The sequence below is a fragment of the Cornus florida genome, unplaced genomic scaffold, assembly GCF_030987335.1.
Source record: "Cornus florida cultivar Cherokee Brave unplaced genomic scaffold, ASM3098733v1 CherokeeBrave_3.0.0_Hap2_Chr05, whole genome shotgun sequence".
In the NCBI taxonomy this organism is placed as follows: Eukaryota; Viridiplantae; Streptophyta; class Magnoliopsida; order Cornales; family Cornaceae; genus Cornus; species Cornus florida.
This window is the reverse complement of record NW_026775575.1, coordinates 100,331,509-100,392,456: the sequence shown is the minus strand read 5'-3', so window position 1 is coordinate 100,392,456 and position 60,948 is coordinate 100,331,509. Positions and strand designations below refer to the sequence as shown.

Here is a 60,948-nt window from a genome sequence, read left to right as displayed (position 1 = left end):
AGCTGACCCACTGAGCCCTTAATAAGTTTGCCCCTTATCATAATATAAATATTTTTATTAACAGATTAATTAGAATGGAATGTGAAATTGTTTTTATATTTTAGTGATATATTTAAAATAATGCTCTAATAGTGTGTTGAGTGAAAAATGCTCAAGATTAAACAATTTTAGGACTTCATTTTTTTCTTCCTAATTATTGAAGAATTTTAATAGAATCGGCACCCATACTTCATCTGCTGTACCAAAAAGATTTTTACTCTTGGATTTTTCTTTTTTTTGGATAGGTTTAGTTTTAGAAATTCAATAATGAAAAATGTATGGAAAAAAGTCCTCTCTATTTACTCTTTCACTGGATTGGTCCAGCGAGGAATAAAAAAACTAACTTGACAATAGTTAAATTTGTATATATATTACAATATTTAATGAATTTAATTTTTATATTATGAGTCCCACAATTTATACATACAACTTTCATACGTATAAAACATATATATATAGCAATATTTAATGAATTTAATTTTCACTTTATGAGTCTCACTTGACAAAATAAGTAGTAGAAAAGTTAAAAATTAATTAACTTTCGAAAAAAAAAAATTGAAAATTAAATTTCCCCAAAAAAAAAAAAAAAAAAAGGAAAACCATCCCCAGCTTTGCTTTCAAACCAAATAAAAACTTCCCCCATCAAAATTAAGTCTGAAAGAAGCAAAACTAGACCAAACGTAAATCCAAAACACATTGCGCAAAGTGATATACCAAACAGAGCTTGTACCACACCCACGGCTCAATATGGTACGTTGATGTTTGAAAGAGGTCTAAATAATAATAAAATCAATAAATTTAATCTAAATTCTAATATGGACTTTAACTCAGTTGTACCAACTTTCAACATATTTAAAACCACATTAAAAGAAAACTCAACATATTGAACCTCATTTACAACCACATTTAACACCTTTGAACCCTTACTACCACGCCCATTAAAGCTTGAACTTAAAAGAAATGAAAACTTCCCGTTATCAAAATTAAGTCTGAAAGAAGTAAAACTAGATCAAACGTAAATTCAAAACACATTGGATAAAGTAATGCTCTGTGATTAACGACCTCTCTCTTCAAATAAACAAAATTAGATCTATTTCCAAAAGAAGATTATGGCCATTTGACAATTGTAAGTGAGAGGCTATGATTTTTATTTTTTTGTAATTTTTTTCAAAATGAGAAAACAACTATTATCTTATTTAGAGAGAACCAGGGGTGACTTTGGTTATCCAAAGAATTTGAAGTCTGCGTTATTAGGTTTGATGAACATAAAAAATCGGTAAAACCAAATTTTGGAACGTATTTTATGTTGTTTGGAGGCAACCCGAAATTCAATTTGTTTGTTCTTGTGCATTTACATTATTTGGGATGGAAGAAGAATAAATAATATACGAACAGAATTTCGATACAGAAGAAAAAAAGTAAAATGCATTTTAATTTAAGAAGAGAAAAAGTAAAAAGGTATTTTAATTTAAATAAAAAGTAAAGTTGAATGGTATTTTTTTTAGTAGTATAATATATCGTATAAATCAATATTCATATATATGGTAAAATAAAGTGTAGATTAGTAAATTTTTTACTTACCTTGCTAACTTGGCGATGAGAAAACTATGTTAGAAATGTGATGTTAATCACTATCGTTTGGATTCTCACTGTCCTCCAGTGATAGAGTAAATGGAAAAGTTTTGTTTGTTTTGTTTTGTTTTTTTTTTTTTTTTTTTTTTTTTGTATTTTTTTTTTTTCAGTTTGGAGTTCATATTAATAATTTTCAAAGCTTAATTTTCTTTTGTGTTAAACAGCAACTAAGTGTTGGTCAAGGCAACCATGACCAGCTCTGTGATATCATGCATCAACAGCTTCAATACTATGATGAGGACCTAGAACATGATCTTTTCAATCTTTCTATATCAGCAACAGAGGTCCAAGACCACCAACCCACTTAATTACATGTTAGTTTGCAAGTTGTTATCTCGTGTAGTGAAAAAAGAAATACGAAACAAAATTTCAAAATATAAGTCTCAATCAGTTTTTTTAGCATTACTTTAATATTAATGGACGTCCAAAATTAATATTAGTCTCTCTATTCCGCGGCCAAATTGGCCCAAATACGTGTTCCAAAATTAATTGTATATTTGTTTATTGATGTTGCACAAATTGAAGTGACTAGATATTTGACAACCAACTCTGCGCATCTTGAATTTAATTCGAGATATCTATCTCAAATTTGATTTGGCGATTGTTAAAATATAAAAATACTTTTTAGTTTACTACAAATTACACTCTCTCTCCTAAAGACATAATTAGAATCGATCTATACAAATTTGATTTCAGAGGCCTATCTAGTGGCGATAGTTAAAATACAAAAATACGCTTTACTTTAGTACAAATTACACTCTCCTTCCTTTAAAGACATTTAAAATTAAATACTGCTGCACAAATTTAATTGGAAATGTGTATCTCGAATTTGATGTCTTTATAATTGAAAGACTTTTCTAAAAAAAAATTGGAAATATAGGATAACCAGAGTTTCAATTTGTCAAAGCATCCTTTCATATAAAGTCAAATACAATTGAATGGTGTGAATATGAATTAACAGTCTTATATGAAAAGAAAGATAAAAAAAAAAAAAAAACGAGAGCATTAATTAAACTACTCGATCAACAGCTTTTAATTCGTGATCCAATTTTGTTCCATGATGTAATATTCAATCAACAAGCTAGAGAAGTCTAACAAGGATAGAATTTCTTGCTCCAAAAAAATGAATTCTTGCTCTAAAATCAAATGTCATATTATTTCAGAACTGAATTCTTATCAAAACACAATAACAAATTTTATTGTTTCATACCCCAAGTCCTAACCCAATCAAGTCCATATGCAGAACTGCACAAACATTAAAGCCAACGCCCCGGACTTATATACGGTGGACGAGGGAATCCCATATTTCCCTTTCCCAAACAGCCCCTTAAGATATGGCCAGAAGCAGAGCACCACATACAGACTACCTATGAACTCCCCTATCCGGCTATCCCACACCCATTCCCATCGTTACGAACTCCTCGAACTAACAGTCCGGTGGCTAATGCCATTAAGTGCACCAACAAAACAGTGGTGCTGGGATGAAAATCGGGGACTCATTCAATGTGTACCTTCCAGAATTGGAATCAACATTGTCATCATCATCACCGCTACTTGTTTGCTCTTTTTTTTGTAACCTCAAACACCGTCTCTAATTGACCTAAAAGCTTGTGTATGACACTGAACATTCCAAATAACCACACGATCATTGTGTTCACTCTCCACATTCTTTGGTTGTTCCACCATACGCGGATTGACAAGCCAATTCGAAGGTATTTTGATAGAGTGTAAAGGTTGTAGATGACAAATATCGAAATCGGTATCAATATCGCCGGTTCTTAAACCTACAGGTACCAATCAAACTTATTGTGTTATTTGAATTTTATAAGTATTTTATGTCTAAAAGATTTGTAGTCTAGTGATACTTTTTACCTGTCCAGAATTTAAGTTCATAAGACAAAGTGAGCGTGTGTGTCAAAAAAAGAAAGAAATATTTTCTATCTTTAATCTGAATGGCTTTGGTTGGTGCCTACCTTGGGCAAGAAGCGTGAGTTGGTGAGGATAGAAAATGCGGGCAAAGCAGCATAACATAGCTCTGGAATTGAACGTAGGGGCCAAACTAGAAACCACATGTATGCCATGCATGGCCTGAACTGGAGCTTACCAGTGAGTGTAGCAATCAATGGGCTTCTTGGGCCAACTAGGATTTCTAGAAGCCCAGCGGCCACTCTCTTCTGTGCCATCATACATGTAGGCCCACTCGAAGGTACGCACCCTAAAAATGCATCTGGGTCAGGATTACAGAAGCCGGATCTCCAACCCTTCCCATGAATGGCAAGTCTAGTAAGCGCGTCTTCTACTATACATCCATATATCCAACCAACCTGAAATGTAGTTATCAAATCACCACTCATCACAACTATCATATGTAGAACACATGCCCCATTGGGTATCTGCTCTCATTTTAAAGTGGAAGGCAAAAAGGATTAGTCTTAGGTGGGAGACTCGGCTCACATCAGATTCAGATAACACGTGAAATGGATATAAATGTGTTAGAAATGAGTTAGATTTTAGCCATATATATATATATATAAATAATATCTTAATCTTTTGAGTTGGATCTTACTCAACTCGTTAAGTATATATATATATTTTAATTATTGTGAGAGTTCTTTGTAGTTCATTTTTTGAGTAATAAACAAGTAAGCCCCCCTTTACAATTTCTTCTTCTTCTTCTTCTTCTTTTTTTTTTTTTTTTTTTTTTTCACTCTTGATTGAGCATGATATAAACTTAGTTTTTAGGGCATAAATTTGCAGTTATAATCTACGTATATACTAATTAATATAACAAACCACACAATTCCTAGTATCTCACCTGTGTGCCCCAACTGGTACCGTGTTCATAGACATAACTTGCGACCTTGCAGGCTGCCTCCATTGAAGTTGAAAGATCTAATTGACTATAATATTTCCCATTCCACCCTAACAAAATCTGAGCAGCTGCTTTGTTGAATATCGAGTTTCCAAATCTTTTCCCCAAGTACTCATCGCTCAATTTACCTAATAATAAAGTGTAATTCATTTAGTATTATATATATATATATATATATATATATATATATATATATATATATAAGAACTAGTAGTTAATTCATGTACCATTAATTTGTTTCTCACAGGGTGATAAGTCATAAATAACTTTCCTTCTATGAAAACATCTCGTTCCAAAGTAATGTGGTCCTTGAATCCCCACCATTCCACTCACAATGTACTATTTTAGACATTAAAGAATAATTTAGATTGATCTTATAAATTTATTCAAAAGTTTTTTTTTTGTTAAACGAGAAAAAAGAAAAAAAAAAAAGTAGTGATAATAGATAGATTGTACTGTAAGCAAAATATTAATAGTCTAACAATAATTAATTAATATTTAGTTATCCATATATTTATAATGAATAGTCACCTATATTTATTTAAGAGTTGTGATTGTTCAACATCGTAGTAAAGGTAGAGGGTTGAAGAACGTTTCTACTCTAGTGTCCTCTTCAAACATAATTTCTATATCGGGTATGTCTTTCTTCTTTATCAAATTTATGCATTGGAACCATGTTTCTATTTATGTTAGAAATTTTCCTACATGTGGTATCAGAGCCAACATAGACTCTAATGCATAAATTTGATTTATTTGTTAATAATATATTGTTAATAGTATAATATGAAATTTATATGCAATACATGTTTAAGATGGAAAAGGACATAGATATATATGTATATATATATATATATACTCTGTTTTTCATGTACACGCATATATACACACTATGTATGCGTGAAAGTGTCAAATATTTTAGTACAATTATATTGTATTACAAACATGTATGCCCAAGATCTTCAAAATTTATGTGCATAAAGATATTGATATTCATATATATATATATATATATATATATATATATATTAATATATGTACATTATTATTTTGGGACAAACATTTGTATAATAAGATAATGCATATACATGTACTGAATATGAAATACATGAATAATTTTTATACAATTGTTATCATAATTGTTTTAACGTGGATGTGTTGGACAACAACGTGAATGTAATTTTGGCTATTTATGTCTCTATAAGAGTGTCACGTGTTGGACAAGAACTGTGACATTTAAAAAGACATGAACACATTCTTGAAAGTATCACGACAACATGAATTTCTAATATTCATGTACCAGTGTTACGTACTGTCAATAATATCAAATGGTCACGACTGTTTATGACAGTTGTAAGTGAAACAATACCACTCATACAACAGCGTTTTGGTTTGGGTGTTCATGCATGTAATGTTAGACAGTAACGTGATTGTGACGTAAATGTAATTTCTTCTTTGGTATCCATACATATCACATTAGATATATCAACACAAATCTTTAACATTCACGTACTTAATCGGTTGTGAAGACGGTTGTAAATGAAACAGTACCCTGGCATATTTTTGTTTGGGTTACAAATGTTCTAAAAAAGTTATAACTTTTGATGTTCAAATTAATAGTCATGTCTTTGTTATAACTTTTGATGTTCAAATTAATAGTTGTAATACCCCTAATTTAACAAGGATAGTTCTGAAATTTATTTAATTATTTAAATTGTGTTTTTATTTATTTAGTTGTGAATTTGTTGATTACGTGTGACTTTATTTGTTTTTGTTTATTTCGTGGTGGTTTGTGAATTAATTAATTAGTTTTTATTTATTTCGTGGTGGTTTGTGAATTACGTGTGACTTTATTTGTTTTTGTTTATTTCGTGGTGGTTTGTGAATTAATTAATTAGTTTTTATTTATTTCGTGGTGGTTTGTGAATTAATTAATTAGTTTTTATTTATTTAGTGGTGGTTTGTGAATTAATTAATTAGTTATTAAATTGTATTTTATTTTTTTCTATTTTTCGTTAATTGAACTTAGGGTTTTGTTTTATTTTTCTTTAGCCGACTTAGTTGCCTGTCTAGTATTAGGACTAGAATTAGGGTAACCTTAATCCTATAAATATATACATTAAGGTTTACCTAGGGTTTTAGAACTTAAACACGTCGGTGGAGGCAGAGAGAGAGAACAGAGGAAGGCTTACAGTAGTCGGAGTTCGCCGGAGAATTTAGGAAGCAACGGTGCAAGGTTTCAAACTGAGACCTAAAGGCAAGTTCTAATCCTCACTCCTTCCCGTTGCCTCGTGTTCTTTGCATGTCTAACACAACTCCAGGGAACTGTTAAGGATTAGAATTAAACTGGATTTCTTGTATCTCTGTTGTTTTAAAACTGATTGTAGTTGAAACGTGTGTATTGTTTGTTTTAATTTCTTCCTTGTGTAACCTCTGTTTAATTCGTGTAAACTGATGAGTAATGATTTTAATTAGTTCTATAACATGTTTGGAAGCACTAGAATTAATTTAGGTTACAAGTTTGATTTGCTACAACAGTCGATGCTCCGGAATGCTTAAACTGCTCGTATTAAACTCTTGATGCAAAATTCATGTTTTAATTAATTTTAGTAACTGAACAATGAATTTAGTGGATTCTGGTATAAGTTGGAACCTAATTTAAACACTTAGGAACCCTAGGTTATGAAGGTCAGTTCATCAGAAACTCACCGGAATTGAAAACGATAAAGAACAGAGAGAGAGACGGCTTACTGTTTTAAAGAGCAAGCTCTTCCTGACGAAGAGCAGGCTCTACTTTTAAGTAGAGCTGGCTCTAGGGGTCTTGGAGTAGGCTCTACTTTTAAGTAGAGCCGGCTCCAAGATGGGAAGAGCAGGCTCTTCTTTTGGTGGAGCAGGCTCTTCCCTCGGGTGTGCGTTTTTTTAATTTTTCTGCGACTGTGTGGGCTACAGAACTTGGATTTTGGGATTTTCAGTTTCTGTTGGAAGCTATACTGAGGTGTTTAGAGGTGTTCTAAGCTTGATTAAAATCCTTGAGAGAAGATTTATGCAAAATAAAACAACTTTGTTTTAATGCGACAATGGACAATGCTTAATTAATCTTTACTGGGTTTTGTTATGAAAGGATGCAGAATTGCTTAACACTTAGAATAGCAATTCTTAGCAATAAAATTCTCAATTAAACCTATCTCAATGTTATAAAATAAGCGTGTGGATTTAAATGGTTTAGTATGCTTATTTGGGCCTAAGTTGGTTTACAGTTTGGATAGGAGGAACTGCAAGATATTTAAGCTTTGGTATTAAAATTCTTAGTGATGATTTGCAGTTAGTCATGTTCCAGAATTACTAAAAATAAACCTGTGAACATTTATATTCTATTATGGTTGATTAGAATTAATTGGTTTACATGTATAAACTGTAATATCAATTAGTGGACCTTGCAGAGTAGTATGGATTAAGCTTGTTAATTGACAATTATTTTATCATGCTTAATATGGAACAATTGATATTTGTACTTAGTGTTTTATTGTCAATTGTGGAATGTATGGATTGGTTGATAGTTATATTTTTATTTATTCTATTAACTGCCGGATGGATTGGATTGTATGCATCGGTATGGGACGGTGACATACTAGGTTTGGATTTGGCTCAAAATTGCTATATCATACCTATACGGAATAAGGGAATGGATTAAAAATAAATCCTACTTATATTTAGGCTAAGTCAAAGAAGCTGCACAAGCTGAATGACTAGCTGGATTACTGGTTATCTATGTTAAGTCCGTGCAGTTGAATAAGCTGAACGACTTACTAGATTTATTATGGATTGTTATAAATGGATTTTAAATATATGTTTATGGTACCACGAGAGGAGCTTGAGTCTCAGACTCGTTGGTTAGGGTGCGTATATGCAGTGGATGCGTAGCTGGCTATAGTAGATTGAGGTGTACCCTGTTAGGTCTAGGTACTCATGCCCACCTTTGGGTGCGTTTTTGCATGTTGCTTTCCATTCAGGTTGAGACCCCTACTGTAGTCCAGTGAATGTCCCTTAGTATGGATATATATATAAAAATATATATATACATGACTTATATAGTTATTGTTGAGTTGGTTAGAGTGTATATGCGTATCGAGTCTCTGCTTGGATTGTAGTAAGTTAGAACTTGTAATACCCCTAATTTTAAAAGGGACAGTCCTGAAATTTAATAAATTGTTTAAATAGTATTTTTATTTAATTAATTGTTTAAATTGTATTTTTCTTTAAATTAAATTAATTGTTATTTCGTGAGTTATTTGATTAATTGCGTTTTATATTAATTGGTTAATTATTGTATTAAATGGTAATTATTTAATTGTTTATAATTGAGTTATCGTAACGTAGGGTTTAGGTTTTATCATAGCCGCCGTCTGTTTCAACTTAGGTAGTTTCATGGGCTGATTAAGGTTGGAATTAGGGCTTAGTCTCTAATTTTTACACGGATTAGGGTTATTGTTTTGGGCCTATAAATATATCATAATGTGGGTTTAGGGTTTTGGGAAGTACGTACAACTCTGTTCACGTACCTAGATACAGAGAGTGAGAGACAGAGAAACAGAGAAAACTTGAGTGATCTACAGAGAAGTTCAAGAAGAAGGGAACAAGGGTTTTCTTCTGGGTTTAACCAAGAGTAGCAGAGGAGTAGAACGACAATTTAGAAGGTGGTCGGAAAACCTCAGAGACGGTGGTTTAGAGTTTCAAAGTCTGAAACTCAAAAGCAAGTTCTGTCCTTCTCTTTCCCTTTAGTTCGTGTTCTGTGCATGCCTAGTTAGACTCCAGGGATGAATCAAGTATTAAAACAGATTAAATTAAAGTTAATATTAATCTTGTAAGCAAGATTGAATCAATTTTTTTTAAATCGTTGCATAAATCTGGTTTTTGTGTTGGAAGTTGTTCTTGCTTAAGAATCTGTTTGCATGAATTTTAATCTTGCTTAACCTTTGTGTATATGAGATTGGAGACATTCTTATAATTAATTCTAGGACAATTGAACCCTAAATTAAGTTATAAAAACTGAACAGAGGTTCTGGACTTCGCCAGAGACCAAGAAGATGATCAGAATAGGGGATACGGCTCTCAAAGGAGGAGAGCCGGCTCACTAAAAGAGGGAGCCGGCTCTGGGGGAAGAAGAGCCGGCTCTACAAGGGTTAGAGCTGGCTCAACATGTTGTGGAGCCGGCTCCACCAAGGGAGAGGCAGCTCCAAGGTTTTATGGAGGCGGCTCCCTCCTCTCTTCTTGGTATTTTGGATTTCTGGGTTGCTTTGGGACAGTAGGGATTGGTTTAAATGTTACAGCTGCTGTGAATGGTGTATATATCTATTTCAGAAATGTAAAACTAGTAGGAAGCAAGAAAATATTAATGTGTTGAAGCATGAGACAACATAGGATTAAATATTAAGCTTGCATGTGGAAGGTTGGCAGATGAACTTAAATTGCTATTGAAGTTTTTAGCAACTCTTACTTGTATGATTTGTTACTATTAATTATGTTGTGGCACTGTAAAGAGTATAGTTGTTCATCTGAAATATTTATACTTAAATAGGAATGCATGATGTTGTAATATATACTACTACATCAATCTGGGGATTGTTTGGAGGAGTTAAATGTGCAGCTTTGTTTCATTTATATCAAGCACTGGAAAATAATTTATAAATCGAATGTTGAATGCATTTATTAGTTATGCACATGTTAAACTATATTAGTGCTTATTTGTGGAATCAATTGATAGTAGGTTTTATTAAACTGCGTCAATTTATGTTGAATTTGGAGGAATAAATTGCATACTCTTGCTTTGTCAATTTATTGGACTGTAATTGGAATTCTAAGATTTATTTTGGATGCATGAATTGGTTATATGATAAACTATATTTAGGCTTATTCTCGGAAGTAGTTGATAAATAATTATATTGATTTGTCAACTATGTTAACTGGAGGATGGTATGTACCGGTATGGGACGGTGACATACTAGGTATGGATTAGTTCAAACACTAAGTTCTACCTAATTTGGAATAAGGTATGGATTAGTCATAAAGATTAAGTCCATCACCTACATGTGTCATATCAATTGTGAATTGAATGATCCACTATAGTTCCAGGATAGATTTGTTATACATATATCAGACCACTACACAGATGGATGGTATTTTGTATTAGGAGGAGTACGGACTTTACATATATATTATATAGTGCCGTGGTATGAGTTGAGTCTCATGACCATGGTTAGGGCGCGTATATTGCCTAGGATGGATAGCTGGACAGAGGTATTGTTCCCTGGTAGGTCTAGATACACATGACCACAGTATGTGCGATTTGCATGGTATCTCTATTCAGGCTGAGACAGACCTTTTTGGACTAGTGAGCGTCCTATAGTGTGTACTTATACATATATGGACTACTCTAGTTATTGTTGAGTCTTCCTAGGATGTATCTGCGTATCGGATTTCTGTTTGGATTGTAGTAGATCAGGACTTGCATGTGGACCTGACCCACTCTTTTATTTTTCAGGTGTTCGATAGTTCCAGGGTTAGAGCTTGGACGTGCAGAGCAGATACAGATATTCATTCCTCCGATTATGTAGGAATTTTCTCTATGTTAGCTTTGGTTTTTATTTTTATTATTTCAGTATCGTTTGGAGAATTTAAATAAGGGGTCCAATGGATGGATTCCTGAGTTGTTCAAATTATGGAGTTTTGGATTATCAGATTTAAGTATTTAATTATTTAAGGATTATCTTTTAGTTTTCTTTTCAGCTTTAAACTTTTATTCTTAAATTCATATTTTTGTATTCTGTGTTCGTTATAACATATTAATTGTTTGATATCCCTCGGGTTTGGGCCTGGGCCTGATCAACCCGTGTCTCGGATCCGAGGGGTATCACAGAACTTGTTTGTGGGCCTGACCCACTCCTATTTTTCCAGGTGTACGTCAGTTCCAGGCTTGAGCTTGTTCGTGCTGGGCAGAGAAGATCTTCCATTCTACCGACGATGTAGGACTTCTTTCCAGATATTTGATTTGGATTTTATCTTCAGTTTACTTTCATTCAGTTTGGTTTTTAGGGGTCTACTGGAGATGGATTCCCGAGTTGTTAACTTATGGAGGTTTTGGATTATTGGGATTTAAGTATATTTAATATTAAAGGTTTTTATATTTAATTTTCTTCCAGCTTAAACTTTATTTATCAAATTCATTTTGTCATCTGTGTTCGTATTACATATTAATTGTTTGATATTTCCCTCGGATTTGGGCTTGGGCCTAATCAACCCGTGTCTCGGATCCGAGGGGTATCACAATAGTCATGTCTTTTTGGTTTGAACCAACAGACATGTCATTTTTCTTTTTTGATTTGAACCAACATGCATGACTCTGTAAATGTCATTTTTCTTTTTTGGTTTGAACCAACAAACATGTTTCTGTACTTATAGAGTCATGCATGTTGCATGCACCGATACGTAGCCTTTGTGGTCTATGCACCAAGAGTTATGTGCATGGTATTTTAGAGATATTTTGCTATAAACTCAATTGTGTTGCTATAAACTCAATTGGAGTGTGCATGACAACAACAACATGTAGTTAATATGGATTGTAAAGGGTTATATGTTTCAACGTACCATTACATGTTTTAGTTTGGGTTACTAACGTTGATTCGTTATATATATACATGTATATCATGTCTTTTGAGTTGCAATCAATAGTCATATCTTTTGGGATTAAATCAACAGGCATGTCTTTTGAATTTAAACCAATAATCATGTCTTTGCACCCAGAGTCGTGTTGCATGCACCCCGACTTACTCTATCAATAAGGGTCGCTAATTTAATATTTTAATTGGTGAAATTTTTATTGTATAACATGTATAAATTTTAAAAATTTTGGATCGTATTTTGTCCCTTAAATATTAATTTTCATAAATATGCCATTTTTCTTAAGTTATCATCACTGGTTGAATGTTTTATATGTTTGATGATATACATGGCATAGTCAATGATTAATTTGAAATTTTATCGCATATAAATTTATGAAATTATACATGTTATTGAAATTGTATACATAATTATGCATGTGTCTCATATTATAAATTATTGCATAATATGTATATGTATATGTTTTGATTCATTCGGGAAAATTGAATTATATTTTGCAATTCTAAGTACAAGTGTCATTTAGTTTGATTGAGTGTTTAGTCACCAAAGTGGCACACTCATAAAAATTTTAATGATATTTGTAGTTAGTGACAAAATTATTATTTTGTTAAAGTTAAAAGATTGTGTTGACGTTTAGTAAAGATGAGTAATGATCAAGCCCAAAGGTGAGTCATTGAGTTTGTCCAACTAAGCGGATTGAGGTAAATAGTGTAAAAGACACAACTGATGACTCACTACGCCCAAAGGAGTATAAGTTATTATTGTGTTTTCTATGATTAATTAGCTTCAAAGGTGAAAGTTATTTCACCAGTGGGAGACTAATATATGATAATTTTGGCCTAAAGGAAAGATTGTTATATGTTATGTTGATCCCATTCAGAGTTAATTGTTTTGAAGCATTATTTAATTAACTCTGGAAAGTTTAGTTGACCTTCCCATCAATTAAACTGTAAATGTGTGGCCTTAGTTATTCTCAAAGTTAGTGGGAGTAAAATTCATCTTTAGTGTTAAATGTGGATGACAGTTGTACATGAGATTAAACAATTTAATTTCTCAAACATTTGATATGAAGGTATTGGTGAAGCCTTTTTATTGGCATTAAGTTTCACCTAAATAAATCTCGTGAAATTTTGAATTGTCACGATTAAAGAACCTACTTTGATAGAGTTTTGAAAGTATTTAACATATAACACTATAGAGGAAGAATTGTACCCATTGTAAAAGTTGAGAAATTTGGTAATCCAAGGACCAAGAAAAATATCTAGAGCTGAATTAGGTAAAAGACATTTTCTATGCCTTTGGAAATCTAATGTATGCTCAGGTTTTGTATATGGTTAACTATAAAATAGCATATGCTAGGCAGATATCACATTGATCTTGGTTTGGATCCATAATAAGCGGCAAAGAAATTTATAAGGTATCTGCAAATAGTTAAGAACCATATCTTTATAGGAGTGGTAAAAACTGACTTTGCTGGTTGTCAGGACAGTATACAAATCCACTTCAAGTATTGTTTTACTACTATGATAAGTGATAGAAGCGGATTTTATATGCATGTTATAAGGCCACGTTTCATGCATTATAAAATATCAGTTTTGTACTTCAGATCAATAATTCCGCGACAATATTGTATTAAAGAAACAACAAGGGTTCAAGGAAGTCTAAAATATGACTGTTAATATCTTGTTGTGAAATAGAGGAATCAGAACCAGCTAGTGTTTGATTGAGCACATAATGCATAACAAAAATATTGTTGATCCCATGACTAAGGGTTTGCCGCTAATGTTGTACAGTAAGTATGCATATTTCTCTTTGACAACATTAATTTACTTATTTAGTGGGATGTTGTATTTGGCTCAGGTAAAGACAGTTTTATTTTGTGATCACATTTATTATCCTCATTTACTAGATATTTTCCATATTGGTGCACATGTGTATGAAAAATTGTGATTTAAGTGTCCTGTTTTGAGACACGATGTGTCCTTATTGAGATATGGTAGGACCGATGCATGGTATGAATATTATATTGAATAGATGCACATGCAAAATATATGTGACTTTGGAGTTGAGTTTGTTAGTATCAGTGACCAATGGTGTCTTATATCATTGATGATATAATAACGCCCTTGATCCCATATTAGTAGATTCGAAGGTACTCCAAATTGATGAAAAATGTGTTTCTTATATATATGGATTAACTTTTGAAGTGCACTCAATGATCATTTTCATCTTGACGTGATCAGAATTAACTATCGTTAGACTAAGTGGGAGAATGTAAGCAAAATATTAATAGTCTAACAATAATTAATTAATATTTAGTTATCCATATATTTATAATGAATAGTCACCTATATATATTTAAGAGTTGTGATTGTTCAATATCGTAGTAAAGGTAAAGGGTTGAAGAACGTTTTTACTCTAGTGTCCTCTTCAAACATAGTTTCTATATCGGGTATATCTTTCTTCTTTATCAAATTTATGCATTGGAATCATATTTCTATTTATGTTAGAATTTTTCTTATATGTACTAGTAGTAAAATGACAAGTTTAATTAATTACGCACTTTTTGAATAACCACCAATTGATTTCCAAATGGATCACCCTCTGGCCCATCATAGATGCGTTGGGGGAACTGAACGAATGCATAGTCCCTTTCGTTTTCAATACCAATGAGTAGACACATTGCATGAAGAGCAACTTGTGGATTGTTAATGTACATGTCACAGTTTACGTTCAGTACAAAAGGAGCATTCGTCATCACTCCGAATACTTTGTTCTGTTCATGAAGTTGATCATGTTAATTTTGATAAATTAACGACATTAAAATGAATAATTAAGAATACATAATATGAGATATGTAAATGCATGTATGTGTATATAATTACTAAATAAATATACAGTACAAACAAAGATTGCTGCACTTTCAAATGACTTGTTCTACTTTGTAAATAGTACTATTGATCATTTTCAGAATGAATTATAGAGAAATACTACTTTCTCATGGTTCCTGCACTCTCCTGTGAAACAAATAGCTTCGTTGAAAGGAGTTTACATTTTTTTTTTTCCACACTCATTATTGTCCAAATGGAGACTAATCCAATCTTCAACCTTCTAGAGCTAGATATCACTTGGTTCCATCTTATCCATTTCATGAATATGCCATGTGTCAATATTTTAATTTATTCTGCTTTCAATAGAAAATAAAGTAAAGTAGAAAATAAAATGATGTTTAACAATTTATTTTGCTTTCAATATTTTGAAAATAAAAAATTAAAAAGTAAGTTCAATAATTATGATTTTAATTTTATTTTCTAAATTCATCCCCAATTCACCGTCTTTCTCACTCTCCATCTATGCCTAAACCGCCGCGGCCGCGGCCACCACACCACCCTGCAACAACAACAGCGGCAACGCCGCCGCCACCACAGTCCCCACCTCCTCAGCCACCACCACACCACCATCACCATCATTATGGTTCCGGAGACCAAACCACCACCAACACCATGACAATCGTTCACAGCCCCACCACCACTGTAGTTATGGTGGTTGCCTAAATTCCAGCCTCAAGAGCCACCATCTGAGCGCCACCATGACCATCCTCATTCCCACCACAATCATTCACAGCCCCACCACCACCGCGAGTCCATCATCGACGACACCATCCTAATGGTTGCTGGGAAATCCAGACCCATTTCACCATCGGCAAGAAAACTCATCGCCGGCCTCCTTGCTCAATCCGAGCACATAGCCGTGAGTCCAATCGACTAAAGGGATGGTGCGATGGTTGTGCGACACGGGATGGTGGTTGGGGCTGTGAGAGAGGAGAGAGATGGTTATGGCAGTGGCTATGGTTGGAGGAGGTGACAGTGGCGGTGGCCATGGTGGGGAGGAGGTGGCGTGGGTGGAAATCCGAAGTCCAGAATTGTTGCAAAAAATTGCTTGCTTAATTTGTGGAATCAACGGTTGTGCGACAGAGTAAGCAAGAAATTGCTTGCTTGGTTGATGGTTGTGGCCGTGGCTACGGTGGGAGGAGGTGGCAGTGGGTACGGTGGGAGGAGGTGGCATTGGTGGAGGCGATGGTGAATGGGTGACGTAATAATTTTGGAATTTCTTTTGGGCTAAAATTTGAAAACCTGCTGTTTATCAAAATTATCATATCACCTCCTCCCTTGACCGTGATAACCGTTAGTTGACCGTCTATCACGTGCACCCTATATTACATTACAATGACTAAAATGCCCTTCTTTTTGCTGATGAGGAACAGCAATGGACACTGTTTTGCGAGCAGTGGTATATATATATATATATCAGTTTTCAAGGCTTATGAACATAAATAATCTTTACATACAATAGCAGATGCATTCATTTAAACAAATGCAATTAGAAACTTTAACCCCGACTCAAACAAGGATTTCTTTTCCGCCGATCACCACGATTTTCAGACTTGACACGCATAAGGAAACAATAAGCAAATTGTTGACACTTGCGGATTCCTTTCTTGAAGATACAACCTGTTTTCATTCGACTTTTTGCCTTTGATACAATAGAAGTTCGAGCAATCGGAATGGAGTCGCCGGAGAGACGGAGAAGATAACCGGAATTGCGATGGATTTTCTGGCGACTCACTCTGCAATTGTCAGTGAGTGCTCTGGCAAATCAATAACCGTTGATGTAATGTTATACATATATATGTATATATATTAGGGACAATTAAAGAAGGTGATCTAGCTAGTGAAATCGAATTTGAAGAACGGCTAGTCTCTCCTGCTTCTTGCAACACACAGACACCGTCGTCATGGCGGTGGTGGCATTGTTCATTGCCACTGCCGCATAGCTGTCGCTCGTCTTTTTCGAGACCACCACACCTCGCTGGCACCGTTTCACGCGTTGGGAAGGAAGCCCTAATGGAGCCAATGAAGATGGGCAGGAAGAAGGCCCAATTCAACGTTCACGTTACACGGAATTTTTAATTCCCTTTTTAATGAAAAAAAATAATTAACAGGTGTAAGGTTGTACATTTTGTACTTCTTTTTTATATTTAAGAATTGATAAAATAATATATAGAAGTAATTATATATAATGGGCACCTCGACAATCTCTTATAATTATATAATTATTATAATTATAGTAATTATAATTACCACAATTACCATAATTATAATTATAATTATGGTAATTGTGGTAATTATAATTACTATAATTATATATAATTACTATATAATTATGGTAATTATATATAATTATAGTAGTAATTATGTATATAATTATAAATATAATTACTATAATTATATTTAAAAAAATATTAATATACTATTGAGGGTATTTTTGTCATTTTGTAGGAAATTAAAGGTTCTATGACCAAACGGAGGCAATGTGATAGTTTATGTTATATTAGGGAATTTTTTAATACTCGAGGGGATTATTAGATAATCTTGATAAACAATAGGGAAGTTTTTCAGGTTTTAGCCTATTTCTTTTTTATTTTGTTATACAAAGATACGTACAAAAAAGTAATTCCTTGAACATGAAGTAGAAAAAGTAACAAACCTCCTTTTTCTTTTCTTCATTAGATGTAAAAGTACCTTTTAAAAAAAAATTAAAAGTATATGTATACCTTAATTATTGTTTGATGGTCTGTCCGTTCTATATTTGAGAACACTGCAAAGTCGCCAGTTAGGTCACACGGCAAGGACCTTCGAGCAGCATCTTCAATTTTTTGACTAAGCTGTTCATGTGCATCCTACAAACAAACAAAGACAAACACAATTGTAAAATATCAATGACAGTAATACAATTGTATTACTGAGAAAATTAATAATGATCGACAAATTACTCTCCATTTTATGCCAAACATCCAGAGAAGTTTGTTTTGAAAAATACTTGTAAGAATTTATCCAATTAGAGAATTAATTTTAAAACCCATGCTAAACATGATTTAATGTCAACAGAGAATATGTTTTACATGGAAACGTACAAGACAGCTAAGAAAGAAATTTTAAAGACAGAAATTTTAAAGACTCATTTCAAAAATAAATAAATAAATAAAACCAAGAATATATATATATATCTGAGATTAGTACTAAGATAAGTAATTTATGCACATAACTCCAACAGTGAATATTTAATTACCTTCATTTCTTCCATTCTTGCTGGAACTCCAAGGAAGTATCATGGCCTAATGACTCGGTCTTTCTAGAAAAGTATCGAAATGGAGCTCTAATTTGAACTTTGTACTTCTTACCGAAAGGAACCCAGAGCTTTGCAAACTTGGAAGCTTCAATTAGGGCATAAAAAGTGAGATCCGGCCGAGTTGGCTAAATTTTAATTCACTCTTTTAGAAAATTTGTCACATCATTGATGTATAAAATTGTCATTTCAATCAATTGTGTGTTAAAAACTATCAGGATGTGGTTTAGTGGTATCATATCCCTTACTTTCTAAAGAAAAGTTGAGGATTTAAATGGAGACATGTGTGTTTGAATACCAACTAAGAAAAAAAAAAAAAAAAACAGTATGTTAAAAAATTAGGGGCGGAGCGGGCTGAAAACCGTCGGGTCAGAGGAAATTGGCATCCTTACCAACAATGTGTTAAAAGATTTATTTATTTATAAAATATGCAAAAATGTGTAAATTTTTTTTTTTTTTTATCTTCATCAATATGTTAAGATACATCACATCACTAGTGAGTAAAATTGTTATGTATTTTGCACAACCCTTTTAGACATTCACATCAACATATTTTCTCTTTCTTCCCTCTTTCTCATTTCATTAACTAATCAATCATGTGTTAAGTAAGTTTGTAAAAGTTATGTGGATTTTAGGCATGACAAGTGGTTAGTTGTTATTGACAGATATATTTTTATACAAAGCGTATAAAAAAATGGCGCGCTGGAGCTAAAAATAATTAGTTCAATTTCTTTTATATAAATCTATTATGACACATCAGATTTTATATATATATATACATAACCATTGGAGGTGCTCTACCTATTGTCCAACTTTCAATGCGATAACTCTTTACGATCATCAGTATTCATATTGTGATTCTCCTCGGAAAATTTAATGTTTTCCTCAATCTGATTGCTTCTGACTGTAATCCAATCTTCGTCCCACCAATCAGACGCCTGATTATCTCTGCCAGAAGATCGGAAGAGAAACCCATGTGGTTCAGATTCCGGTAAGGTTTCGAGTCTTCCAATAACTCCAAAGAATCCCAGAAGCATTGATCAAATGCACCAATCGGAGAATTCTTATTAACTTCTTTTAATTTCTCAGAACTCATCTTCAAATCGTTTAGAAATGGGTAGTGAGTTTAATTCTGTGGCTTCAATATAACAATTATTTTGTATTTAAATTTCATATTATATTATAGGGGTATATTTGTCATTTCATACAAACTTAACAAATTTAAACGAAAATAGGACAATGTGACGACTTTTTATAGTTTAGGAGGGTGTTTAATTTTAGTGGGAGCTTTTTGGACGAAAATTATAGTAAGTTATGTGATTTTTCTCCTTAAATATATGTAAGAATATTTTGTCAAACCCATCAACCCACGTATCATAAGTGTGCCCAAATTTCAACATCGCCTTACAAAGGGATACTTGTTAACTTTTTAATTAGTTAAATGTATTTGTTAAAAAACCTTTAAAATATAGGGGAAAAAATAAATTAGACAAATGTTAGTATATTGTTGTGCTACATCAATGTTGAGAAGACAAGGTTCATTATAATTTATATAGACAACATCTTCATTAATGGACAACTAAAATGCATAACAATTAATAATTAAAATCTACTATATGGAATTTTCCATCTAACTATCAAATATTTACCATCTCTACAAATCTCTCAATTTTTTTAGAATATTCTATAATTTACAAATTCATGCACTCTCTATAATATTTTAGGATCCTCCAATCCACCACTCTAGAACGTTCCACAATTCTTTACACAAATGTGATCGATTGTATATTCATTCTTCTGTTATATCGTATAGACGCCACAATGCTTGTGTGTCGCCTGTCAACCACCCTGCATATTGGCGGAACGTGACATTATGAAATTAAAGGTTCAATATTAATTAATGGGATTCGAATTCCAATTTTGTTAATTGTGAATTTCAGTACTCAAGTTTTTTTATATTTTTTTTTGGTTTATGAAAATATCATGCATTTATAATTTTAAAAAATAAATATTACATAAATGAATATATACCTAAATGAACAGTGATACACTCTCAAAGTTGCTGCCAAATTGGTTAAATTAAAGGATTCTCTTGAAGCCCTTATATCCCAAGTCCTAACCTATTGAAGTCCATTTGCAGAATTGCACAAACAATAAAGCCAATGCCTCGGACTTATATACGGTGGATGAGGGAATCCCATATTTTCCTTTTCCAAACAGCCCTTTAAGAAATGGCCAGAAGCAGAGCACCACACATAGGCTACCTATGAACTCCCCTATCCCACACCCATTCCCATCATTCTGAACTCATCGAAACCCTAATAGTCTAGTGGCTAATGCCATCAAGTACACCAACAAAACAGTGGTGCCCGGGATGAAAATCGTGGACTCATCGAATGTGTACCGTCCAGCGTTGGCATTGACATTGTCATCATCATCACTACTACTTGTTTGCTCGTTTGCATAACCTCAAACACCGCCTCTAATAGACTTAAGAGTTTCAGTATAACACTTAACATTCTAAATAACCATGCTGACATCGCAGTCACTCTCCACATTCTCTGGTTGTTCCACCATGCGCGGATTGAAAGGCTAATTTGAAGGTACTCTGATAGGGTGTAAAGGTTGTAGATGACAAATATCGAAGCCGGTATCAATATGACTGGTTCTTGAACCTGCATTAACAAATCAAACTTATTGTGTTATTCAAATTTTAAATGTATTTTATTTTCTAAAGAGTTATAGTAGTTTAGTGGTTCTTTCTGCTTTTATTATATAAAATGTCCATAATTTAAGTCCATTTACAGAAAATGAGCGCGTGTCTAAACAAAAGAAAAAGAAAAACTTATTTTAAAAACAAAAACAACACTAGTAAATGAATAATTCATTTCGTAGATCATGTGGATGCTAACACTTGTGTGATTTAAAATGTGTAAAATACTAACTTGACAAAAAGACATATTCTATTACGTTTTTTAATTGTAAAAACAGTTTGCAAAAATTCGCTAGAAAAAAAAATTGAGTTAGTAATTAGAAACTATCAATCATAGGGATTTTTATGTAGTTTTTAAATTTTAATTTTTTGAGAAATAAAAAATTGTTTTAAAAGAACTGAAGTTTGAATGAATAATGATTAGGGATGGAAGGTTGAGGTTGTTGCTTACCTTGGGCAAGAAGTGCGAGTTGGTGAGGATAGAAAACGCTTCCAAAATTGAGGCCAAAATAGGAAGCATAAAAATGATAATGCTTTTTTTTTTTTTTTTTTTCCTGCACTGTAGCAAAGCACTTTAATTTATTTATTATTATTATTTTTAAATTAACATTTTTAACTAGGCATTCAAATTTTCAAACTGGCAGCGCTTTTTACCAAACATGTTTTCACGTTTTTGCTTCCAAAAATCTTGTAACAAATTTATATTACCAAACAAACTTTGAAATAGTGTTGAACACACTCTAAAGTGAAAATATTACTTCTAATTCGGGTTAAAGTAAAAGCATAAAACAACTGTTGCCAAACATGCTTTAGAGGATTCTGTTGAAATGCTTATATCCCAAAGTCCTAAGGACCTAACCCATCGAAGTCCATTTGCAGAATTGAACAAACAATAAAGCCAACGCTCCGGACTTATATACGGTGGATGAGGGAATCCCATATTTTCCTTTCCCAAACAGCCCCTTAAGATATGGCCAGAAGCAGAGCACCACACATAGGCTACATATGAACTCCCCTATCCCACACCCGTTCCCATCATTACGAACTCGTCGAAACCCTAACATTCCGGTGGCTAATGCCATCAAGTGCACCAACAAAACAGTGGTGCCCGGGATGAAAATCGAGGACTCATCAAATGTATACTTTCCAGCATTGGCATTGACATTGTCATCATCTTCACCACTACTTCTTTGCTCTTTTTGTGTAACCTCAAACACAGTCTCTGATAGACCTAAGAGCTTCAGTATAACACTTAACATTCCAAATAACCATGCTGACATCGCGTTCACTCTCCACATTCTCTGGTTGTTCCACCATGCGCGGATTGACAGACCAATTTGGAGGTACTCTGATAGGGTGTAAAGGTTGTAGATGACAAATATTGAAATCGGTATCAATATGGCCGGTTCTTGAACCTACAGGAACAAATCAAACTTAATATGTTGTTCGAATTTTAAATTTTAAATGTATTTTATTGTCTAAAGGGTTGTAATCTAGTGGTTCTTTCTACTTTTATTATATAAAATGTCCAGAATTTAAGTCCATGACAGAAAATGAGCATGTGTATACATAAAAGAAAAACAAAAACTTATTTACCAAAAAAAAAAATTAAAAATAAAAAACAACACTAATAATTCAAGAAGTGTGAGTTGGTGATGATAGAAAACGCGGACAGGTCCAATGAATAATTTCTCTAAATGAATAATGATTAGGGATGGAGGGCTATAGTTGGTGCTTACCTTGGGCAAGAAGTGTGAGTTGGTGATGATAGAAAACACGGGTAAAGTAGCATAACACAGCTCAGGAATTGAACGTAAGGGCCAACCTAGAAGCCACATGTATGCCATGCATTGCCTGAACTGGAGCTTACTAGTGACCGTAGCAATCAATGGGCTTCTTGGGCTGATTAGGATTTCTAGAAGCCCAGTGGCCCATCTCTTCTGTTGAATCATAGACGCAGGCCCACTCGAAGGTGCACACCCTAAAAATGCATCTGGCTTAGGATTAAATAAGGCCGTTCTCCAACCCTTCCCATGAATGGCAAGTCCAGTGAGAATGTCTTCTGTTGTAGATCCATATATGCAACCAACCTGAAACGTAGTTATCAAATCACACTCCATTAGAATTATTATATTTATATAGATACACACACACACATATGTATTTTCTCTATATTTTAAAATTATCATATGTACTTGCTGATTAATATATCTAGTTTAGTGGCATAAAAAATATTCTGTGCAACTTGGAGAACACTATAGAGATTCCATGTGTAATAATCCTTACCCTATTCACACAATATTGTCAGTTTTTGGCTCCCTTAAATCAGAAACTTTCCAAAGCATAAAAAATATTTTGTGCAACTTGTGGAGAACACTATAGAGATTATACAGGTGTAATAACCCTCACCCTATTCACACAATATTGTCATTTTTTGGCTCCCCTAAATCAGAAACTTTCCGGAAGAAGTTACACGTCCTGGTACTATTTGAGGTTAAACATGCTTAACTCTGCAGTTATGGTCGGTTCACGGTCATCATGACTTTAAAATGTGTTGTGTCATAAAAGGATGTAGAACTTACATATAACACTTCACCTTTCCCATGCGACACGGGATCATGACACCCTAAAACTTGTCAGTGCCTCGCACCTGCCCACATAGGTCGCCACACATGTGCACTAGAACCGACCGATAAAGATTACTTCACATTAGACCAAAGGCTTTGGCAACAGATGGGATAAAGTTTGAAATATGTTTGTGGGCATGACCCTTAAGAAAAAATTTATCGCTAGAAAAAATCGATCCTCAGATAAATTAGACTTAGGACTTGATGTTTCATAAGACATGAAGGCCTAAGTCCTTTCGATTAACTAGGCCAACTCTTTTCCAACTAGGTTTTAGAGCATTAACTTGCTATTATAATCTATGCACTAATAACCAACCGTACAATATGAAGCCCTCTCACCTGTGTACCCCAACTGGTACCATTTTCATAAACACAACTTGAGACCTTGCAGGCTGCCTCCATTAATGAAGTTGAATGATCGAGTTGAGTATAAGATTTCCCATTCAACCCTAACAAAATTTGAGCAGCTGATTTGTTGAACGCCTTTGAGTTTCCAAATCTTTTCTCCAAGTATTCATCACTCAATTTACCTAATAAAGCAAGATAATATTACAGAAACTGTAGCTCATTTAATATTATATATATATATATATATATATATATATATATATATATATATATAGTTAATTCAAGTACCTTTAATTTCTTTCTCATCCGGTGATACACCATAAATAACTTTTCTTCTATGAAAACATCCAGTTCCACTGTAATATGGTCCTTGAATCCCAGATATTCCGTGCCCAATATACTGTTTTAAACATTAAAAAAGACTTTAGATTAATTTTCTAAATCTATTAATTCACAAGTTTTCTTATATATTAACAAAATAATAATAATACTTTTTTGATAGATTTTTGTAATTAATATGGTAACTTTAATTAATTACTTACTTCATTCATAACCACCAATTGATTTCCAAATGGATCATCCTTTGGTCCATCATAGAAGTGTTGCGGACACTGAACAAATGCATAGTCGCTTTCATTTTGCACACCAAGGAGCATACACATTGCATGAAGAGCAATTTGTGGATTGTTGGCGAACATGTCACAGTCTACGTTCAGCATGAAAGGAGCATTTGTCATCACTCCAGAAACTCTCATCTGTTCATAATGTTGATCATGTTAATTTTGATCGGAAAACTAATTAGTAACATAGTAAAATAAATTATTAAGAATAACATATGAAACTTTTTGTGTATATATATATATATTTTTGACAATGTTTGTGTTGAGAGCACACTTCATAATTCATCACGGATACACGCTATCAACTATCCTACATGCATGTATCAGGTGAGTATTGAAAAAGTTTCAGAGATTTGAACTCCCTACCTTGATCCTGAGGTAAGAGCATCAGTTGGATGTGCCCAATGTGTGTGTACGTGTATGTGTATATATAAATATAGTACGGACAAAGATTGCGTAAACAATTCCTTGTTGGTGCTGAAAAAGTCTTACTAGGACATTCATTGCGCCAGCTTTGAAATGATGTGGATTCTTTGGACGCTTCTCCCTTGAAATGTAGACCAGATGTGGCAAACCATTTGAACCATCATCCTGGTTCTCCCATATAACCTGCATTGAGATGAGACACATTCTATTTTTTGTAAATACTGAGAAAATAATACTTTCTGGTGGCTCATGCACTTTGCCGCTATACAAACAGTATCATTTAAATGAATTTAAAAACATTCATTATTGTCCAAATGGAGATATATAAATCAAATCTTGCAACTTTCATTTCAATGTAAGAAGGATATACCACTTGGTTAAGCTCTTATCTTATTTCATAAGTAACAAATTCTAAACAAATCAATACTAGAGCAATAACCATTGACGTAGCCAATGAAGGGGGCGGGGAATGTGTTAAAATTTTAAAACTGCCCCTCCTCAATTATATTTATTTATTAGATTGTTTCCTTGAACAAAATTTCTGGTCCGTAACATATATATATATATATATATATCTATATATATATATATATATAAAATTAATTATATACTATATGTATACCTTAATAATTGTTTGATGGTTTGTGCGTTCTATATTTGAGAACACTGCAAAGTCGCCAGTTAGGTCACATGGCAAGGACCTTGTAGCAGCATCTTCAACTTTCTGACTAAGCTGTTCATATGCATTCTACAAACAAACAAACAAACAAAAACAACACACACATTAATTTGTACATATATCATCATCGTCAATCCTTATCTGCATGTAACAACTTTTATTTGTATCCCTTAGAAAATCATGAATAATTACCCTCCATTTTTTGACAAACATCTTTGTTCCGAAAAATACTTCAAGAATTTAGCCAAGAAAAGGAGTAGTTTAAAAATATTTTTCGACAGAGAATATATGTTAAATGGAAACAATAAAAAATAAGAAAGAAATTTCAAAGACTCATATGAAAAATAAATGAATAAAACCCAGAATCTGAAATTAGTAGGATAAATAATTTCTGCACATAACTCCAACCATGAATATTAATTACCTTCATCTTCTTCCATTCTTGCTGGAACTCCATGGAAGTATCATGGCCTAACGACTCGGTCTTTCTAGAAAAGTATCGGAATGGAGCTCTAATCTGAACTTTGTACTTGTTACAGAAAGGAACCCAGAGCTTTGCAAACTTGGAAGCTTCAATTAGGGCATAAAAAGTGAGAGGGGAAGCACCGTCGTCGGAAACATAGCAAGCCAACTTGTCAGCTGGGTAATCCAAGGCTAACAAGGATAGAACAGTGTTCACAGTGATGATAGGCGGTTCTAGTGCAGCGTCTGCTGTTGTAACAAACATGTCCACTGGAGGGAGTTCAGGAGCCCTGTTGAAAATAAGAATTAAACATACATATAATCTTCGTCAACGAATAGTACATGCATATATATAATTATATATATATGTGTGTGTGTGTGTTATACCATTGCAAAACACATGTTCGTATAGATATGTGTATGTATGTGTAGAATAATTTGTAGTTTTTGTGTATATAATTATACCATTGAAAGAGTCGTTCAGGGTGTGTTATGAAATCCACTTGATTCCATTTAGTGGTGAGTGTAAGAATCCACACGAAAGTGAAGAATAGCTCGCAAAAGAAGGCCATGAGCCAAGAGACGCCATGTTTTTCGCGGTTAAGAAGACGATAGACAAGGAGAGAGATGAGAAGGAAGAGGATAACGAGTTCCACAGCTCGTGGTATGGTGTTTTTACGACGAATTCGTTCATATAGTGGGAGAGAGACAGAGCTGGCCATTGACGAAGCTAAGAGTACTGTGATAAACTAAATAGAGTTCTGGAATATATATATATATATATATATATATATATATATATATATATATATGTAGTAGTGTATATAAATATGGATGTGTTTATTTTGCCTTCTTGGCCTGCATGTGTTATGTATATTATTGTAGATTTGTTGCTAGCTAACGTATGGAAGTGCCATGTTAATGTCCATCCACAGATAATATGTGGCCAAGATTTATTATATTTTACTGATGCGGTGAAGAAGCATATCCTTAATTTGTTGTGAATTGCAAGAGGTATGTTGAATAATAATAAGTTTAATTTTTGATTTAATTTCAGTGACACCTTTTAAATTTGACTATTTTTTACTTTCAGACATTTTTTAAAAATAATTATTAGATTCATTCTTACTTTTTCGTTATATTTTTCGTTAGAAATATGTAAAAGACAATTTTACCCCTAATTTTTTAATTTTATTTATTCATAAATATTAAATTACTTAAATGACCATTATACCCCCCTCAGTCTGGCACCACTCTCTCTTTCTCTTCTCTCTTCTTCTCTCTGCCTCCACAAACTGCTGCCAAACACCACCGATCAACCATTTAAGACTGAAACCCCATTATTGTTTGTGTTTGTTTCTTCAATTCATTAATCTTCTTGTTAATCAATCCTCTCAATCAGAATTTTGTTAATCTTTTGGGAAGAACTCAAATTTCATCATTTGTTAATCCAAAAATCGTTTTTTGTTTATTACTGGCCATGACAATTTGGAATTGAAATTGACTGAAAAAATGCCCCAAAGATTGATGTAATGAATCTTTTCTATTTATTATTACATATGAATCTTTAAATCTGACATTGTAGTGGATCTAAGAAATATGGGTTAATTTATTACATATAGTGTATGTATATATATATTAGGGATAAGTGCAAAAAACAACACCCTGAAGTATATGTTTCGTAGCACTTTTACCTCTTATTTAAAAAGGTGTGCAAAAAACACCCCTATTCTTTTCAATTTGAGCAAAAACACCCATCAATTAATATAATGTCTATTTTACCCTTTTACTCTACCAAATATACCCCTACCAAACCTTACTCTCCACCCCAAAATGGCAACCCCATCTCTTGCGTCACCGCTTCATCCCTGCCACACACAATCCTCTAACCTCCGTCTTTCTCTCTCTCTCCACCCCCACAACCGCCACCCACCATTAGATACACAACCTACCAAAATAAGTACACAACTCAAACCTCCCATCATCATCTTCAAACCTCCACCCCACAACCATCACAGGCAATAGAAGGAGCAAAACATGATAAACTTATCTTTGTTGCAAACTAATGCAGGTGATAGTAACACCGTATACTGTACAAACGGAAAAAAGGAAGTTTTAACAGTACTGTCATCTCCGGCGACGGCATCTTCAACGCCGACGGCGAGAGCTAGACGTCAACAATCCTTGCCCACCGATTAGCATCGTGACTCTTACAGCAGTTGTTTACTCCTTGCAAGCCGAGCATTCTGTCCTTGCTCGTCACCAGTTCCATATGTGCTCGCCAGACAGTTACCCACTGTGGAGGGAAAAAAACTCCCTCCAATAAAAAGCGCACACGTCACCACTACCCATATCTACATTCCAAGGACATATAAGGCCCATCATGCTCAAGCCCAAATTAAGGGTATTTACAGCCCAAGACCATTGTTAGTTATCCTCCAACTTCCATCAAGGCCGAATCAAGAAGTCATCAGCCCAGCTTGTCGTCAGCCCAGCGTATTTAACATCCGGCCTGTTACCCAAGCCCAGCCGGATCAAAATATATTCAGCCCAAGAATGCGCAAATCCTACCATTTGAAGGATTTACTGTAGAAGGAAAATTCGGATAGGAAGTTCTATACAAGGCAATTTCTATGTATGGAAGATTCGACAATGGAAAGAACTCTATTAGAAAAGAATGGTTATATAGAAAGAATTGGAGGGCAAGCAACGCGAGTCCTACCATAATTTTGCAATCTTTTGTATATAAATAGAGGCTAAGACCTCCAATAAAGGATCAAGCAATTCCACACTTCTCTATACATTGTTCTTATTTATTTTTATTATTTTTGAGTGAGTTGTTTTATTTTTCTCAGTCATTATTGGTTGAGCGAAATTTTGCACCTACACTTTGGCGCCATCTGTGGGAAGCGTATACAAATATACTCCCACTTGTTCTTCAAATTAAATCCTTTAGTCGTGTCTGGAATGTCAAACGGAGATTCAGCAATGAATCAACAGATAGAACTGATGCAAAAGATGCGAGAAGAGTTCTTGCACCAATTTGAGACACTCCGGCAAGCAAACGATACGAGTGTCGCCCAGATAGCTGCGCTTCAGCAGCAGACTCATACGCTGCACACGGCCATGGCCAGGCTAACGCCACAACCACCACCAGGCGATGCTGCGGCACCACCTCCCACCAGGAATTTACCTCCGGTTCACGAGCCTCCAGCCAACGAGACACCACCCAACGGGGCTCGACCTAGTGAGGCACAGCAAAAGCAAGGGACGAGGTCCGAGGCGGTTGCTTCGGATAATCTCCCGTATCGCACACAGGACGAACAGGCCGAGTCCAGCCATAGGCTTACGGTATGGTCCAATGGCGTTCCAGATGGCGCACGTGTACAAGATGCATTCGATGAAAAAAAGCTCTTGAGAGTCCAGACACCAGCCGAGATGGCTAGAGAGCACAAGAACTCCTTGGTCAAGACCCCCTTTACTGACGAGGTGTACCTTTTGGAGAGGCCGAAGAAGTTCACTATGCCATCCTTCACCCAGTTCGATGGGGCAGGCGACCCTTCTCGGCATCTTGATCATTATGCGCAAAAGATGGCATTGGACGATCATAACGATCCGTGGATGTGTAAAGTTTTTCCTACCAGTTTAACCGGAGCAGCGTTAGAATGGTTCAGGAATAGGCCACACAAGTCTATCCCTGACTATGAGACCTTGTGCACTATGTTCTTAGCCCAGTATTGCGGAAATAAGAAGCAGAAGAAAAGTATAGCCAACTTTTTTACCATAAGGCAAAGGAAGGGAGAAACTCTGCAAGATTTTTTATCCAGATTTAACATGGAGGCCTCGGAGATAGCAGATTGCCATCCTGCCACGGCAATCAAAACATTCAAGTTGGCAATGATCCAGGGAACCAAGTTTCACACATCCTTGGTCAAATATTCCCCCCCGGATATGCAGACTTTGAACGCTAGGGCACAAATCTACATTCGGTTGGAGGAAAACGTAGCTCACCGTGCGCAGCACGCTACCCTCGTCACAGTGGAAAACAAGTCTCGAGAGAAAGCTGCGAGCACAAGGATGCAGAAGGTTCCTCATACCGCCACACAAGCCACCCAAGCGTCTGAGAAAAGGCGAAGGACAGAGGACAAGCTTACCCCTCTTCGTACTACCTTGGCGCGCCTATTCCAAGAGAATAAGACGAGGTTCGCGACTCCTCAGCCAATGAAACAACCCTTGGAGCAGAGGGACAAAAACAAACATTGTGCCTACCATAGAGATTATGGGCATACCACCAATGACTGCAGGTCCTTACAGCGACAGGTAGAAAGCATGATAGCGAGAGGAGAATTGGTGGAGTATCTCGCCACGAAGGAGTACGTAAAACCTCGGGAGGTTAACCCTCGACGGGTAGAGGGCAGTCAGGTAAAGGTTATCCATGCTATTCACGGAAGGTCGGAGGATGATGAAGAGTCTGAAGAGTTGTACAGATCCAGGCTGCGAGAGGCTCATAAGTTACGAAGGTTGTCTTCGGTAAACACGGTTGCACCAGGTAGCATCAACATTGGATTCGGTAACAACGATCTTTCTAGAGTCCAGCGCCCACATGAGGACCTCTTGGTCATCAGCCTCCTGGTAGCGAATTACATGATCAGGAGAGTGCTGATAGATCCGGGAAGTAGCGCCAACATCATTACAAAAATAGCTTTTGATCAGTTGGGGATTTCACTATCATCCATCAGCCCAACTTCCGGCCCTCTAATGGGATTTGATGGTACTAAGGTGAATCCGCTTGGGGTGATCGATCTATCCGTTACTGCAGCAAAGAGAACTCTGAAGGAAAACTTCGTCGTGACAGAGATTCATCCATCTTATAACCTCATTATGGGAAGAGGTTGGATCAATCGTATGAACAGAGTCCCTTCTACACTTCATCAAATAATGAGGTGTTTATCCCCGGATGGCAGGGAGGTCATCGACCTCTGGGGAGACCAGGTTGCTGCCAAAGAATGTTACATGCTAACGCTACACGAAGCAAAGAAAGTGTCGAAATCACCTCAGTCAGAGGCAAATCCCAAAGATGCAATCAAATAGCAGTTACAGTATCCTCTGCCCAAGTATCTCAGGGCAGAGGAAAAATCCGAAGCTGAAGCACCTACCGAGGAGTCCCTCGAAGCTATAGAGGTAGTCCTCGGAGACCCTCAGAAGATCACCTACATTGGCTCATCTTGCACAGCCGAAGAGAAAGAAGCATTGATCGGGGTTATTCGGTGCAATTCGGATGTCTTTGCCTGGGATCACTCGAATATGGTGGGGATCAATCCTACAGTCTCATGCCATAGTCTGAGGGTTAACCCAGAATTCAGGCCAGTCAAGCAAAGGCACCGACGGTTCGCACCTGAACGGAATCACATAATAGCCGAGGAGGTAAATAAACTGTTACAAGCAGGATTCATTCGAGAGGTGCAATACCCACAATGGCTCTCAAATGTAGTAGTCGTTCAAAAGAAGAATGGGAAATGGAGGGTATGCGTAGATTATACCAACCTTAACAAAGCTTGCCCAAAAGATAGCTTTCCTCTGCCCAAGATTGATCAAATGGTGGATGCTACGACGGGTTATGAAAGGCTCACATTCCTCGACGCATACTCCGGCTATAATCAGATTCCCATGAATCCTGAAGATGAGGAGAAAACTGCTTTCATCACAGAAACGGGCACTTACTGCTACAGAGTGATGCCCTTCGGTCTAAAGAATGCCGGAGCCACCTACCAGCGACTTGTCAATAAAATCTTCAGTAATCTGCTGGGCGATACAGTTGAAGCCTATATCGATGATATGGTGGTTAAAAGTATACGGAAAGAGGACCACCCGAAGCACCTCCAGGAGGTCTTTGATACTCTCAAGAGATACAATATGAAGCTAAACCCCACCAAGTGCTCCTTCGCCGTTTCGTCAGGACAGTTCCTTGGGCACGTCGTAAATAAAAGAGGAATAGAAGTAAGCTCAGCTCAGACAAAGGCACTCATACAGAACCAGGAGCCGAAAACCCCCAGGGAAGTGCAAGTTCTAACCGGCCGAATTGCGGCTCTCAGCCGGTTCATATCCCGATTATCTGATAAGTATAAACCTTTCTTTGATGCTATTCGATCCAAAAACAAAGATATGTGGGGACCTCAGCAGCAGGAAGCTCTCAATCAATTGAAAAGCTACATGACAAAACCCCCAATCCTTTCTGCTCCAACGCCCGGAGACACTCTCATCCTGTACCTGGCAGTATCGGTTGTAGCAACAAGTGCAGTGTTGATCAAAGAAGAAGACAAGGTTCAGCACCCAATCTTTTACACAAGCAAAACAATGACGGATGCCGAGACACGGTACAACAAGACATAGAAGGTAATCCTGGCGTTAATTTATGCCAAGAGGAAACTTTGACATTACTTTGAGTCTCACAGCATAGTGGTACTTACAAGTTTCCCTATACAGGCTATCCTAGCTAAACCAGACCTGTCTGGTCGAATTACAAAATGGGCTATTGAACTTAGCTCTTTTGACATCACCTATGCACCGAAGGTATCTCACAAGGGGCAGTCGGTAGCGGATTTCCTACTAGAGTACGAAGATCAACATGAGGAACCGACATTTCCAGAGCCATACTGGGAGTTACGAGTTGATGGCTCGTCCAACCGGAAAAGGGCAGGGGCCAGTATTGACATCACAACACCCGAGGGTACCAAGCTGCAGCAGTCAATTTTGCTAGATTTCCCATCTACTAATAACGAGGCCGAGTATGAGGCAATGCTCGCCGGACTTCGGCTAGCTAAACAGCTACAGGTACGATGTTTAAAAGTTTTTAGTGACTCACAGCTTGTGATTAATCAAGTGACAGGGCAATATTCTCCCAAGGAGGAAAGTATGAAGTCGTACAAAGATGCTGTAGAGAGTGCTATCCGAGAATTCGATCAAATCGAGTTCCATCAGGTACCACGAGATGAAAATGCCGAAGCAGATCGATTGGCCGCAGCCGCATCATCTTCAGATGAAGAATTGATTCGGCTTGTTCCAATCGATGTTCTCGAAGGACCTAGCATTAATCCCCAGCAAGAGGTGATGGTGATCCCGGAAGTACCACGCGAGCCCTGCTGGATTGATCCAATCGAAGCCTACCTCAAGGAAGGGGTTCTCCCGAATCAGAAAGCTGAGGCAAGGAAGCTTAGGCTTACCGCGGCTAAGTACGCCATCATTAATAACCAGTTGTATCGAAGGTCATTCTCCGGCCCCTATCTCAAGTGTGTAACCCCTACTGAGGCTCTCACAATTCTAAAACAAGTTCATGAAGGAGATTGTGGAAACCATTCCGGAGGAAGATCCCTTGCACACAAAATTCTAACCCAAGGTTATTTCTGGCCATACTTGGCTCGGAATGCCGAGGAATACTCAAGACGATGTGACAAGTGTCAGCGCCATGGTCCATTAAAGCACCAACCTGCCGAGGGTTTGCACGCCATGGCTAATCCATGGCCGTTCGCCCAATGGGGGATTGATATAGTAGGACCATTGCCCAAAACCATGGACAAAAAGGAGCATGTGCTTCTGGCTACGGATTACTTCACCAAGTGGGTGGAAGCTGAAGCCTTCTCTAGCATCACCCACGAAGAAGTAAAGCATTTCATTTGGAGCAACATTATTTGCCGGTTTGGGGTACCAAAAGTCATCGTAATGGACAATGGTAAGAACCTCGATAACAGAAGTACAAGGAAATTCTTTAGAGAACATGGAATCTTGCAAAAGTTGGCTGCAGTTAGTCATCCACAAGGCAATGGGCAAGCTGAAATAACTAATCGCACGATATTCGGGTGCTTAAAGAAAAAATTGGAGAAATTGAAGACAAAGTGGTACGAGAATCTCCCTCAAGTGCTTTGGGCCTATCGAACCACTCCAAGACGACCCACGGGAGAAAGCCCATTTGCTATGGCATACGGATCCAAAGCTGTCATTCCCACTGAGTCCATAATCCCAACCCTTCGGACATCCTTGGTACTGGAAGGGAACAATGAGCAACAACTCGAACATAGCCTTGATTTGGTGGACCAAAGGAGAGATGCAGCAGCAATTCGACTCGCGGCATACCAACAACAGGTGTGTAACAGTTATAACAAACGCATCAGGTTCAGGAGTTTTGTGGTAGGCGATTGGGTTTTGAAGCAGGAGACAGCTCATGTAAAGAAACTGGAACCTAATTGGACCGGACCCTACAGAGTTACCGAAGTAGTGGGGAAAGGAGCATATCGTTTGGCCGAAGCTGGCGGACGTCCCATTGCGGGTCCTTGGAACGCAATACACCTGAAAAGGTATTTCCATTAGTTAAGTTTGTCAATTTTGCTACAAGTTCTTCACATATAAGGCTGAATATGTCCACAGTCAGCCAAACTTTTCTTTATTTTGCTTCTATATTCAATACAACTCTCCTCTATTTTTGTTTCTTTTTATAAAAATGGGGGCATACGAACTCTATGATTACGCAACATGCACACAAGACACAAAACACATGAATTATGGCCCAGCATGCTTACACAAGCTATCCCACATCGACAAAACAGTATGTGCCACATTTTGTTATATATGGGAATATTCAAATAGTTAATTACGGTGTAAGGAGGGCCCACTGGTATTTAAAGCTGTCAGGCTCAATACCAGAGGCATTCCTTACACCGACTTTTTTGACAACATTTAGTCTATGTCCCACATCGGATAGAAATAGAAAAGAAATGCGGTTCATATATGCGTGGTCCACAACATTTGGCTGCCAAGAAGGGAGTATCAGTGGAGGCAGGTCTTTAAAGTCAACAAATGGAGAACTTCACAGCCACTGTTACTCGCTTTCTTGGCCTCCTATCATTTTTGAGTCTTCGGCCTCCTAATAAGTGATTTGAGGAAAAATATGAGATAAACCTCCCCTCAGGCTCAGTGCCGGGAAGTAATTCATTCGCCTCGGACCTTAAGTGTCCGGTTCGGCACAACCTCCTCTCAGGCTCAGCGCCGGGGAGTAGTTCTCTCGCCTCGGACCCTAAGTGTCCGGCTCGGCAAAACCTCCCCTCTGGCTCAGCGCCGGGGAGTGATTCATTTAAACCTCCCCTCAGGCTCAGCGCCGGAGAGTAAGTCATTCGCCTCGGACCCTAAGTGTTCGGCTCGGCGAAAATCTCGCCTCGGACCCTAAGTGTCCGGCTCGGCAAAACCTCCCCTCTGGCTCAGCGCCGGGGAGTGATTCATTTAAACCTCCCCTCAGGCTCAGTGCCGGGGAGTAATTCATTCGCCTCGGACCTTAAGTGTCCGGTTCGGCACAACCTCCCCTCAGGCTCAGCGCCGGGGAGTAGTTCTCTCGTCTCGGACCCTAAGTGTCCGGCTCGGTAAAACCTCCCCTCTGGCTCAGCGCCGGGGAGTGATTCATTTAAACCTCCCCTCAGGCTCAGCGCCGGAGAGTAAGTCATTCGCCTCGGACCCTAAGTGTTCGGCTCGGCGAAAATCTCGCCTCGGACCCTAAGTGTCCGGCTCGGCAAAACCTCTCCTCTGGCTCAGCGCCGGGGAGTGATTCATTTAAACCTCCCCTTAGGCTCAGCGCCGGAGAGTAAGTCATTCGCCTCGGACCCTAAGTGTTCGGCTCGGCAAAACCCCCCTCCGGCTCCACGCCAGGGAATGTATAATTCGTCTCGGATCCTGAGTATCCGAGACAGCTTCGGACCCTAAGTGTCCTATTCAGCAATACTCCTCGCCTCGGATCCTGAGTATCCGAGACAGCTTCGGACCCTAAGTGTCCTATTCAGCACCAGTCCTCCACACTCAGTGCCGAGGAATAATTCACCTCGGATCCTGAGTATCCGAGACAGCTTCGGACCCTAAGTGTCCTATTCAGCAATATTCCTCCACACTCAGTGCCCAGGAGTAATTCGCTTTAGACCTCTGATACTCAGATCAGAACTCTTTCCTCCGGACTCCAAGTGTTTAATACCTTGTGTATGCGGATATGTCATAAGTTCATCATATTCCACCCCACATCAGGAATACATGAGAAGGAAAGAGTATGTATACGTCTACTGAAGGCAAGTAGAAGGCGAGGAGGGTTCATTTAACAGTTAAATCATTGTCCATACGACTCATCCTGCGATATCAACTAAACTGTTAAAAGGATCTCCTTCTTCCCACAATCCTTGCGTTTTCACGGATAGCATAAATACGAAGCATAAAGACAATGTTTAGTGTTTAAACACATTACCAGTCAGAGAAATATGAACAGTATCAAGAGCATACAGCAAAAACAAGTCAGGCAAGCCTAAAACGAAAAGTTATATTCATTATCCCAAAACAGGCTGTTCATAAAAACAAAATACATAGTTCTACTTCCTCTTCGAATTGAAGGGAGTAGATTCAAAAGCATCCACTACATTAGGACTTGAGGTAGCCGCAGGAGCAGGGGAGCTAGGAGTACCCTTCAGGTGTGCCTTCACCATCTCGGCAAAGCGAATTTCAGCTTCCAAAGCCTCTGGCCCTTCATCGTATGGGAAGTGCACCCCCACCTGCTTGTCAAAGGCGTCCGGATCCATCGTCTTAGGGCCTGAGCCCTGATTATAGCCAGACCAGAACGCTTTAGCACTAGCCAGGTGCGCCAGACAGGAGTAGCGCCCCTGCATTTGTTTCCCCGCCTTGAAGCAAGTAGTAAGAGCCTCGGTCAGGCGTTGAACCTCGGCCTGAAGAGAATCCACCTTAGCCTCAGAGGCTGACAACTGCCTCTTATACGCATCCTTGGCTTCAGAAGCTATCTTCAGATTGGTAGAGGCAGTAGTGGCTCTCTTCTCTGCATTGTCAAGATCCTTTTCCAACTTCTTGATGGAGAGGGATTGAGCTTCAGCAGTGGCGTAGAGGCCCATGGTGTGGTATAGACTCTGTTTAACAGGGAAGCAAATATAAGCATAAATAGAAATACAAGCAAGCAAGAGTAACATAATTCTGAAGGTGCAATGCGAACCTCTATGGCCCGGACTGGGGCAGAGGGGAGTAGTTGCTCCAACCCCATTTGGCTGATGGCTTCCTCGTCCTTTGGGAGCCACATTCCTCGACCCACCACCAATGCAGCTGAAGGGTCTGTAACCACAGAATCCCCTGAGTGTAGGACTGACCTGTCAGCCCTGGTGAAGGAAGGAGTCCAAGGAGCCCCAGTCTCAGCAAGAACAAAGGCCCTGACTTCATCTTCAGGTTCGGCCTCTCCAGCTTTTTTCCCTCTGCTTTTAGAGGGGACTTTGCCCTTGCCAGAGGAAGAGGGGTTGAGGCGAGATTTCTTCAATGGTGGTTCCTCAACCTCCACCTCATCCTCAGTTGATCCAATGACGACCAAGGGTTGGGCATCTCCGGCTTTCTTTTTTAAAGCCTCAGCCCGCCGTATCTCCTCCTCGGTCATAGGGAAACTGTCAAAGGATGGTAAAGCCAGATCCATGAGGTCTGCAGCAACGGCACTGGAAGCAATGTCCTTGAGGTTGGAGGAAGTTAACAGGTCCTCGATAGGCGAGGGGTCACTCCAGACTCGTTCCTCAAGAAAAGAAAGTCTGTTCCTTGCTGCGGAGGCTGGGAATGTAGCTGAAAAAACACCAAGAAATTTATAAATACGGCGAAATATTAAGACTTGGCAAGGAAAACAGCCAAAACACTTGGTATGAAGGGAGGTTAAATATTCTATACCTAATTTTTTGAATTTGCGCGGAATGGGAAGCGCAATTGATTGGGACACGAACCATTTTCCTTTAACTACAACCATCATTTCTTTCCATTTCTTTTCGGATGAAGGATGGTTCGTGCATATCCTTTGATGAAGGGGAGAGGTAAAAAAGAAGCGACCAGGCTCGGTCCCATGCTTAGATATACTGTAAGTAAGCAGAAGGTCGGCAAGGGTCAAATCCAGAGCCTCTAATTTCCGGCGTACCAACAACGCCGAAAGGATGCGAAATAAATTGGGATTTACTTGAAGGGGGGCAAGACCTAGCTTATTGAAAACTAAATGATAGAAGGGATGAAGAGGGAATCGGAGGGCGTTAAGGTGCCCTACCGAAAGAAGCAACTCATCCTCCTCAATTCCCTCGCCGGAGGTGAAATCGGCACCCTCGGGATATTCTGCAATGTCTACTCCTTCAGGAACATCAAATTCTTCCATTACCGAAGCAATAGAGAATTTGATGCGGCGAATAGAGATGATTGCTTTCTTCTCTTCATGGGTAAGAACGTAATCAGAGCCTGAGGTGGATGTTTCGGTTGGAAGAGGGGAAGTACCTGATGGATTCAACGAAGGGCGATCTGTAGAAACCCTAGGAGGGGGAGCCCTAATGCGAATGGGGGAAGATGAAGGTGTGGATTCAGAATCCCCAAGGTCTACACGTTCGGGAGTAGATGAAGTACTCATAATGAAAGATTGAAGAGAAAGATGCGAAACTAACCTGACAAAGCGATGGAAGCGATGGAATGAAGGACGCAAAAGTGCAGCAAGGGCAAATGTAACTCTTGCAAAGTCTTGTGTGACGGATTAATAATGAAAAACCACGAACCGTTTCTGAAGCAAAGTAAAAACCAGTTTCAATTCCCTCTTTAATAGGAGCCGTCACTCAATTAAAAATGGAATTTGGGGCAAAGTGTGGAGGGAAAAAAACTCCCTCCAATAAAAAGCGCACACGTCACCACTACCCATATCTACATTCCAAGGACATATAAGGCCTATCATGCTCAAGCCCAAATTGAGGGTATTTACAGCCCAAGACCATTGTTAGTTATCTTTCCAACTTCCATCAAGGCCGAATCAAGAAGTCATCAGCCCAGCTTGTCGTCAGCCCAGCGTATTTAACATCCGGCCTGTTACCCAAGCCCAGCCGGATCAAAATATATTCAGCCCAAGAATGCGCAAATCCTACCATTTGAAGGATTTACTGTAGAAGGAAAATTCGGATAGGAAGTTCTGTACAAGGCAATTTCTATGTATGGAAGATTCGACAATGGAAAGAACTCTATTAGAAAAGAATGGTTATATAGAAAGAATTGGAGGGCAAGCAACGCGAGTCCTACCATAATTTTGCAATCTTTTGTATATAAATAGAGGCTAAGACCTCCAATAAAGGATTAAGCAATTCCACACTTCTCTATACATTGTTCTTATTTATTTTTATTGTTTTTGAGTGAGTTGTTTTATTTTTCTCAGTCATTATTGGTTGAGCGAAATTTTGCACCTACACCCACCGATTTGATCACCACCAAACTCATCGTCACTACCGCTTCACTCCAACGCCACCCCATCCATTACCACAACAAAACCCCCAAAACCAACAAAGACCCAATACTCCAAGTGAACTCAAAATCGTATTCGATCCAAACCCACTTCTAACAACTCAACAGTGAACCAAAAAAGAAGAAACAGAGGATCTCAAAATCATATTCGATCCAAACTCGGCTGCGCAATAGCGAGGTTCCGGAGTTTGGCTGGAGCGAAGAGAATCTGAATCTCGGTCGGAGCGACGGTATTTATGATAGCGGCGTCTCTAAAATCCCCAAGGAACATGCTGCCGCCACCAATCGCCACCATTAGCGCCTCCAGTACCTTCGTCGGTTGGTCTTCACTGCTGCCAGTACCTTCGGTGGCGCCAGAATTCGCTGCCGTCGTTCCGCCATCAAGCTTGCAACTGTCGATCTCTTCCCCGCCCTCTACACCTTCGATCAAGGCTCTGCCCTTGCAACCGTCTCTGTGCATTAGGGTCGTAAATTATTTTGCAGAATAATGTGTAATGTCCTTTTTACAAAAAAAAAAAAAAGAAATTTATTTTTATATATTTTATAAAATTATTCAATTTAAATTTTAAATATGTCAGGGACCTAATTGCACCAAATTGAAACTTGAGGGGTGTTTTTATACGTGAGGAGTGTGATATGCACTATAAACATACTTGAGCGGTGTTTTTTGCACTTGACCCTGTATATTATGCATAAGACTTGTATACATACATATATGCATAAGACTTGTATACATATGTATATATACACACATGTACAGAGAACAACTTTCAAGTTCTCTGTGTTGATTTGAAGAGAGAGAACAGAGGGCTTTGGTGGTGGTCCGGTGGAGAGAGAATAGAGGGCTTTGGCAGTGGAGAGAGAAAGGAATAGGAGGAACAAATTAAAAACCCTACCTGCAAACCCACCCATCTTTGAAGTTCGAACCGATTCCCTCAAATTTTCCGGCCACCCTCGACCAGTTTAGCCGACCTCGCACAAGTGGTTGTCGTCGGCACCACCGTGGAAGAAGACAATCATGGGAGGAGGTCGCCGGACGGTGGTGGTTTGGTGGGAAGGAAGAAGACGAACCAGAGATTGCGGGTGGATCCTGACTAAACCACGTCACCGCTTCCGGACTAAAATTCCTCCGTCGATTCACAATCTCTGCTGTTGTGGGAGTGGGGGTGAGGGTGGGTATGATGGTGGTAGTTGTGAGGTGCGAGAATGGTGGTGGCGGCGAGAATGGTGGTGGCATGGTGCTTGTTGTGACGGCGTCGTGTGCTTGTCTGTGTGTGTGTATATATATATATATATATATATGTATGTATGTCTGTGTGTATATACATATATGTCTCTGTGTGTATATAATTTGTAAATTTATAAATTTTTTAGAATATTTTAGTTTTTTAATTTAATTCTTTAGGATGTTTTAGTAAAAAACGGAACAAAAATTTGTAATATAGATATTTTTAAAAGATATTTAAAAGTGATATATGACTAAACTTGAGGGGAGTTAGTGAAATTAACTCTTAATTTTTTAAATTAATATTAAATACAAATATATATATATATATATATATATATATTGATTAATAATATTTCACCTTTAAAAATATGGTATGACTGATTAATAATATTTCACCTTTAAAAAAATATGGTATGACTCATTTTCAAAGTCAGTCAAATATTTCTATTAACATATATAATCGTCATGGTATCTTTTATTGAATTACCTAATAACTAAACTACTGTATAAACATGCTTTTGCCTTTGTTTTTTTGTTTATAAATTTGTAGTTATATTTATAAAATCAGTAAAGAGATTTGAAAACTAAAATAAAAATAAAAATAAAAATAAAAATAATAATAATAGAACATGTCTCTATCATTAAACATGGTACCAAATATATATGGACAACCAAGTCCATAATCAATTTGGTGTCAGGATCATTTTAATTAACTATGCAAGCTATTCTAATATGCTTATAGACAACCAAGTCACATGTCCTTGGAGGAAATAAAAATCAAGTCATATACGTAATTGATTGGGACGATTTTAACCATAAATGCATTCTCTTTGAATTGGTATGGAAAACCACGTCACATGAGTACATATTATTAATCTTAGTAAGGGTGATTGTAACAGATAGTGCTTAAATAAATTTTTAGTCGAAAATGAGACACTGTACACAAATTTTTGAGGATTAGGTGAACAATGATGCTGAATCTCAAGATTGAATTATTGTCACTTCCCACATCACAAGGGTTACCAACACTTATATATATTTGTGACAATTTTCAAAATTGCTAATAATAATAGAGTAATTAAAATCAGTAAAGAGATTTAAAAACTAAAATAAAAATAAAAATAAAAATAATAATAATAATAATAGAACATGCCTCTATCATTAAACATGGTACGAAATATATATGGACAACCAAGTCCACATAACTACATTAATCAATTTGGTGTCGGGATCATTTTAATTAACTATGCAAGCTATTCTAATATGCTTATAGACAACCAAGTCACATGTCCTTGGAGGAAATAAAAATCAAGTCATATACGTAATTGATTGGGACGATTTTAACCATAAATGCATTCTCTTTGAATTGGTATGGAAAACCACGTCACATAAGTACATATTATTAATCCTAGTAAGGGTGATTGTAACAGATAGTACTTAAATAAATTTTTAGTTGAAAATGAGACACTGTACACAAATTTTTGAGAATTAGGTGAACAATGATGCTGAATCTCAAGATTGAATTACTGTCACTTCCCACATCACAAGGGTTACCAACACTTATATATATTTGTGACAATTTTCAAAATTGCTAATATTAATAGAGTAATTAATTTCCCCGCTTCAAAGAGAAACAAGCATATTATCTTTTCACACACGTGCTTTCTTCTCTTATAAGAGTTGATATGAAAAGTACAGGGAACCAATATATATATATATATATATATGAAAAGTACATCTACCTAAATAATTCAAACAGTTAGGTTGGCAAGAGCACCTTTATTCGGTAAGAGCACCTTTATACCCGGGCATCTCAACAGTTAGGTTGGCAAGCGGCCGAGTTGGCTAAACTTTACTTCATTCTGTTAGAAAATTTAATCTATCATTAGTGTGTGAAATTGTCATTTCTATCAACATTGTGATTAAAAATTTGGGGCAGAGCGGGGTGAAAACTCACCGAGTCGAAGGAAATTGTCATCCCTATAAACGTGTTAAATTTTTTTATTTTTTATTTTAAATATGCAAATGTGTAAAAAAATAAATTTTTTTTATCTTCATTCGTATGTTAAGATACATTGTCACATCACCAATATGTAAAATTGTTATATATTTTGCACAATCCTTTTCTCTCTCTTCCCTCTTTCTTATTCCAAATCCTGTGTTAAGTAAGTTTGTAAAAGTTTTGTGGATATTGGGCATGACACGTGATTAGTTGTTATTGACAAATATATTTTTACATAAACTGTATAAAACAATGGCTGGAGCTAAAATAATTAGTTCAATTTTTTTTTGTATAAATCTATTACGACACATCAGATTTTCAATATATATATATATAGACAATTATAGGAGATGCTCTACCTATTGTCCAACTTTTAATGTGAGTATATAGTCGGCCAACTTAAATTCACTTTAATATATATATATATACACACACACATTTCGCCACTAATTGCTGCCTAGTTCACTACACATTTAGTTTGAAATTTTTATTAAGATTTATAAAAAAAATTCATCTATGTAAATTTAAAATATAAAATAATATTGTTTCAGCAATTCAGTAACGTGAAATGTTATGCACAGTTAAATTTCAGAGTCTGCCGTTTGAAAGGTAGTTTCAATAGTGGGCAGCAACTAAAGAGAGTGATTTGAAAGGTTGTTTCAACATTACCTTTGACGGGCATACTTCATGATCACAGCATGCATATATTTATTGATAGAATACCCGGCGTTCATACTAAATTTAAAATGGATTGAATTAGCCAAATACAGGACCGATTGTGAGAGGCCTAATATTTTTTGAGTCCCTAACTTAATATGAGATTTAAAATTTTAAGAAGTCATAGAAATACAAATTTTAAAGCTGAATTGGAGGGCCTAGGCGACTATCTGGGTCGCCTAGGCCCTAGATATATAGTCACCTAGGCCAAAAACCGGCCCTACACCAATATCTTAACTATTAAAAAATTCTAAAATACTTCTATTATTAATTTTATTGCAACAAATATTCAAAATTTATAAAATGTTAGAAATTATCCCATTTGGCAGCCAAACATTGAAAATTTAATTTTATGTGACATATGAATGGAATATTTTGATAAAAAAATCATTATACATACAATAAACACTCTTAAGTTGCTAATTATAAAATTAGATAAATAAATATATGTAAGTCTATTTTGTCAAACCACTCACATATCATATGTGTGCACAAATTTCAACGTCGTGGATATTTGTTAAATTAGTTAAATGTATTTGTTAAAAAACCTTTAAAATATAGGGTAAAAAATAAAATAGATGTTAATTCTCATCCACATTCTAAATTCATAATGAACACATGTTATTATGTTGTTGTGCTACAACAATGTTGAGAAGACAAGGTTCATTATTATTTATATAGACAACATTTTCATTAATGGACAACTAAAATGCATAACAATTAATAATTAAAAATCTACTTTATGGAATTTTCCATCTAACTATCAAATATTTACCATCTCTACAAATCTCTCTATTTTTTAGAATATCTAATAATTTACAAATTCATGCACTCTCTTTAATATTCTAGAATCCTCTGATTCACCACACTAGAACATTCCACAATTCTTTACACAAATGTGATCAATTGTATATCTATTTTTCTCTGCTTGCCAACCTCCCTGCATATTGGCCGAACTTGACATTATGAAATTAAAGGTTTGATATTGCTTAATGGGATTCAAAGAGTTCCAATTTTATAACTGGTGAATTTCGGTACTCAATTTTATTTATTTATTTATTTTGTTTATGAAATTATGATGCATTTATAATTTAAATTTTTTAAAAATAAATATTACATAAATGAATATATACCTAAATGAACTATGATACACTCTCAAAGTTGCTGCCAAATTGGTTAAATTAAAGGCCTATTTGGCTAATATTTTTACTTCGTGTTTTTTGCTTTTGCTAGTGTATTGTAGCAAAACAAAAGTACGAAACATGTTTGGTAATGTGCGCTTCCGAAATTGAGGCCAAAATAGGAAGCATCAAAATGAATTTTTTTTTTTTTTTTTTTTTTTTTAAATTAACATTTTTAGCAAGCCATTCAAAATTTCGAACTAGCAGTGCTTTTTACCAAACATGTTTTCACGTTTTTGCTTCCAAAAATCTTATAACAAATTTACGTTACCAAACAAATTTTAAAATAGTGTTGAACACACTCTAAAGCGAAAACATTACTTCTAATTTGGGTCAAAGTAAAAACATAAAACAACTGTTGCCAAACATGCCCTAGAGGATTCTCTTGAAGTCCTTATATCCCAAAGTCCTAAGGACCTAACCCATCGAAGTTCATTTGCAGAATTGAACAAACAATAAAGCCAACGCTCCGGACTTATATACGGTGGATGAGGGAATCCTATATTTTCCTTTCCCAAATAGCCCCTTAAGAAATGGCCAGAAGCAGAGCACCACACACAGGCTACCTATGAACTCCCCTATCCCACACCCATTCCCATCATTGCGAACTCGTTGAAACCCTAACATTCCGATGGCTAATGCCATTAAGTGCACCAACAAAACAGTGGTGCTCGGGATGAAAATCGGGGACTCATCGAATGTATACCTTCCAGCATTAGCATTAGCATTGGCATTGACATTGTCATTGTCATCATCATCACCACTATTTGTTTGCTCTTTTTGTGTAACCTCAAACACAGTCTCTGATAGACCTAAGAGCTTCAGTATAATACTTAACATTCCAAATAACCATGCTGACATCGCGTTCACTCTCCACATTCTCTGGTTGTTCCACCATGCGCGGATTGACAAACCAATTTGGAGGTACTCTGATAGGGTGTAAAGGTTGTAGATGACAAATATTGAAATCGGTATCAATATAGCCGGTTCTTGAACCTATAGGAACAAATCAAAGTTAATATGTTGTTCGAATTTTAAATTTTAAATGTATTTTATTGTCTAAAGGGTTGTAATCTAGTGGTTCTTTCTAATTTTATTATATAAAATGTCTAGAATTTAAGTCCATGACAGAAAATGAGCATGTGTATACATAAAAGAAAAACAAAAACTTATTTACCAAAAAAAAAAAATTAAAAATAAAAAACAACACTAATAATTCAAGAAGTGTTAGTTGGTGAGGATAGAAAACACAGACAGGTCCAATGAATAATTTCTCTAAATGAATAATGATTAGGAATGGAGGGTTATGATTGGTGCTTACCTTGGGCAAGAAGTGTGAGTTGGTGATGATAGAATACGCGGGTAAAGTAGCATAACACAGCTCTGGAATTGAACGTAAGGGCCAACCTAGAAGCCACATGTATGCCATGCATTGCCTGAACTGGAGCTTACCAGTGACTGTAGCAAGCAATGGGTTTCTTGGGTTGATTAGGATTTCTAGAAGCCCAGTGGACCATCTCTTCTGTTGGATCATAGACGAAGGCCCACTCGAAGGTACACACCCTAAAAATGCATATGGCTTAGGATTACATAAGGCGGATCTCCAACCCTTCCCATGAATGGTAAGTCCAGTGAGAACGTCTTCTGTTGCAGATCCATATATCCAACCAATCTGCAACGCAGTTATCAAATCACACTCAATTAGAATTATCATATATACATATATACACACACACACATATACATATACATATACATGACCAAACATACAAGTATACAACATGACCTCTCACCTGTGTACCCCAGCTGGTACCATTTTCATAGACACAACTTGAGACCTTGGAGGCTGCCTCCATTAATGAAGTTGAATAATTGAGTTGAGTATAAGATTTCCCATTCAACCCTAACAAAATCTGAGCAGCTGATTTGTTGAACTTCTTTGAATTTCCAAATCTTTTCTCCAAGTATTCATCACTCAATTTACCTAATAAAGCAAGGTAATATTGCAGAAAGTGTAGCTCATTTAATATTATATATATATTAAAAAATTAAATAGAAAGAAGAACTATACTTGAGAGTTTATAGTTAATTCAAGTACCGTTAATTTCTTTCTCATCCGGTGATACACCATAAATAACTTTTCTTCTATGAAAACATCCAGTTCCACCGTATAATGGTCCTTGAATACCGGATATTCCATGCCCAATATACTATTTTAGACATTAAAGAAGACTTTAGATTAATTTTCTAAATCTATTAATTCACAAGTTTTCTTATATATTAACAAAATAATAATAATATTTTTGTAATTAAAATGACAACTATAATTAATTACTTACTTCATGTAGAACCACCAATTGATTTCCAAATGGATCATCCTTTGGTCCATCATAGAATTGTTGGGGACACTGAACGAATGCACAGTCCTTTTCATTTTGCACACCTAGGAGAAGACACATTGCATGGAGAGCGATTTGTGGATTGTTGGCGAACATGTCACAGTCTACGTTTAGCATGAAAGGAGCATTTGTCATCATTCCAGAAACTCTCGTCTGTTCATGATGTTGATTATGTTAATTTTGATGGGAAAACTAATTAGTAACACTTAAAAATGAATTATTAAGTAATATATGCAACTTTGTGTTTATATATATACTTTCGACAATGTTTGTGTTGAGAGTAGACTTCATAATTTATTGAAAAAGTTTAGAATTGAACTTCCTACCTCAATCCTGAGGTAAGAGCATCAGTGGGATGTGCCTAATGTGTGTGTACATATAGTACAGACAAAGATTAAGTAAATAATTCCGTGTCGTTGCTGAAAAATTCTTACTAGGACATTCATTGCGCCAGCTTTGAAATAATGTGGATTCTTTGAACGCTTCTCTCTTGAAATGTAGACCAGATGTGGCAATCCATTTGAATCACCCTCCTGGTTCTCCCATATAACCTGTATTGACCATTTTTACAATGAATTACAGAGAAAATACTACAATGAATTACTACTTTCTGGTGGCCCTAGCACTTTCCTGCTATACAAACAGTATCATTTAAAGGAATTTAAAAACACTCATTATTGTCCAAATGGAGATATATAAATCAAATCTTGAAACTTTCATTTCAAAGTAGAAGAATATACCATTTGGTTAAGCTCTTATCTATTTCATAAGTAAATCAACACTAGAGCTATAACCATGGATGGAGCCAATTAAAGGGGCGGGGGATATGCTAAAATTTTAAAATTGTCCCTCCTCGATTATATTTATTTATGGGTTAAGTGCAAAAAATCCCCTCATAATATACTAAATGTGCAATTATTCCTTTATTGTTCAAAAAATCTCAATATTTTTTTTTTTTGCAATTTGTAAATCATAATTTTGGCAGTAAAATTACTAAATTAGCATTACTTTATCATTAGCAAAAAAAATAATAATAAAAAATAAAAAGCAAAATGTCAAAATTAACCTTAAATTCATATTTTTCTTCTCTGCCTACCATAACATAAGAATATTCTATATAATTATATATATACACCATAAAATAAACCAACTGCACCCACCAAGCCTTGTCTTTTATTCTATATTCGTAAATAAACCCAACTATTTATAAAAGTTTGAGACAACACTGTTTAACTAGTAAAGAATGACATGTTGTATTCATGTTCAAAGTTAAAATTTGAAGAAGGAATAAGTGTAAAATTTGCAGATAAAAACTAAACAAGTCCACACAAGTGAAAATACTAATAAAATTGATCCAAACTTTCTAAGATTGCTTTGACGCGGCCTCATCTGAATACAAGAAGTAATTTTTTTATCTATTTTTATATGGAAAAAATATATCCCTTTTTTTATATGATTTATATTTATTTATACCGAAATTTGTAATTTGTTCTTAATTTTTTCTCTTAATCTTCTTGAATTTTAAATTTCCTTCGTTCGGTAGAGATGATATAAGGAAAAAAATGATAATAAAAAAGATGAGTTATCATTCTTCCTTCACAAATTTTCATCCGCCCAAATATGGGCGGAAGATAGGAAAGAAACAAGTGAGCTTATTATAGAAGTTTTAAATTACTATATCACCATTCATAAATATTTAATAAATCTCACAAATAAAGTAAGAGATGATTTTAATAGTAAAAGTCAACTTAAAAATTTATCTTTCCTTTTATCCTACCGATCAAATTAAATTGTCAGTTTTTCTATTCTCTTCTATCCAACCGAACAAAAAGAAGGAAATGTTTAATCTCTTTCCTAGGGATGTCTCAGTCATTCTTTGTTCTCTCCCTTCAATTCAATTTTTTTCCTTCCTACCGAACGGATCAGAAGAGATTGGAATTGGATTGCGGAGTTTTTATAGTAGGTCAAACAACGCTTTCCTGGTTGTGCTCTTTGGCTCTATGCTGATACTATGATCTTGGGGCTTGCGTGCTATGTTTTAGTGAGATACTACTTACTATCAACGACAGAGAAATTTGAGAGAGAGAGAGAGAAAATTAGAGAGAGATTATATTTTCTTATAGAAGGAGAGTTCTAGGAATGGAAATAAAATATATAGAAGTTATAGAATTAGAAAAGAATATTTACAAGAAATATCGATGTTTATATATATATATGTTTATATATATATATATATATATATATATTAAAATAAATAATACTCTACAAAAATTAAAAAATTAAAAATGATGTACAGATGCCAGAATCTCACTTGACATACCAAATAAGATATAGTATACTAAAAAAATAAAAAATAAAAATGATATTTTCTTGGAAACAAATTGCTAAACTACTAACATAGAAATATTTTAGAGAGTGAAAAATAATATTAGAAAGAAGATTTCCTTGGATTGGTCTTCAAGTACATCCAAATAAACCCATTCACTATTCAAATATATTGGTGTTCAAATATATACAAAATTGTTAGGGGTATTCTTGTTACACAAAAATGGTATTTTTGAATTTTTAGAAAATAAAATGACATCACCAATCGCTATTTTTCATCAAATTTATTCAATATGGGCCAATTTGCTCAAAAGATGAATAATACAGAAGTTATATGCATTTTTCTTTTTCTTTCTAAAATGAATATTTTTTTTTTGCACATTTTATATATAGCAAGGAATTTTTTTTTTCACTTTTTAACCCTTTATTTATTAGATTGTTCCCCTGCTACAACATATATATGATGATAGACTATATGCATACCTTAATAATTGTTTGATGGTTTCTGCAATCTATATTTGAGAACACTGCAAAATCGCCAGTTAGGTCACATGGCAAGGACCTTGTAGCAGCATCTTCAACTTTTTGACTAAGCTGTTCATATGCATCCTACAACAACCGAAAAAACGACGCACATTAATTTGTACATATATCATTGTCAATCCTTATCTGCATGTAACAACTTTTATTTATATCTCTTAGAAAATCATGACTAATTTGTTGAAAGTAGTGATCTAATTACACACAGAACACTATATTATTTGGAAGGGAATAAAAATGAAGGAAAACACTTTTTATTTCACTTGATTGAAAATGAGTACAATGCATGGGTTTATATAGGCTTCAAAATATAAATGTAAATAAAAATTAACACCCCACTAACATATCATTTAGTAGGCAAAACTCCCACTAACCCACTAGCATGACCATTTAGTAGGCAAAACTCCACTAACCCACTAACATGACCATTTACTAGTTGTAACTCTCATGCCCCCACTAACTTCAATAAAAAAACTCACATAAATATAAAATACCAAATAAAAAAACACCTATGACTTTCAAAGACATTTTAAAATAAAATAAAGTTTAATTTCTAACATAATTACCCTCCATTTTTTTGCCGTCTATCTTTGTACGTTCTGAAAAATACTTGCAAGAAGTTAGCCAAGAAAAGGAGCACTTTAAAAAACACATGTAAACATGTTTAGCATAAAAAATAATTTTCGACAAAGAATATGTTTTACATGGAAAGAATAAAAAATAAGAAAGAAATTTCAAAAACTCATTTGAAAAATAAATAAATAAAACCAAGAATCTGAAATTAGTAGGATAAATAATTTCTGCACATAACTCCAAACATGAATATTAATTACCTTCATCTTTATCCAATCTTGCTGGAACTCCAAGGAAGTATCATGGCCTAACAACTCGGTCTTTCTAGAAAAGTATCGAAATGGAGCTCTAATATGAATTTTGTACTTCTTACAGAAAGGAACCCAGAGCTTTGCAAACTTGGAAGTTTCAATTAGGGCATAAAAAGTGAGAGGGGAAGCGCCGTCGTCGGAAACATAGCAAGCCAACTTGTCAGCTGGGTAATCTAATGCTAACAAGGATAGAACAGTGTTCACTGTGATGATAGGTGGTTCTAGTGCAGCGTCTGCTGTTGTGACAAACATGTCCACTGGAGGGAGTTCAGGAGCCCTGTTTAAAAGAAAATTAAAATTAAACATCCATATAATCTTAATTTGTCAACTACGATACAGGCCTCCAACCCTTCTCAAAGGTTGAAGTACAAATAGACTCCAAATCGAAACAGACATGCAAGGATGGGTAACACACATATAATCTTAATCGAGTTATATGTAAACAACCACTTTAGTTTTGTACATGCATATATGTTATACCATTGCAAAACATGTTCATATATATATATGTGTGCGCGCGCATAGAATAATTTGTAGTTTGTGTATTTAATTATACCATTGCAAGAGTCTTTCAGGGTGTGTTATGAAATCCACTTGATTCCATTTAGTGCTGACAGAAAGAATCCACACGAAAGTAAAGAATAGCTCGCAAAAGAAGGCCATGAGCCAAGAGACGCCATGGTTTTCGCGGTTAAGATGACGATAGACAAGGAGGGAGATGAGAATGAAGAGGATAATGAGCTCCACAGCTCGTGGTATTGTGTTTTTACGACGGATTCGTTCATATAGAGGGAGAGAGACTGGACTGGCCATTAATTGATGAAGCTGAGAGTGCTGTCATATATATATATATATATAGTACTTACCCAACAAAAAAGACAAAATAAACACTGTTTATATTGTTTATGAATATTAATGTGTTTATTTTGCCTTTTTTGTTGGGTAAGTACTATAAAAAATACTCCGTATATAATTATTTTGCCTTCTTGGCCTCTGTTTGGTATATTATTGTAAATTTGTATGGTGTGCACGCTAACGAGTAACGTATGGAAGTGCCCTGTTATTATTGTCCATCCACATAATATGTAGCCAAGATTTCTATTTTTCAGATGTGGTATAGAAAGCTTATCCTGTTGACTTTTTTTTTTTTTGTTTTGTTTTGGAAAGGACATACACCACACATCAGGAAAAAAAAAAAAATAATGAAGAAAAAAAAAAGACACCTTTGTTGTGACTTGGTATAGGTATGCGAAGGGGATTTTACCATCCATAATTTTTTTTTTTGGGTATTATCAAAATTTTGTTGACCAAGATAATAAATATCTACAAACCTATCTATCTACCTTTACTATTCTATAAGTGTAAGCTTATTTCTTAATTTATTAATACTTTTTATTTATTTTTAAATAAAAGTGTAATTAAGTCTCTTTAAAAATATTTCATTAAATCATCTTATTTAACTCACATAAATAAAATAAAAATAAAAACATTAAATTGCCTTATAATTCATACAATATCCATTTTTTCTTATAAAAATTATATTGACATCTCATTAAATCACATTACTTAACTCTCACAATTAAAAAAGAAGAAAAAAAATAAAAATATATATACTATTCTAAACATGTAAGACATTTTCTTTATTTATTTTTTTTTAAAAAAAACCAATTAAAGAGTCTCATTAAAATGAATCATGTTGTGCTTTAATGAGACAAATAAAAAAAATGTAATGCTTTTTGTTTTTTCTGAGAATAATTTTTTTTTCTTAGTTGATACTCACACATATAAACCGAGTCTCATAACAAAAAAAATAGGATGTTTTTTGTTTTTTCTGAGAATAATTTTTTTTTAGTTGGTACTCACACACACAAACTTCTTACTTCTCTATAAAAAGTAGAGAATGATATCACTAGGTTATTGATATGTTAGTTTTTTAATAATATTTTAATTAGATAGAGATAACTTGAACATGAACTATTTGTGATTTAATGAGATTGTTTAATGAGAAAGAAAATAATAAAAGGTATGATAAAAAAAAAAAAAAGGACCCCACCTTTTTTTCCCACCATATCTATCTATCTATATATACACTATTCTAAAAGTTTGAGTTATTCTATTTCTTATTTATTTATTTATTTTCATACCGTTTTAACCAACGCATTAAGCATGCATTGTTGTTTGTATCCGGTACACATTTGGACACTTAATAAAACCTTTGTCACCCTTTGCATGTGATATTCTAATACTGAATCGTTTACCATTATCAATATGCAATTAAAGATGCATTTTTTGTTATTTTTTTCCGAAGGTAGAGTTTAACTAGGTTTTATTCTTACCGTTCTAATCCTTAATTAAAATAAAGGATAGTACGCACAAATTATGTTAGAATTTTACATACATAATTGACAAATATAATAAAAAAAATCACATACACAAGTAAAACGATATTTATGTGGTTTGGCAAATTGACTATATCTATGGGCAAAAAACAACTATCTTTTTACTCAAGTTTTTATTACATGTATACATTTTTTCTCTTCTCACAAACTCAACTCACTTTTTTTCTCTCTACTATTATCTTTTTTCTCTCTATCTACCTCTCTACTCAAACTCATCTCTATTTATAGAATCTTCAAAACCCAATTCTTTGTTGACAAAAATTATACCACTTGTCTACAATGAGTTACTAAATCAATCTTAACTCTAAAATAGAAACATAATGAGACACAATTTCTTTCACAAATTTCAGTCTTTCAAAACCGAAAAGGAAACTAATTTATGTAATTTTGAGCCACAAACCCAACAATCTTCACCTTGGCTCAAAATTCATCTTTACATGCTCCTCCATAGCTCTACCTTGACTGAAGATCTCTCCACCTTGAACCTAGCATCTTATTTCTTCTTGTCGTTCTTCGCCGTTCCGCCACACTCATCTATTCCTAGCAAATTATAAATTAAAATAATTGAACCTAGAATCTACTTTCGAATCACCAAATTGAACTATTCTTGCTTCTAGAATAATGGTTGGTGCTTTTGTAATTGCCAAGACTTTTTTCTTCTCTTGATCTTCCAATCTAAGAGATCTCAAAACAGGCTTCCATTATGTATTTGTAATTGCTTCACCTAGCATAGTATTTCCCAACAAAATATAGAGATTATTAACCTTCCTTTCCAAAAGCATAACACGTGGTCCCATTTTAATCTTCATTAATCCATTCTTCACTTCACACCAACAACCTTTGGAATTCAATGTTAGAGTTCTTACCAAACCATTCATTGTCTTGATTTTGATTGTTCCAATTCCCATAACATCACAAAAAACATTATTCCCCATAATTACCTTATCACCTACAGGTTTGTAGGTAGTAAACCACTCTTTATGAAGACATATAAGAAAGGAACAAACAGAATCAAGCTAGTATCCATACCTTAGCTTCTCCCTTATTATCAATGATTGATAATACTTCATCATTATTACTCCATTCTTTTGTATTCTCATACACAACAGCAGCAGTTGATGCAATTTTCTTTCTTTCCAAACAATACCTCTGAATATGCTATTTTGTTCCACACTTGTAGCATCTTTTCTCTAACAATGGCACAAGATTTCTTGAAGCTCCAAGTCTCTTCTTTTCTTGAGCAATAAGAGCTTGAGCCTGGGCATCATGACTCTCTTCATTATTCAACTTTTCATTACAGAACAAAACGATCTTAACTTGTTCCACTGAGCTGGTATCTTTAACATAAAACAAAGTGTTGAATAAATGTTTATGGGTAGAGCTTACTGATGTTAACCAAATAATTGATTTATCCTCATCACTTAACTTGACATAAATATTAGATAAATTACAAATAATTTTATTGAACTCATTAAGATGTTCTTGTAGGCTTACCCCTTCTATTCTCCTAAAGGAATACAATTATTGTTTCAAGACTAACCTGTTAGTGAGATTCCTTCCCATATACAGATTCTTCAACTTCTTTCATATGTCCACTGCTAAATCTTCTTCTTTCACATCATACACAATATCATCCACAAATGTCAATCGAATCACATTCATTGCCTTCGAGTTGATCTTCTCCCAATCTGCATCTTCCATCTTTTCCAGTTTCTTATCCAAAGCTTCTCATAGCCCTTGGTGAATCAGTAAATCTCGCATCCGAACTTGCCAAAGACTGAATTTCCTTCTTCCATCAAATTTCTTGACCACTGATAAGTGCACAAAACTTTTCATTTTATACTCAATAATAAATGATTAATTAATATTTTTTATTAGATAAATGTTCTTATCCCTACTTTTCATGTTTTATAAGGGCTGATTTCGGAATGAGAAGAAAAAAGACAAAAAATAGCAAAAATGTGAGATTACACGATCAGTCAAAGTCAAATTCAAAATTGACTTTTCCATCAAATCAGCAAAGATCAAGCAAAATTGCAAAGCATATCAACTCAAAGATATCAAGCCAAATTGAAAAGCAAATAATTCCAAATTGGAAAGTAGTAAGGATTTTGGAAGATTTTATTTTATTTTCACTTCTGTAATTATAATTTTCCTCTCCTAATCGTTCCATTCTAAATTCTATAAATAGGGACATATGTAGAGGAGGTTGAATATACATTGTTAGTAAAAGCCCGTTTGGAAAGTGTTGTGTTTTGTATTAGTATAGAACAAAACAAGTGTTTTGTACGTAATGTGGTGTTCTGAAATGAGAACAAAACATGTTTGGGACAAAAATTTGGAGTGAGAATTTTGGAATAGAAATTAATTTTTTTTTTTTTGGATGATTAAAATAAATTAATTACAGAGCTTGATTAGTTGATTTAGGAAAGAAAAAAAAAAAAATTAAACAAAACCCATACACACAGGTTAGCAGTTGCAGAGAGAGAGAGAAGGGGCAAGCTTGAGAGTTGAGAGAGCGGCTGAAGCTTGCGAACGGCGAACCAAAACTGGAACAGGGGCCGATGGAAACTGAAAGATATGGGTTTTGATTTTTTGAATAATCTGAAATGATATGCCGATATGGGGGTTTTGATATAGGTGGGTTTTGAACTTTTGATTCTTGTAGACAGATACATAAACTGAAATATATGGGTTTTGAACTTCTGATTCTTGTAGATTTTGTAGTTTGCTGTTGCAGAGAGAGAGAGAGAGGGGGCAAGTTCAGAGCTGAGAACGAGAATAGAGATGGAGGCGGGTTTTGAACTTCTGATCCTTGTAGATTTTATAGTTTGCTGTTGCAGAGAGAGAGAGACTAGGGCAATTGGGAGGCTGAAATGATTTGCCCTAAAAATGGATTTGCAGAGTTGAGAACGAGAATAGAGATGGAGGCGTCTGGGAGGCTGAAATGATTTGCCCTAAAAAAAATTATTATTACTCCAGCTACAGTAAAAAAAATGGGCCTAGAACAACATAGAACAACAAAATTTTGTTCCAGCGTTTGGGCCAAATAATGGATTTGTTTTGAAAGTGTTCTGGTACTGTTGAAAACAAAACAAGCCTACCCAAACATGTTTTGTTCTCAAAATGGGCTACTGTAGAGGGTCTGGAGCATTACAAAACACATGAGAACACTTCCCAAACAGACCTAAGAGAAAATAATAAAAGTTGAGAATTTTTGTCTTGAATTTCTTTTGTGCATTTTTAATTTCATGTTTTATTTTCTTGTAAGTATGTTAGTTTAAACACCCCTTCTCAAGGAAATGATGAAGTCACTATGGCTGAAATATAAGTAAATTTAGTTTATTTCTTTTATGAAATTTTTTCTTGAGAACATTAATTTAATTATTCTATTATGATATTTTTATGTGAAAAATATAGAGGCATGATCTTTTGTGTTTGCCAAATAATGGTAATACAGAAAATGCCTACTTCTATTTGTATTTTTTTTTAGACAAGGGGACCTCTTATACCCATATATGTTTTTGTTATGTGCTAAAGGACTCTCAAATGCTTTACATGCAGAAATGGCTCGAGGTTCTCTTTCAAGGGTCCAAATTTGTCCAGGAGCTCTCAAAATTTCTCACCTCTTTTTTACAGATGACTGTTTACTCTTTTGCAAGGCGGAACAAGTAGAAGTGCAACAGATGACGGATATTTTGAAAGATTATGAGTTGGCATTTGGTTAAGCAATCAATATGGAGAAATCCAGTTTATTTTTCAACAAAAATACTCCTCTAAACCCAAATCACCTCAGAACAACTCTGGGAATTTCTAGGGAAGGAATGAATTAAAAAATTTTGGGTCTTCCTTCAGTGGTGGGACAATCTAAATCTGGAATTTTTTGGATATATTGAACGAAGTTTTGTCGTTAAAATCCAAGGATGGCAAAGGAAATTCCTTTCAGCAGGTGGTAAGGAAGGCATGATAAAAAACATGCTTCAATCATTACCCGCTTACTCTATGTCATGTTTCAAGCTGCCTCTCAAAATTTGTAATTTGCTAAGGATGAAAATATCTTAGATTTGGTGGAGTGGAACCTTGGAGAGGCTGACAACTCATTGGGTTTGCTGGGAGAAGATGACAGAAAGTAAGGCTGATGATGGATTGGGTTTCAAAGATTTGGAAGCCTTCAATTTGGCATTGTGGGCCAAACAAGAATGAAGTCTACAGGTGGAACAAAAAGGATTGTTCTTTCAGCTTTTAAAAGATGATATTTTTCTCATTGTGATTTTGTTAGAGCGGGTAAAGGATCGAAACCATCATGGGCATGGCAGAGTTTTCTCTCGACCAAAAGGATTGCAAAAGGTTTGGTGTGGAAGACTGCAAATGGCCCAAACGTTGGAGTTTGGGAGGATAAGTGGATTCCTGATAAAACAAATCTAAATCTTCTGATTCTTAAACCTCAAAACTTAGATATTTTTTATGTGGTTGACTTAGTGGATCAACGGTCAGGGAGCTGGAATGAAAATTTGATAAAACAAATTTTCAAAGAAGAGGATTTACAGAGAATTTTGCAAATCCCGTTACGAATAACGGAGGGAGTGGACAAGCAATGGTGGCTTTACAATGCAAATGGTGTGATACCCTCAGATTTTGGGATGAAAGTTGGCCAGGCCTAAGCCCGAATACCTGAAAATATCAAAACAAATGGCAATAATCGAACACAAAATAATACAAATATGATAAACAAGAATAATTAAAATGGCTGAAAGAAAACGAAACCCTCAGAATAAATTCTTATAAATAAATTCTTTTGATACGCATAATCCACCAACTTGCACAACTTGGGAATCCATACTCTGTGGACCCCTGGAAAATCAAACTAAACAAATGACAGACATAACTGTCTACAACAGAAAATGAAACATAAAGAAAACTTCTAAGTAAATAATCCGGAAGAATGAAGTAGACGATCCTTACTCAGCATGAACAATCCTTACTCTTGACGAATAACTGAAAAAAAAAGGTGGGTCAGGCCCACAAATAAGTTCTACTTTATTACAGTCTAAGTAGAGACCCGATACGCAGATACATCCTAGTTATGTCAACAATATCTATCTAGTCCATGCATATATATATATCTACACTAAAGGACTCTCACTGGACTATAAATGGGGTCTCAACCTGAATAAAAGGCAACATGCAAAACACACCAGAGGTGGGCATGAATACCTAGACCTAACAGGATACACCTCAACCATCATAGCCAGCTATATATCTTATTGCATATACGCTCCCTAACCATCGATTCTGAGACTCAAGCTCAAATCATGGTACCATAATCATATATTTAAAATCCATCCAAAATCAGAGTATGTCATTCAATTGTTCATTGATCTGACATAAATAACAACTAATCGAGTTAGTTACTCAACTTATTCAGTTGATTTGACTTAAACACAAATAACAAATAATCCAGTTAGTCACTCAACTTACTCAGTTGAACTGAATTAAATATAAGTATGATTTAATTTTATAATCCATTCCCTTATTCTAGAATAGGTAGGAGTTAACGTTGTGATCTAATCCATACCTAATATGTCACCGCCCCATACCGGTGCATATAATCCACACATCCAATAATTGATAAAACAGATAAAGCAGTTCATCAATTAAAATCCAGAATATGTAGGACTTCGTATTTTGAACTAATCTGTCCCTAGTATGCCATTGTCCCATATCGGTGCATACAATTCACAAATCAAATAATTAATGCAGTAAATGATAAATTTAATCATCAATCATACTCCAAAATAAGCATAAATAAAGTCTAATATATATATAACCATATTATGCATCCAATATGAGATTTAAAAATTATGTTCCAGTCCTTTAAATTACTAGAATAAGACTAAGCATTTAAATCCTCCAAACAGTCCAATAATTGATGCAATTTACAATAAATTAAAGCATCAATTAATCCAATCTAAGCATAGCTATTTCCAGAATAATCAACTACACTTATAATACTGCTGAAACATGATTAAACGCTATTAAATAATGTATAGAAGAATTGCTAACTTTCAGTACGCAATTAAATCAATTAATCGATACTCAACATGTAGGCTTTCTCTTAAACTTCATGTTGTTCCACTCCTTAATACATTAATGTAAGAATGCTTCTAAATATTTTTATATGTTCGAAACACTTATTCAGACCATTAGTTACGATTTAAACAACTTCAGAATACCCTAAACGGCCAAACAGAACCTTAAAATCCCATATCTGCACGTTCCAGCGCAAGAGTAGGCTCTCAACTTTCGAGAGCCAGCTCTATTCTCATGGGAGCCGGCTCCCCACAAGTGGGAGCCGGCTTTATAAGGCTTGGAGCCGGCTCCTTCCATGTGGGAGCCGGTTTTGTCCATGAGGGAGCTGGCTACCTCATTCAGGGAGCTCCCTCATTCAGGGAGCCGGCTCTCTCTCCCTGAGATCCGTAAACTTCTTCTTGCTCATCTTCTTCGCCTCCGGTGATATTCAGAGCCCTCTGTATTGATTTTATTAAGATTTTTAGGGTTCAATCTAAGTCCCAAAGGTTCCAGAAACTCCTTGAATTCCAGTACGAATTGCTAACAAGAATTTAAAATAAAATCGATAACAGTTTATGCAATAAAACCATTTCAGTTAAGCAAAACATAAAGTAATTTACAGTCTGAATTAACATGCATAAATTATCCGTTTTAAAGTCTAATTAAGTCCTGAAGACCATCTAGGCATGTACAGAACATAAGTCTAAGGGAATGAGTTAGAATAAAACTTACCTCTTAAGGTTTCGGTTTGAAACCTTTAACCGTCGTTTTCTCTGTTTCTCTTAACCCTCTCTGTTCGTGAATATAATTTGTGTTTTAAACCCAAGGCAGACCTAATATGATATAGACAACTTTGATAACCTAATTTTTAATTAGACTTAGAGATGGAAAACAAAACTAAAACAAAATAACCAAGTCGGCTAACCTGTGAAAAGTATAAAAACCCTAGAATTACATTATTCATTAAATAATAATTAAACTAACCCAAAAATACATATATCCCCATAGATACATGTATCTCCATCCATGGATAAAAATTGTACCTATTTACACTATCCAACTAGTCCATTGATCCTATCTAAGTCCAACTCCGTTTAAAAAAAAGAAAAATAATATAAACATTTATTTTCAATTAAACAAGTAAAGCAATTTCAACAATTATACAAAATAACAATTAAACAATTAATATGAAACAATTAAACATTTACAACTAGCCAAATAATTAATTAAACAATTAATACAATTAAACACATATCATCAAGCCACATAGCCACATAAACCATTAAAATACACAAGAAAATAAAAATTAAATTTCACTTATATCCTTTTGAAAACTAAGCGTATTACATTCTTCCCCCCTAACAAAAGGAATTCCATCCTCGGAATTCACGAAATTCTGAATTATTTTTGTTAAAATTCATTTCCGTTCCGTTGTGGATTCTACCTCTGTGTATGGGCTCCACGGAATTTCCAAATCCTCATAAAAATATATGGGTCCTATATGTAGGAAACACAAAAATTATACAACACGTAGGTTGTATTTAACGACAACTCATCCTTACCCAATTTTATACAAGGGTATATATCCATATCCCTCCAAATTCCATAGCATAGCTTT

The 60,948-nt window shown here is 35.4% G+C and overlaps 2 protein-coding genes and 1 pseudogene across 2 annotated transcripts; all 3 read right to left on the bottom strand.

The window, feature by feature from the left end:
* Nucleotides 1-2,494: 2,494 nt before the first annotated feature.
* LOC132309852 (cellulose synthase-like protein H1) lies at nucleotides 2,495-19,437 on the bottom strand (annotated as a pseudogene).
* A 2,417-nt stretch (nucleotides 19,438-21,854) lies between these two features.
* Nucleotides 21,855-27,011, bottom strand: LOC132307978 (cellulose synthase-like protein H1). The gene is made up of 9 exons (XM_059805906.1): nucleotides 26,741-27,011; nucleotides 26,238-26,565; nucleotides 25,757-25,882; nucleotides 25,201-25,317; nucleotides 24,631-24,843; nucleotides 24,377-24,488; nucleotides 24,080-24,270; nucleotides 22,853-23,203; nucleotides 21,855-22,528 (listed from the first exon to the last, which is right to left on the bottom strand). Exons 1-9 carry the CDS (start codon nucleotides 26,995-26,997, stop codon nucleotides 21,968-21,970), a joined length of 2,256 nt encoding a protein of 751 aa, XP_059661889.1. The 5' UTR covers nucleotides 26,998-27,011; the 3' UTR covers nucleotides 21,855-21,967.
* An 18,007-nt stretch (nucleotides 27,012-45,018) lies between these two features.
* Nucleotides 45,019-51,714, bottom strand: LOC132307977 (cellulose synthase-like protein H1). The gene is made up of 9 exons (XM_059805905.1): nucleotides 51,419-51,714; nucleotides 50,812-51,139; nucleotides 49,922-50,047; nucleotides 47,548-47,664; nucleotides 47,054-47,266; nucleotides 46,813-46,924; nucleotides 46,508-46,698; nucleotides 46,036-46,386; nucleotides 45,019-45,710 (listed from the first exon to the last, which is right to left on the bottom strand). Exons 1-9 carry the CDS (start codon nucleotides 51,673-51,675, stop codon nucleotides 45,147-45,149), a joined length of 2,259 nt encoding a protein of 752 aa, XP_059661888.1. The 5' UTR covers nucleotides 51,676-51,714; the 3' UTR covers nucleotides 45,019-45,146.
* Nucleotides 51,715-60,948: the final 9,234 nt, after the last annotated feature.

What these genes read in the sequence shown, in the direction of transcription:
- LOC132307978 (XM_059805906.1), bottom strand. Translation starts at nt 26,997, where the DNA reads ATGGCCAGCTCTGTCTCTCTCCCACTATATGAACGAATTCGTCGTAAA. An exon ending in GGATGAGAAAGAAATTAAAG is followed by an intron (nt 24,271 to 24,376) that starts GTACTTGAATTA and finishes TTGCTTTATTAG; the next exon opens with GTAAATTGAGTGATGAATAC. An exon ending in ACTCACACTTCTTGCCCAAG is followed by an intron (nt 22,529 to 22,852) that starts GTAAGCACCAAC and finishes TTGTTCCTGTAG; the next exon opens with GTTCAAGAACCGGCCATATT.
- LOC132307977 (XM_059805905.1), bottom strand. Translation starts at nt 51,675, where the DNA reads ATGGCCAGTCCAGTCTCTCTCCCTCTATATGAACGAATCCGTCGTAAA. An exon ending in CCTGAAAGACTCTTGCAATG is followed by an intron (nt 51,140 to 51,418) that starts GTATAATTAAAT and finishes TCTTTTAAACAG; the next exon opens with GGCTCCTGAACTCCCTCCAG. An exon ending in GTACCAGCTGGGGTACACAG is followed by an intron (nt 46,387 to 46,507) that starts GTGAGAGGTCAT and finishes ACTGCGTTGCAG; the next exon opens with ATTGGTTGGATATATGGATC.